General features: G+C 34.7%; 7 protein-coding genes across 26 annotated transcripts in view; 2 read left to right on the top strand and 5 right to left on the bottom strand.

Annotated features, from left to right (window-relative positions):
* The window catches only part of LOC122303465 (UDP-glucuronate:xylan alpha-glucuronosyltransferase 1), a 4,838-nt gene extending 4,605 nt beyond the window's left edge, over positions 1-233 (bottom strand). The window contains exon 1 of one of the 2 annotated variants that reach the window (XM_043115260.1): positions 91-233. The gene's annotated coding sequence lies outside the window, so the exon portion shown is untranslated. The other variant, XM_043115259.1, reaches the window with a different exon arrangement.
* Positions 234-22,306: 22,073 nt separating this feature from the next.
* On the top strand, positions 22,307-26,964 carry LOC122303463 (50S ribosomal protein L17-like). Of its 2 annotated transcripts, XM_043115256.1 has the most exons (7): positions 22,308-22,533; positions 22,740-22,851; positions 22,953-23,007; positions 23,260-23,310; positions 25,870-25,961; positions 26,043-26,120; positions 26,603-26,964. In XM_043115256.1, the coding sequence occupies exons 2-7, from the start codon at positions 22,796-22,798 to the stop codon at positions 26,748-26,750; spliced, it is 480 nt and encodes a 159-aa protein (XP_042971190.1). In that variant the 5' UTR covers positions 22,308-22,533; positions 22,740-22,795; the 3' UTR covers positions 26,751-26,964. The 2 variants fall into 2 exon arrangements, with proteins under 2 accessions (XP_042971189.1, XP_042971190.1); XM_043115255.1 differs by having other exon boundaries at positions 22,307-22,851.
* A 4,475-nt stretch (positions 26,965-31,439) lies between these two features.
* Positions 31,440-33,136, bottom strand: LOC122303749. Its single transcript, XM_043115684.1, has 3 exons — positions 32,797-33,136; positions 32,477-32,666; positions 31,440-32,058 (listed from the first exon to the last, which is right to left on the bottom strand). Exons 1-3 carry the CDS (start codon positions 33,022-33,024, stop codon positions 31,589-31,591), a joined length of 888 nt encoding a protein of 295 aa, XP_042971618.1. The 5' UTR covers positions 33,025-33,136; the 3' UTR covers positions 31,440-31,588.
* A 4,927-nt stretch (positions 33,137-38,063) lies between these two features.
* On the bottom strand, positions 38,064-46,104 carry LOC122303461 (probable Histone-lysine N-methyltransferase ATXR5). 8 transcript variants are annotated; one of them, XR_006240744.1, is made up of 9 exons: positions 45,597-46,089; positions 45,420-45,500; positions 42,708-42,937; positions 42,480-42,580; positions 42,179-42,391; positions 41,051-41,919; positions 40,371-40,417; positions 39,018-39,690; positions 38,064-38,468 (listed from the first exon to the last, which is right to left on the bottom strand). XR_006240744.1 is itself a non-coding variant. In XM_043115254.1 (6 exons), exons 1-6 carry the CDS (start codon positions 45,943-45,945, stop codon positions 41,760-41,762), a joined length of 1,134 nt encoding a protein of 377 aa, XP_042971188.1. In that variant the 5' UTR covers positions 45,946-46,104; the 3' UTR covers positions 39,272-41,759. The 8 variants fall into 8 exon arrangements, 3 of the variants coding, with proteins under 3 accessions (XP_042971188.1, XP_042971186.1, XP_042971187.1); XR_006240745.1 differs by having other exon boundaries at positions 39,018-39,200; XR_006240742.1 differs by having other exon boundaries at positions 40,371-41,919.
* A 6,068-nt stretch (positions 46,105-52,172) lies between these two features.
* Positions 52,173-53,386, top strand: LOC122303459 (protein MKS1-like). The gene has a single exon (XM_043115250.1). The coding sequence runs from the start codon at positions 52,318-52,320 to the stop codon at positions 52,969-52,971; it is 654 nt and encodes a 217-aa protein (XP_042971184.1). The 5' UTR covers positions 52,173-52,317; the 3' UTR covers positions 52,972-53,386.
* Positions 53,387-56,221: 2,835 nt separating this feature from the next.
* LOC122303458 (uridylate kinase) lies at positions 56,222-60,702 on the bottom strand. The gene is made up of 7 exons (XM_043115249.1): positions 60,349-60,702; positions 59,521-59,668; positions 59,338-59,391; positions 58,233-58,324; positions 57,377-57,603; positions 56,632-56,808; positions 56,222-56,486 (listed from the first exon to the last, which is right to left on the bottom strand). Exons 1-7 carry the CDS (start codon positions 60,567-60,569, stop codon positions 56,377-56,379), a joined length of 1,029 nt encoding a protein of 342 aa, XP_042971183.1. The 5' UTR covers positions 60,570-60,702; the 3' UTR covers positions 56,222-56,376.
* An 856-nt stretch (positions 60,703-61,558) lies between these two features.
* LOC122303456 (WD repeat-containing protein 44-like) lies at positions 61,559-68,334 on the bottom strand. Of its 11 annotated transcripts, none has more exons than XM_043115248.1 (9): positions 68,185-68,334; positions 66,723-66,796; positions 65,010-66,580; positions 64,832-64,922; positions 63,997-64,154; positions 63,842-63,893; positions 63,669-63,748; positions 63,494-63,587; positions 61,559-62,502 (listed from the first exon to the last, which is right to left on the bottom strand). In XM_043115248.1, the coding sequence occupies exons 3-9, from the start codon at positions 66,021-66,023 to the stop codon at positions 61,988-61,990; spliced, it is 2,004 nt and encodes a 667-aa protein (XP_042971182.1). In that variant the 5' UTR covers positions 66,024-66,580; positions 66,723-66,796; positions 68,185-68,334; the 3' UTR covers positions 61,559-61,987. The 11 variants fall into 11 exon arrangements, with proteins under 11 accessions (XP_042971182.1, XP_042971178.1, XP_042971172.1 ...); XM_043115244.1 differs by lacking the exon at positions 68,185-68,334 and adding an exon at positions 67,330-68,072 and having other exon boundaries at positions 65,010-66,075; positions 66,416-66,796; XM_043115238.1 differs by lacking the exon at positions 68,185-68,334 and adding an exon at positions 67,330-68,071 and having other exon boundaries at positions 65,010-66,199; positions 66,416-66,796.
* Positions 68,335-71,178: the final 2,844 nt, after the last annotated feature.

The following is a 71,178-nucleotide window of genomic DNA, read 5'->3' as shown; positions in this document are numbered from 1 at the left end:
AGATATCAGAGTTATGAATCACTCTTTGCCACAAAGAGGTAGAATGCATTTGAGAGAGAGAGGGAGAGATAGAGCATATAATATATATACCAGGCCGACATTTGGAAGTTTGCTGAATGAAAAGATAGTTGAGGGAGGTTGATTGTGCATAGCAAGGCAGCAGAGTCAATATAGACAGAGCAACGTCCATTTGAATTTTCTATCTACAAGAATTTTGATTTTTGTTTTATTTTAGTCTGCCACCTACTTTTCCGTCTTATCCTTTTCTCATTTTTTGGCTCCATTTTTTTATATTTTACTTCTTTTTCTTCGCTTTCTCCATACTTTCATTACTTTAGTCCTGTTTGGACCGTGGGAATTCAAGGGCTTCACTTTGTTGGCAAGTTTACTGAGGGTAAAGATCCTCAATTTCCAAGAATACATCATATAGTGTTGGAGTTTTATGTGAATATAATTACAAAAGATCCTTTAGGTAAAAAGATCTGTCCCTGATCTTGCTGCTCAAAATAATCGTGACGAATAGTTCTGCATTGGATTTGGTATGGTATTTTCTTTATGCAATTTTAATGCTTTTGCAGTGCCAACAAATGACTAATTAGAACGAGTACTATATATGCAACATTACAAGTTAGACCTCATGTCGATATCACTGATGGGTACCCTTAAACAAAGAAATTAACCATGAATTTTTTAAGAGAAAAGTAAAGAAAGCAATTAAAAAAAAAAAAAATGTGCTCAACATACAAATCTTCAAGAGGATAGTTCGCAAAAAGTTATATATAAAAAAATAAAAATAAAAATAAAATAGTTTTAGTTTTAGTTTTATAAAGATCATCAGTGCAAGACTTGTATATTTGAGATTTGTATAAATTATTTTTTTAAGATTATTTGAATATGAGAGAGAGATCACGTAAAAGAAGTTGCCACCAATATTCTATCAAGTAATGGTGTGGTCACCAAGTGTCAGATTAGGTCGATGAAAACACTTGGTTTACTGGATATTTGGGTTTAGAGTAAAGGTGCAAGTGTCCCGTCTTACTAACCAGATAGGGAAATTAATGACTATTTCCAAGTAATTATTAGAATTAAAACTCCAAAAATATTTGAAGTCTGACTTTTAACACAATCGATGGAATTACTAGTCATCTTTGAAGTACTCCAAGTACTATACTATGAACATGCAGGTAGGGTCTTAATTCTCATTTCGTTGGTTTGCATCCCTTTGTTAAACTCTCAATTCTGCAAACTGAGTCGCCAACTAATATATAAATTGAAATCTCTCTCTCTCTCTCTCAAATTTATTTTCCTTGAAAAAGCAGTCTCTTGGTTTCTACGCTGTTCATAGAATGTTTTTTTGTTGCCTTAGGTAAGGAGTAAGTGTTATACTATTCCTTTTTGTTTTGTTTTGTTTTTTTTAATTAAAATGATTATCCATATGTTTTACCTTAATGAAGAAGCTGAATCCTTGTTCAACATCTTGATTAAAGATGAAGATTTCTATAATTTCTTTTCCGGCTACTTTCATTGATTTTATTTCAATTTTCTTATTGCATAAGCAATCTTAATTCATTAAGTACTGATATAGGTTTAACGTCCATTTCAACAACCCATCCCTCCAAACACACACAAGGCATGCATTAATTAGCAATAACACTTAAGTTGGTCAAAACCCCAATAACAAGGTAATTGAAACAATAAATTTGCCTAATAATCGCTCATGAATTATTCATGTTCATCTTACATATGTATATAATTCTTTGTAAAAGGCTTATAAATTAGCAAAGTTGCACGCAATCATGGCGCTAAGGGTTCGTCTTGGGTCCCCAGCTAACAAGTAAAGAAAAATCCTTTATTAATTTACCATCAAAGTGATCTGGAAAAGCCAGAAGCAGTACACGTGGCAGTACCACAACTGCACATGTAGATATCATGATAAACAGGGCGGTTGTGGAGATCAGTAGTGTACGTTTTGTATGATAGATCAATTAGTCGTGCACCTGTCGCTACGTATCTCTCTGTTACTCCATCTCCATCGATCCCATGCACTACTGTACTCCATGTTATATGCAGTGTTTTATTTCCAAAGAAAGGTTTTCTAGTCGATACTGAATTATATATTATCTATATATACAAAACTACTACTTTTCCTAGTTATAAATTAAGCTACACAAGTAAGAATATTGCTGCTTCAGTGTGTATATATATATATATAGAGAGAGAGAGAGAGAGAGAGAGAGAGAGAGAGAGAGACGTGATGCTGTTTGTATATTTGTATTGGAAGCAAAGCAACCGAAAGGCAGCAGCATGCAGTCGGCTTGCATGGTTCTGGATCTTTCTATCTCTAAATCATGAGCAGATATATACATCCATCATGTTGACCTGTCCCGGTTCATATATATACTTAAGAAAGCTAAGGAAGGAAGTGCTTTGTTGACCAGTAGTACTGTTCTACTAGTTCTCATGATTAAGATGCATGCAACAGAGACCGCCAGATTTGGACCGCTTGATTAATGTGTCTCAACCATAAATAAAAAGTAGAATAAAAGATATTCCAGCTGCTGAATGCAGCTAGCTAGCCTAGCTAAAAGTTGCTTAGTTAACCAGAAACAATATTATCGTATTGTACTTACTTCTTCATGATCATCATGATATATATGTTATCTGATGACTGAATCAATTAATTAATTAAGTCGTTTAATTAATGGCAGAATTAAGCCTTCATTTAGTAGATCGATTACAAGATGATGATGATCAGAAGTACCACTGGATCGATGGTGATCATCAATTCTCACTTTTGAACAGTCATGTCATGTATGTGTGAATTAGGTGGAGGCCGGCGGAGCATTATCAATTTCAATTTATGGGGCCTTCATGTTTCAAGGCGAGGAAGGACGTGCATAATTACGGCTGGTATCAATTTCAGTGTTGGACATAAAATACTGAAGTGATCATCAATGTCAGGGTCAAGTACTGCATGCTACCTAGCTGTTCCATAAATTAATCACCCCAATTCCAAACAGATACAAGCTGACCAGCCTGAACTACTACTGCACCATGCAAATACAAGAGCAGGATCGAAAGGCTTTAAAAACAGCTCATGATATGGGCTCAAACTACACTTCTTTTGAAATTATGGCTCCTTGAAAACACCTTATAATACTGTTCATCAGAGTTCCAATTTGGTTAGCTAGACATAATCCAAACCATACACGAGTTTCAAATTTGGGCAAACTTGAATGAATTGAGTTTTTGAAATTCGAATTCTAGATTATACTCATTTTTTTTTTAAGCATGTATATTTTAAATTTTTTCAAGAAAAAAATAATATTGAAAATCATAATATTATTTACACTGAACATTGTCCATAATAATAAAATGCAGAAAACAAACCAAGCTAGAATCAAAAGGACATAAAACATCTACCAATCCTACACTCTTCTATCACAAGCTAAGAGAGATACAAGAATCCATCGGTTATAAAAGCTCTGTTCAAGCACCAAATTCTCACCATGCAAACCATGCAGCTCATGGTGATGTAGTGCACTCACCCACACACGTAGCTGCTGCAAATTCCATTTATGCAGTGTACTCGCTGCCAAACTATACCACACTAGCACCTGCTAGAGCAACCTCAACAAATCACCTCCTATAGCACACATATCATGCATGACCACAACTGTACAATTCTGTTATTAAGAATATTTCCTTTATTCCCTTATAGATCATGTATAAAAGAGAGGCAATGCCTTATGTAAATGATACACAGAAATATACAATTATAATTCGAGCATGGTATCAGAGCAGTAAGAACTTGTTGTCCACCATGTCTACTCCTGGTTCCTCGTCCTCTTCTTCTTCTTCTTCCTCCTCCACCCCTCCCTTACCTAACTTTTCCCATATTATTTCAGTTAAACTTTCCTCTGATAATTACCTTCTCTAGAAAGTTCAAGTTGTCCCCTATCTGCGTGGGCAACGTCTATACAAATATGTTGATGGTAGTTGTCAACCTCCGCTCTCTAAACTCCCTGATAACTCACCCAATCCTGAATACGAAATCTGAGTTCAGTTTGATCAATTGGTCATGGCTGCCCTTATTTCCTCCCTCTCTAAATCTATTATCGGTCAAGTTGTTGGCTGCTCCTCTGCCAGTGAGGTTTGGCTTTCCCTTGAGTCCACCTATGTTTCAGCATCTCCAACTCGTATAATCCAAACCCAACTCCAACTCGCTTCTTTGAAAAAGGGCACTGACTTCATCCAATCTTATTATCAGCGAGCCAAGCTTCTTGCTGACACCATGGTTGCCCTGGGAGACCATTGCCCTCCACGGAATTTCTCCCTTACTTGTTAGATGGCCTTGGCCCCGATTATGATGCAATAGTTTCATTTGTTACAGCTCGAATTGACCCTATCTCTACTGAAGAGCTACTCAGTCACCTACTGGCACATGAGGCTCGGTTGTAGCACCATGCAATTGCCACTTTTCTAGATTATCTGCTCTATCCTTCTCCAACATGGGCTTCCGTTTGACAATTGCATGTGCCATGGCTAAACACCATCGTGCACCTGCTCTACCTAGGCTTACTAAATCTTTAGCTGCTTTTGATCTTGTATTTTGTGATCTCTGGGGACCTTCATCCCATGCCTCTTTAGAAGGTTTTAGATATTATATATCATCTGTTGATGATCATTCACGATACACATGGTTGTTCCCTTTACAAAACAAATCTCAAGCATTGTCAACTCTTATAAAATTCAAAACCTATGTTGAACTACAATTTGATTCTAAAATGAAGCAACTCTAAACAGGTTAGGGAGAGGAATTTAGGTCCTTCACTGAGCTTCTTTCCACCTCAGGTATTAAGCATCGAATCACTTGTCCCCATGCTTATACCTAAAATGACATAGTGGAGAGAAAACACATACATATAGTTGATTCTAGTTTAGCTTTATTAGCTCACACTTCCATTCCATTACATTTCTGGCCCTATGCATTTCAACACTTTGTTCGAATTATCAATATGCTTCCATCCTCTTCATTGCAAAACCTCTCACCATTTTTCATCTTACATAAAACCAAACCAGACTTCAAAAGCCTTCGTGTATTTGGCCCAGCATGCTGGCCCTTAATAAGGCCTTTCAATCCTCATAAATTTAACTTTAGATCAGTCCAATTTGCATACCTAGGTCTCAGCCCTGCCCATAAAGGTTTTAGTTGTTATCACATTCCAACACATTGTGTATTCATCTCCAAAGACATTCGGTTCAATGAAGCTTACTTTCCCTTTGCTCATCAACCCGAGCCCAACTCAGTCTCTAAGCCCGCCTATGTCTCACTTCCTCTGATTAGTCCAGGCCCAATATCCTCTTCTCCATCAATATTTGGCTCAATCCCTTCTTCAAGTCCCACCCCATCTTCTTCTCCCAGCCCTTCTCCCTCCCACTCAATTCATCATTCCGTTCAACAGCCTGCATGTCCAATATTGACAAGCTCACAAACTGGTTCAACTCGCCCAAGACAGTTTACAGACGGCATCATCCCCTGGCCACCACCACAAGCTCACTCGTCTCACCTCTCCACCCTTGAAAATCCTTCCTATTTTTTCATTGCTAAAAAACATCCTGAGTGGAAACATGCCATGAGTATTGAATTTAAGGCCCTCATCAAAAGCCAGACCTGAACCCTTGTCCCTACTAGTGATGCACCAAATATTATCTCTTGCAAACGGGTTTTTTGTACTAAATATTTTGTAGAAGGCACAATCAAGTGGAGAAAAGCCAGACTAGTGGCTAAGAGGATTCTCATTGGTTTGGTCAAATTCATCTTTAAATTAGCCAATATCAACATTTCTTTGTATTTGCCTATTCCATCTAAATTCAATCTCCACATTGGATTAGCCATTTATTCTCTATATAATAATAAAATATTATTAAATTAATATTTTAAAAAAATTATTTTTGTTACATTTTATAATGCTACCAATTTAATATTATTAATAATTCTATTATAATTAAATTAATATTAAAAAAACATATTTTCAAAAGTCATTTAATTCTTTGAAATGAAAGTGTAGAATAGTTTAATATTTTAATTGGTGAAATAAAAGAGTAGAAATCAAAGTTGAAAAAATAATATTTTAATTTTTGGTGAATGAAAGTGATCTTCCATCTTTAGCCAATCACCATAGCAAAAGTATAAAATGTTTTAGATTTGCCCAATCTAATGTAAATCTTTTTTATACAAATCATTCAAATTTTGGCCAACATCCTCATTTGGCCAAGCCAATGAGGATGCTCTAAGGGCTTTTTACAGCAATTGGGGTTTGACTATGACCAAACATTTAGTCCAGTGGTAAGGCCAATACAATTCGATTAGTTCTATCTCTGGCAGTCAAAAATGGCTGGCCCATCAACCAGCATGATATACAGAATGCATTTCTTCATGGACCACTCACTAAGACAATTTACATGGTACAACCACCAGGCTTTGCCCATCCTTAATACCCTTTACATGTGTGCAAGTTTCGAAAAGTTATCTATGGACTTAAGTAGTCTCCGTGTGTATTGTATTCTCGTTTAAGTCAAAAATTGATTGATCTTGGACTTTCAATCTCAACTGCAAATACTTCTCTATTTCTCCGCATATCTGGATCAACTTCCTTGTACGTGCTTGTGTATGTTGATGACTTACTTGTCATAGGTTCTACCATGAAAATTATTATTGAGCTACTCCATGCATTGCGCACAAAATTTCCTACTACAGAACTTGGTCCATTGCACTTCTTCCTAGGAATTGAAGCAACACAAACTCAAGATGGCCTTTTGCTCACACAGTTAAACTCAGCCTTCACGATGGCAATCTTTTTTAAAACTCGTCTCTATACCACAATACCATGGGCTCTCTCCAATATCTCTCATTCATACGGCCTGACCTAGCATTTACAGTATGCGATGTGTGTCAATACATGCAGGCACCTCGCCTTCCTCATTGGCCAGCCATAAAATGGATAATTTGCTATCTCAAAAACACTATCAACATTGGCTTGCTATTTTCAATCCAATTCAATGGAGATCAATACATTCACCTATGCCAATTGGGTAGGCTACCCAGATGATTGGCGATCCACAAGTGCATACCTCATATACTTAGGATCTAATCTCATGTCATGGTCCTCTAAGAAGCAACATACAATAGCACACTCCTCAACCGAAGCAAAGTTCAAGGCAATTGCTAACGCCATTGCAGAAATCATTTGGGTCCAGCACCTGTGTAAAGATCTTGGCATAACACTCAACTCTCCCCCAACAATTTAATGTAACAACATTGGTGCCATGTATCTTTTATTCAACCCAGCTTTTCATGCACAGACCAAACATGTGAAGATTGACTTCCACTTTGTTAGAAATCGAGTTCTCGATAAATCTCTCTCTGTTGCTTTCATTTCTAGCAAGGACCAATTGGCCGATGTTCTCACATAGCCTTTGATAGTAACAAAATTTCAGCTCCTGTGTTCAAGTTTACGCTTACGTTCTCTATAGCTTGACTTGAGAAGGCCCGTTTAAGCACTAAATTCTCACCATGCAAGCCATGCAGTGCACGTAGCTACTACAGATTCCATTCATGCAACGCACTCACTGCCAAACTGTACCACACTAGCACCTGCTAGAGCAACCTCAACAAATCACCCAATATAGCTCACGTATCATGCATGACCACAGCTCTACAATTTTGTTATTAAGAATATTCCTTTATTCCCTTACAGATCATGTATAAAAAAGAGGTAATGCCTCATGTAAATGATACACAGAAATATACAATTATAATTCAAGCAAGCTTCAACACAGAGAGAGAAAGAGAGTGAAGTAGAGAAAAACTAATCTTGGGTTCTTGAAATCGATGACATTACAACATAGAATGATGAAGACGACAGCCATGAGGCAATAGAGCTTCGATAGGTAGAGGAAGAGTTACAATAATCCATTAATTATAAAAGCTCCAGGAGAGAAGGAGGGGGAGGGAGAGAGAGAGAGAGAGAGAGAGAGAGAGAGAGAGAGAGAGAGAGTGAGTGAGAGAGAGTGACTGAAATGGAGAAAAACCAACCTTGGGTTCTTGATTTCGACGACACAGCGACAAAGTGATGAAGACAACGACCACTGGGCAACAGAGCTTCAATTAGTAGAGGAAGACTGTCAAAAGGCTAGGATTTCGAAGAGAGAGAGAGAGAGAGAGAGAGAGAGAGAGAGAGAGAACAGGTTAAGTTATTTTTAACTCTTAGTCTAAAACGACATTGTTTTGGTTTACCAAATTAACGATGTTATTTTGATATTGAGATCAATTTTTTAAATAAAACCTGAGTGCTAGGTTACATAATTTTGATCTAGTTTTCAGCTTAGGAATAACCCGGTTGGTAAACTGCATCCAAAATTCACTTACCTAGGTTCTAAATCGAACAAGGAAAAACTCCGACCTGGATGAACACAGATTGCTTTGTGCCTTTCTATAATTATTTTATATGACATTATACAATCAAGTTAGAAGTTCTACTTCTTTAAATCACCATTACATTGTAAAATTAAAATAGAAAGATGTAAAATGGTAAATTAAAGAATTTGAGCAATGTAACAAATACAGGTGCCCATAAGAACTAGGAAAAATAACAAAAGCAAATCAAATGTAATCACAAATCGAAACGCAATGTTTTTTAATGTCACATGCCCTTTTTTACTTCTTGGTTCTTTACAAACTAAACTCATCATTTTGAATGTCTAAACTCATTTTTTGAATTTCTTGTTGGTGCAAAGGGGTTTGGAAAAGAAGAAAATTGGAAAGAGAAAAGTTTGCTTATAACCGCATTACATGGGGTGTAAAAAAAAATTAGTGAACCAGTAAACCGTACCGGAGTTTGGTCCGGTATATAGTTTAGTTCGGTCCAGTACCAGTTTTATTTTTCTTAAAACCGATCAAAATCGGTTAGGTTCTGATTTTTCTTTTTTTAAAACTAGACCAGTTCATATATATATAAATATATATATATATTAATTTTTTATATTGTATATAATTTTGTTATATAATACATAATTATATATAAAATAGTTTTGTATTATATAATAAACTACTAATTAATATAATATTAAATTTTAAAATCTTATATCACTATAGTTTATTGTATTAATAGATATACTTATATTATATAGTGCATATTAATAGTTATACTAATACTATATTACTATATATTATAATATATATAATATATCACTATATTATATATTATAATATAGGACTATAGTCTATTATACAATTATAATACATATTATAATATATTACAATTTATTATCACTATAGTATTATATACTATAATATACTATGTTATATATATATTATATAATACATAATATACTATATTAAAACCAGAAAACCATACCGGAATCGGTTTAGGGGGTAACCGATACAAAATTAGTTCTTAAAAATACAAAACGAGTTCATATCGATTCAGTCCCAAATTTAATTCAAAACCGGACTAAACTAAACCGGTTATACTCCTAGTGTTACAATGTCGCTTTTCTTAATACAATATTTGCCCCCACCAACAACCGTATGCACACGAGTTACAAAGAAATTTAAAACAAGTCTGTTTTATCTAATTATGTTCATCACAAATGAGATTAGACTCGAATATTCTTAGGTTTTGCTATACATTCTACCTAAACATTAGAAATATATTCTATGCAAATCCTAATGACAAGTTTAAAAGAAATGAAATACTTTTGGTAGAGAGAGAATTTCAAAATTGGCTTATGAGATAATAAATCTGTAGACCAATGAGTCTATTTGTAGATGATCAAATGATGCTAACAAAAATTTATAGCTTTTTGTATTGATAAAACCATATCTGAATAGGTAGATATACCACATTTATTACCAAATGACCCAAAAGATGGACTTAAGTCTTGTTTGGATATTGAGATGAAATGAAAAATCTGTAAATAATAGTGAAATTGTTTAAATTATACTGTTTTATTAGGTTTGAGAAATGAGAGAGAAAAAGTTAAGTTTAAAATATTGTTAGAATATAATTTTTTTAATATTATTTTTATTTTAGAATTTGAAAAAGGTTAAATTGTTTTTTATGTTTTGTTTGAAAATTCGAAAAAGTTGTAATAATTAAGTAAATGATTAGATGAAAAATTGAAGATTTGAATTTAAAAATTGTTTGTGTCTAAGTGATATTTGAAAAAGAAATAAGATAAGATGAAATGATATGTGATGAGATAGGCTGATATAGCTATCTAAACAGGGCCTTAGTCCAACAGTTACATGCATCTTGTCCCAACTAGATGGCATTGGTCAATTGGGAGCTTGGCACATGGGCTAATTTAGCTGAGGCTGAGTCCAGATCCTCATCAAAGGAATAAAAATGCTTTAATCCATTTGTTGATGACCTGTTTTGCACACCGAGTACTAGGCTTAGTTACCTATGATGCAGAGAAGATGAGAGGCTCGGGATTAAAGAGTCACCTCTGATGCTTAAGTTAGATTTTTGTTCTGTGGATATAATTCTAGTAAGCAAGAGAACATAAGTCTTAAATTCTAACTTGATGTCCGGCTTTTGTACATGTTGTCAGGAGAATACTTCGTATATTGTGCCAAAGGCCTTGGTATCCCATATCAGATATCACATTGTCATCTTTAATACGGCATGACCTCCCAAGGGCCGTGTGATTATGCCCAAAGAATAACGTGGTTGTTACAATATAGATTAAGGTGTCGATTCCACAAGGAGATGGTAAAAACACTAAAAGAAACTAAAAATTTAAAAGAACAAAAATCAAAGTAGCAATATAAGATGAATCCTTTCTAAAAAGAAATAAATTGAAGAGCCAAACGTGATAATGAAAAGATTTGACCAGAATTAATAGCAATGAAACATTGGAAATCCTTTACTTGAACTTGATAATTCTATCCATATCATATTCATCGGATACTCAATTAGAGATTGTAATACCAGATTCTCTAATCGGAAAATATATCTTTATAACCAATTTATTCAAATATAATTCCTGAAAACCACTCTTCTTTCAAAAATACGGATTGCTATCCTATTAGACTTAGATTCAAAGACAACAATATACTTAATAGCAATACTGTAGCAAAGAATCATATCAATAAGATCAACAACCAAATCATAAATCAATCAACAATCCCATAGAGAAAGCATGACTAAATCTATGAAAAGTATTAATTGTAAAGTTATCCAAGTATAAGGAAGACTAATAAGAGATGATAAACAAGAATTATATCAACAAGAAAGTTTATTACATGAATCTAATAAAATTGAAATCATCATCATTCAAGTAAGTTTATCCTTAGCCTCACGAAGGAAATAGCTCTCCATTCGAAAGAATAAGAATTCCTTTTCTTGAAGATAAAATTCTCCAAACCCTAGGCTCCTCTCTCCCAAAACAAGAATGGATCTTTCTTTTCTACGCCTTGGCTCTCTATCTTTCTCACTTTTTCACAAGCGAAATGATGGACTCCAAGGTGGACCAAGTCTTAATGAGAAAAAGAGATCTAATTTTCATCCACGTGATACAAGTTATAGAAAAGTGCAACATAAATTAGAGCCTATTATTATGTTTATGTGATTTAAGGCCTCAAACTTGTTTATTTTATTAAAATTGCTTATTTCATTATATATAAGAATTATTCTAGAATGATTAGGCTTGAGGATGCTTGGCCCACATATGTTTTATTTTGTTGAACTATGGTTTCGAGAGGATTAATATAGGCAAATTACTATAGTGTGGTACTGTAGCTGCAATACTATTCACTCTAGGGCATTTTTGGAAGATAAGGCTTTATTTTATTTAGGGTTTTGTGAGATTATAGTTTAATTACTCTTTATAGCCTCATTTTAACAAATATACGAAAGTTTATGAATTTGATAAATTTTATTTATTGTAAGTTGAGTTTATTTCCTCTTATTCTTTATTGAACATTTGAATTTATCAAAGGTAAATTACAACCTTTGTGACATTCCTCCTTTATAATTTGGGTTCTTGAGATAGGTTTTTCAATGAGTTCAGATTTTCATATAATCTAAGTTCTTGAAACAAGTTCTCAACGGGTCTAGATTCTCCATCCAATGATTTGATTTTGGCTTTCTTGGGTGAGTTTCTCAAATTAATTGTGGGTTTAAGGGATTCCAATTCTATGGGTTCACATCACTATCTCCAATATAGAAACAAAATCGTGTGCAAATTCTGGTAAGTAATGCTCCAGATTTCCATGTACAGATTGTGAGCTCTTTTTGGCTTAGTAAACGGCCGAATTAAAAACGAGCTATTTCTAGGGAAAAAAAAAATGTAGCCCATTGAGTTAGCTTTCCAACAAATCTTAAATTGCCTTAATCAGATATCATAAGAAGAAGATATGACCATAATACTAATAGATACTTAGAGAAATAATGGATTCCTAATATTTTGCATTAATTGTTTTTTTCTTCCTTGTTTATGACTCAAATTATTTTGACTTTGGATATATGAAATTCTCCTTTGATTGTTCTCATCTTCCTTATTAGTCAGACTTCAATTTAATTATTTTTAAATTCATTCCTACAATAAAATCATTAGATACTAAATCAAAACTTGAGCATTATGAAATTAAAGTTTAAATTAGAAAAATATAATCAAAATGCCTAAATAATACATATAACCTAGCAATTAAACTCATAAAAATAATATTTAGAATAAACTTTCGTGCACTCATCATCGTGCCTTAGTGGTAGGTGGGTGGATGAGGGCACCTTCAATGTGCTTTGTCAATTATAGGGGATTTTGCCATGATCTTCATCCATGTCCTGTATCCAATCTTTAAATGCAAGGTGGCTCTGGCATGATGTGCTTCTGTAGGGCAATGTTAGGGTAGGTGGCATACTACCTTCCCAGGTAATCGAACTTCCCGCATAGACCCTAGGCCCTATTCTCCCTTTCGCAATTCATGGGCTGACTATACTGTTAAACAATGGGGCTTCTAAGGTAAACTTGGCCCAGTGTGATTTGGGATGCAAACATCCCTTCCATAAATCTTTGGACCAAATTTATTATTAAACCCAAGATTTCAAATTTTGTGTAATTATATATCTATATATGGATTTTGATGATAACAAATGAATTCAAAGAATAAAGGAGTTTCAAACTCAAGTTATCTACATAATGGAGTCAAGCACATCAAAAAAACAAGCACGAGCAAGAAAGGAACAAATCCACATTAAAGTCATAGAATAATGTTGTAAATATCTTGAAAATTTGAAATTAGGATTAAGGTTCAAAATTAATATTTTATCATAAAACATTAAAATATATTTTTCACATGTGCATGAATATTTTGAAAATTAAATTTAAAAATTATAAAAGATGATTGATTGTCATTTTTCACATGTGCATTACATGATTAAAGGTTTGAACTTTGAAAATATTAAAGATAATTGATTGTCATCTTTCACATGTGCATGTTTTATTTAAATATTTTTAAAAGTGATTTTTTTTTTTTACTTATGCAAAAGGTAGATGATTTTATTTGAAAATTTTAAAAAATAAAGTGTGCTTTTTTTGTCATATATAAAAGGTAAAAATATTAGGTTTGAAATATTTGAAAAGTAAAGTGTGCTCCTTTTGTCATATGCCAAAAGTAAAAGATTAGGTTTGAAATTTTTGAAAAATGAATGATGTTATCTTTGACAATTGAAAAAGAAGAACATTTTATTTGAATTTTTTGAAAAAATGAATGATATTGTTTTTGACATGTGAATCTTTTTAAATTTGAATATGAAGTCTCATATGCCTATAAATAGATCATTTGAGAGTTTCACATTTACAACACTAAGAGCATACAACATTCATTGAGCCTTAATCCTTATTCATTTTGAAAGAAATATAGTTTGCGCTGTATTGTTCTTATTTCACTCATTAAGGAGTGTTTTCTGATAACCTACCCACTATCAGCTCTTGTATCAGTAAAAGGGTATGTATAACCCTTGTGCGTGTAGAAAGTGTTCTACACAGGGAATAGTTAAATCACTACGTGTAATGTGATTGCAAGTGTAGAGGGTGTTCTACATAAATCCTTTGTAGCGGTGTTGTTCAAATATGTAATAGGTTTCTATCTCCACCTGAATGAGGTTGAATAGTGAATTTGGAGATTTGTAAAGGGTAACTTAAGGCAAGGACGTAGGCAGTGGGATCGAACCTCATTAACATACTGAGTTTACTTATCTCTTAACCTTACTCTTTATATTTATTACTGTTTCGTATTTTGTTTATATTTTATATTATATATTTGATTTACAATTATTATTTTTTTAAATACAACTCAATTCATCCCCCTCTTGTGTTAGTCATCAAAGTAACAATTGATATTAGAGCTAAAAGTTTTATTATAAGATTAACTATCTTTTGAGTTAAGATCTTATGGCTAACATTGCAGTTTCATTTGGTGAAAGTCAATCTAGCAGTCGGCCTCCACTCTTTTGTGGAGACAATTATTCATTCTGGAAAGTTAGAATGAAAATATTCCTTCAAACTCAAGGTTGAGAAATCTAGAAATGTATTGTAAATAGACCTTATATTCCAACAAAAATGGTTGATGGAGTAAAGGTCAAAAAGGAATAAAAAGAGTTTGATCGTGAAAACAATAGATTTTATACTTTGAATTTAACTGTTATGAATTTATTATTTAATGTTCTCTATGGAAATGAATTTAATAAAATAATGACTTGCTCTACGGTAAAAGAAATTTGGGATAACTTGAAAGTTATTTATAAAAGAACTTCGCAAGTCAATGAATCAAAAATTTATATTCTTACTCATGAATATGAAATGTTTAAGATGAATGATGATGAATTTATTTCTAGTATGCATACTCATTTTACTAACATCATAAATAGCTTGACAGCTCTTGGCAAAATTTATTCTAAAGTAGAGATAGTAAGAAGAATTCTCAACTCTCTACCAAAACGCTGGAAATCAAAAGTGACAGCTATTCTTGAAACTAGAGACCTCAAGAAGCTTGAAATGAATGAACTCATCGGGTTACTTATTACCCATGAGTACACATTGAAAATAGGAGAAGAAGAATGAAAACCAAATAAGAGCTTGGTACTTAAAGCTGTTCCTCATGAAAATGAAAGTGATGAAAATAAGGAAAATAACGACAAAAATGAAAAAGTTGCGATGATAACAAGAAGAATTCAAATGTTCTTAAAGAAAAATAAAACTCTTCCAAGGAAAAATTTTCAAAAGGTTTTCCAAAAAAGATTCGGGTAAAAATGATATTTTAATTTGTTATAAATGCAATAAGTCTGGTCATATCAAACCAGATTGTCCTCGGCTAAAAAAAGATCGAAACAAAGGCAAGAAAACAATGAAAGTTACATGAGACGATAATTCAAGTAACTCAGATAGTGAAATAAGCAATGGAGAATCTGTAAATTTTTGTCTTATGGCTAAAGATGACATTGAAGTAACAAATCTTGATAATATTGAAAATCCTTCATATGAAGAATTGTAAAATATTTTAGAAAAGATATATAAGGAACTTGAAAAATTGGGTATCAAGTATACTACTTTGAAAAGGAAAAATTCTTCTTTAACAACATATTTTAAGAAAAGAAAGTATCATTTTCAAAAATAAAAATCTTGAGTTGAAGAAGAAAAAAACTGATTTAGAAAATATTGTTGAAAACTTTACGAATGGAAAAAGAAATTTTGAAAAATTTCTTGGTAATCAAATATGTGTTTTTGACAAGGCAGGCTTGGGATATATGCCAAAACAAAAATACAAACCTTATAAAAACTTCTTTGATAACCCTTCTATATCAAAATCCAATATTCAAAATTCTTTTCATAAAAATAATTTTATAAAAAAAAATATTATTATAATTATTCAAGTTCTTCATATATGTCACATGCTATTTACAATTTTTATAATAGAAATGATCATAATTATCATATTTGTCCTATTAGAAGAAAGTATACAATGACTATTAGGGTCATATAGGTACCTAAAAAAATATTATTTTTTCTAATACTAATAAATAAATAACCCAAAGAACTTGGGTACTAAGAAAAATTATTTTAATTATTTTTATAGATATGCATGAAATCCTCCACAAACAAAAATAAATGATTTTTAGATACTGGATATTTAAAATACATGACGGGAGACAAGATTAAGTTCTTTGATCTTAGATCTAAAGAAAAAAGACACGTGACATTTGGAAACAACTCGAAAGGAAAGATCGTGGGAATAGGTAAAATTACTAATGAATCCTCTCTCATAATTGAAGATGTTCTACTTGTTGAAGGTCTAAAACATAATCTTTTGAGCATAAGTCAATTATGTGATAAACGATTTGCTGTTACTTTCAAAATGGATAAGTGCATTATTTTGAATGATCATAATTATAATATTTGTTTTATTGCTTTTAGAAGCAACAATGTTTATACAATTGATTTTGAAAAAATTATCTCACAAGATGTTATTTGTTTTTCAGCTCAAAATGAAATTAGTTGGCTATGGCATAGAAGACTAGGTCATGCCAATATAAAACTTATTTCCAAATTTTCAAAAAATAATCTTATGAGAGGTTTACCAAAAACAAATTTTCTTAAAGACAAAATTTATGATGCATGCCAATTTGGTAAACAACAAAAATTTCTTTTAAAACCAAAAAACATATTTCCACTAGTAGACCATTGCAACTGATACACATGGATCTTTTTTGACCAAATAGAGTTGCAAGTCTAGGAGGAAAATATTATGCATTTGTTATTATTGATGATTTCTCTAGATATATTTGGATCATTTTTCTTACTCATAAAGATGAGGCACATAATGCCTTTACCAAGTTATGCAAGAGAATTCAAAATGAAAATGAGCTATACTATTTCAAGTATCCGAAATAATAGGAGAAAATAGTTTGTTAATAAAAATATTGAAATATTTTGTGATGAAAATGATTTTGTGCATAATTTTTTTACTCCTCGAACTCCTCAACAAAATGGGGTAGTAAAGAAGAAAAATAGATCTCTTCAAGAGATGGCAAGAACAATATTCAATGAGAACAACTTGCCTAATTATTTTTTGGCCGAAACGGTAAGTACTGCATGCTATGTTTTAAATAGAGTTATATTAAGGTCCAAGTTAGATAAAACCCCCTATGAGCTTTGAAATGAGAAAAAGTCCAACATTGGTTACTTTCATGTATTTAGATGCAAATGTTTTATTTTGAATGATAGGAATAATTTAGGTAAGTTTGATGCAAAATTTGATGAAGGTATCTTTCTCGGGTATTCTACTAATAGTAAAACTTATAGATTATTCAATAAAAAGACTTTAACTATATAAGAATCTATGCATATAGTATTTGATGAAACTAATTCTCCACTTTCTAAGAAATCTATTGATGAAGAAATGGGAGGTATAAATAATACTGAAAGTCTCAATCTCAACAAAGAGAACACAATAAAGAAAGTTCAACATGGAACCATCAGGAAAGATCATCAAAATTTAATACAAGATGCAACCAAACAGTGAAAATTTGTGAAAGATCATCCAGTAGAATAAATTTTGAGAGAACCTTCATAAGGTGTAAGTACTCGATCATCTCTTAGAAATATTTGCAATCATACTGCTTTTCTATCTCAGATTGAATCCAAAAATATTGATAAAACACTTCTTGATAAATATTAGATTCTAGCTATGCAAGAAGAGTTGAATCAATTTGAAAGATATGATGTTTGGACACTTATTCCTAGACCTAAAAATCATACTATTATTGGAACAAAATGGGTTTCTAGAAACAATAAATATGAGTTCGGAATCATTACTAGAAATAAGGCTCGAATTGTAGTCCAAGATTTTAATAAAGAAGAAAGAATCAATTATGATGAGACATATGCACCAGTCGCAAGATTAGAAGTTATTTGAATGCTACTTGCATATGCTTGTTATAAAGATTTCAAACTTTTTCAAATAGATGTTAAAAGTGTTTTCTTAAATGGTTTTATAAATGAAGAGGTATATGCTGAGCAACTTTCAAGTTTTGAAAATCATATTTCTCCAAATCATGTTTTCAAACTCACAAAAGTACTATATGGACCCAAACAAGCTCGTAAAACTTGGTACGAGAGACTCAGTGGTTTCTTGATTGAAAAGGGTTTTTCAAGAGGAAAAATCGACACAACTCTTTTCATTAAATATGAAAATGATGATATTTTTTTTATTCAAATTTATGTTGATGATATAATATTTTGTGCTATTAATGAAAATGTGTGCCAAGTTTTTGCTAAGATTATGTAGGAAAAATTTGAAATGAGCATGATGGGAGAACTTACATTCTTTCTCGGATTGCAAATTAAGCAAGAAAAAAGTGGGACATTCATCAGTCAATCAAAATATATTAAAAAATTACTGAAAAAGTTTGGGATGGAAGGTGCTAAGGAAATTGGAACACCAATGAGCCCATCAACTAAACTTGATAAAGTTGAAACCGGTAAGTCAGTTGACTCAAATATATATCGAGGTATGATTGGTAGGTTATTATATTTGACAGCCAGTAGATCAGATATTATGTTTAGTGTGTGCTTGTGTGTACGCTTTCAATCACCTCCAAAAGAATCACATTTAATTGCAATTAAGCGCATTTTTAGATATCTTAGTGATACAATTAACTTAGAGTTATGGTACCCTAAGCACATATATTTCGATCTAGTCAACTACACAGATACTGATTATGCTGGTTGTAAAATAGATCGAAAAAGTATTAGTAGAGCATGCCATTTTTTAGGTCATGTACTGATTTCCTGGTTTAGTAAAAAATAAAATTTTGTTGCACTATTTACTGCTGAGGCAGAATATGTTGCTACAGGTAGTTGTTGTGCTCAAGTTCTTTACATGAAGCAACAACTTGAAGATTTTAAACTCATGTATAATCACATTCAAATCAAATGTGATAATACAAGTGCTATAAATCTTTTAAAGAACCTGATACAACATTCTAAAACTAAGCATATTGAAATAAGATATCATTTTCTTCGAGATCATGTACAGAAAGGCAATATAGTATTAGAGTTCACAAACACACATGATCAGTTGGCAGATATTTTTACAAAATATTTACCAAAAGATATATTATGTATGATTAGAAGAGAAATAGGTATGATGCATGCTATGAATATCTCTTAAAAGATAAACCAGAATAAATAAAAATAAAGAGAAATTTTTTAAATACTTTTACATAAATTTAATATTCTTAGCCTCATTTTTGATACGCTCATTCTCTTCATACAATATCATGTCATTCTTATCCATGGGAACTGACAAGCGAAATGAAGAATCTAATAGAGATTTCAACTGTTTATTCTTCTACCGAATGATTTATTCCCTTGTGTGAGACTCTTGAACAATTCGTTGAAGTACAAAAGTTTGTTTTTTGAGCTTTTTAACTTCATGATTTCTGACTTGTAGCCGCTAGAAAAAAACAACAATAGAGGAAGAGTAGCGAGTTCCGAGACTCATCAAGTCATAGATAGCATCGGAGTCTGACTTATTAGCCAAATTATTATTTTCTTGCTGCAACATGATACCAATGGAAGCTGCAGAAAGGACAGGAGGTTGAGGTGTAGAATACCTCATGGATGGATCTAGAGAAATGTTAGAAGAATGAGTCATTGAGAAAAGAATTGAAAGCTTAAAGCGATAATGTTGAAGGAATGCAGATGAGTTATAGAGATGAGAAGAAAATTCGATACGGATTGGATGAACTTTAAGACTGATTTTATAGATATAGTATAAAGAACAAGACAAGTTACATCCAAGTCAATGAATAATGTGATTTTTTTTACCGATCGGTGAAAATGACATTTTTTTAGAAACTCGGAGCCCTCAATCTCGTTTTTCAACAACATCAAACGATTTTTTTCAAATCTCCAGCTATTCTTGTCGGGTCTCGGACGAATCTATTTTTTCAACTATCTACAGTTTCTATTAAGCACCGTTCTTTTAGTCAATTTACTTGTTGTGAATCATTTTTAATGATACCAAAAGGGGTAGAAATGCTAGACTAAAATATTAACATTATTTGAATTACTAAACTTGTTATATATTCTTGGAATTATATTAATACTTTTGCTTGAAAAACTAACGCACATTTTCAGGGGGAGTTTAAGTATTAATACAGTTTTCAGATTCTATTAAGTATTTGTCATCATTAAAAAGTGAGAGATTGTTGAACTCAAGGTTTTAAGTTTTGTGTAATTATATATTTACACATGGATTTTGATGATAACAAATGAATTTAAAGAATAAATGAGTCTCAAGCTCAAGTTATCTATACAATGGAGTCAAGCACATCAAAAAAACAAGCATGAGCAAGAAGGGAATAAATTCACATTAAAGTCATAGAATAATGTTGTAAATCTCTTAAAAATTTAAAATTAGGATTAAGGCTCACAATTAATATTTTATCATAAAATATTAAAATACATTTTCCACATTGCATGAATATTTTGAAAATTAAATTTAAAAATTATAAAAGATGATTGATTGTCATCTTTCACATGTGCATTACATGATTAAATATTTGAATTTTGAAAATATTAAAGATGATTGATTGTCATCTTTCACATGTGCATGTTTTATTTAAATATTTTCAAAAGTGATTGATGTTATTTTTGACTTATGTAAAAGGTAGATAATTTTTTTTGAAAAATTTGAAAAGTAAAGTGTTTTCCTTTTGTCATATGCAAAAAATAAATAGATTAGGTTTGAAATATTTGAAAAGTAAAGTGTGCTCCTTTTGTTATATGCAAAAAGTAAAAAATTAGGTTTGAAGTTTTTGAAAAATGAATGATGTTATTTTTGACATGTGAATCTTTTTAAATTTGAATATGAAGTCTCATATGCCTACAAATAGATCATTTGAGAATTTCACATTTACAACACCAAGAGCATACAACATTCATTTAAAGCTTTCATTCTCTCTTTTCTAAGCATTGAGCCTTAATCCTTGTTCATTTTGAGAGAAATATAGTTTGTGCTGTATTGTTCTTATTTCACTCATTGAGGAGTGTTTTCTGATAATCTATCCACTATTAGCTCTTGTATCAGTAAAAAGGTGTGTATAACTCTTGTGCGTTTAGAAACTGTTCTACATAGAGAATAGTTGAATCACCACGTGTAAGGTGATCGCAAGTGTAGAGGGTGTTCTACACGGATCCTTTGTAGCGGTGTTGTTCAAATGTATAATAGGTTTCTATCTCAACTTGAAAGAGGTTGAATAGTGAATTTGAAAATTTTCAAGGGGTAGCTTGAGGCAATGACGTAGGCAGTGGGGCCAAACATCGTTAACATACTAACTTTACTTCTCTCTTACCCTTACTCTTAATATTTATTGTTGTTTCGTATTTTGTTTATATTTTATATTGTATATTTGATTTATAATTATTATTTTTTTAAATACTACTCAATTCATTCACCTCTTGTGTTAGTCATATAGGCAACATTTATTATAACCATAAGAAATATAGCTTATAAGTTTTCTATAATTTCTCTTTTCAAAATAATTCATAACTTTCAAAAATAAATTTCAAAATATTATTAATAAAAAAATATAATATGCAATTATTTAAAAAATATTTTTAACAATCTCCACCATTTTCAAAATACATCTTTGATTCCAATAGAAAAACTTATGCATAGATGAATGTGTCTTTTTAATTTAAACTTTCACATACTAAAAACACATCAAAGCTAATCAAAGTGGCGTAATAGATGTGGTTTAGGCTATGTTTGGTTAGTGAAGTTTAGACTTATTCACTACTATTTATAAATTATTCATTACTTTTTTATTACCATTCATTAATTTTCATTATTATTTACTGATCATTTAGAATCATTTCAATATCCAAACGTAGCATTAGGCTAGTGAATAAAGATCCTATATAATTGACCGGATATATCTCTCATTTAAATTTCCTTCTCTAAGATAGTTCAAAAAACCTATGTCCTTGTATCTATATCAATAGTGTCATGAACGCTCTAGATAAAAAGTTTAGAAAAATTTAACTTATCATTCTACATATTACACAATATATTTTTTTTATTAAATGTGTGATGTATGAATGATGAGTAAAAAAATTTAATTAGTTAAAAATAATAAAATAAAATATATATATATATATATATATATAAATAAGTATGGTGTATATAAATGATAAGTAGCAAAACTTAAAATTATAATTTGGGAATGTAATGACCTGATCTGCAGTACCACGCCCGTCGCCCAAAATCCCTAAGCCCAGCCCAACGGTTACGTTTTGTGGGTTAAGCCCTTAACCCCTATTCTTCTTCCCCCAGCCCCGATCTCCTCTTCCCACTGTTGTGCGCCCCCCATATCTCCGTCGCCCCCTTCCTCCCACACACAAAGGCCGCCGCGAGCCATCGCACCGAGCAGCCACTGCCGTAGTCAACTGCCACCGGTAAGTCCTCTTCATCCGCCTCCCTATCTAAATCTCTCCGCTTGTATCCCTCTCTCTGCTCCGAGATATTTTCCCCGTTGTATGCCTCACGCCGACGCCATCCGTCCCTAGTTTCCGTCGCCGATGCCTTTAATTCCTACTCATTCTTGTACGCCTTACACCGAAAGTAGCCTTAAGCTAAAACCCTAAGGTTTTTGGTTGACCAGTTGAGGCGCTCTCTCTCTCTCTCTCTCTCTCTCTCTCACTGTGAAGAAGATCAAGAATGACCAAGTTCAGGAAGCTAAGTCGACCCACGGGTCACCGAATGTCCATGCTCAGGTTCTTGTTTCATTTAAAAATCTCACTCTCCATAGGAATAGCTCTCATTTTCATATCTTGAAGTTCTTCTGTTCATCCTTTTTTGTGATTTTATTTTTTAGGACAATGGTGTCCCAATTGGTGAAACACGAGCGCATCGAAACCACTGTTGCTAAGGTGCCCTCTTTTTTTTCTTTTCCTTTTATTTTCCTCGACGGTTTCACCATTTCAAGGGGTGTAATATTTTATTTTGATGAGTTTTATATATTTTCATGATTTTTTCTTTTTAGTGTTATATTAACTTGATTTTTTTTTTTCAAAGTTCTCATGAGCCATAATGGATGTAGAAAACGAAAACTTTTGTTTCTTTTAATCGGATAAATTGCAGTGGGATTTTCTTAGTTTTTCCCTTGTTTTTTTAATTCACAGGCAAAAGAAATTCGGCGCCTTGCAGATAATATGGTGCAGCTTGGAAAAGAGGTTTGTGTGACTTGCCAGTTATGAAATTTTTTGGATTGCTAGGATTAGGAAGCTGCTTTTATTCTCTAGTACGTGCCAATATTCTTGTGTGAAATTAAGTCCCAAACTGGGTGGAGAAGTTTATTTATTGGAACATGATAAAAGTGTCATTATCCACATTACAGGAAGGGAGAAAGGGGGGAAAAATAAAGAGATTTAGAGAAAGGAAGCATATTACTAATTTTTAAAGAATTGTACTTTTCACCAGCATGTTTTGTAATACTCCAAAGAAAATGTAATGGAAAATATGCAAGAAAATGATGGAAAGTGATAGAAAATTCTGGAATTACTGTCAAACGTAGGGATACAGCTCACATAGAGGGGAGCACCTCCGGGAAACATGAAAAGATAAATTGGGATATTCTGGTTATGCCTCTAACAAACCTCTGCAACGGCATATAACAAACTTTAGACACCTATTCCACTACCTGGCTCAGCCAATAGGAAAATAGAAATAAAAATACTACTCTGTGCGTAATACAAAATAACAACTGATAGCATAGCCATGGGCACACTATAGCCCCATAGACATACGGGCCAATGGCCTAACCTTCAGCAGTCCAGTGCTCGGCCTTGCAGATCTTTTCTTCATTTTATTAAGGCCCCATGCTCACTAAGGCCCACAACACCCACTTCACTTCACATGACACCCACTTCACTTACACTTCTCTGAACTCCATCACTTTACCCAAACCCTAGCTTCTTCTGTAATGCTGTGTAACATGTTTTGTCTGGATGATATGTGGGTTGATTGCCACATGTTATTGTCCTCAGGTTGAGCTTAATTACTTTCCTTTTCCCTTTCTTGTGTTATTTTTTTCCTGAAACCTTTAATCATCTGCTGAATTTGGTTTCATAGGATGACTCCTAGGATTTTGTGGAACTTGACTTTTTAGGTGAAGAAATTGAGCTGTAGAGTTTGGAGCCATAAAGACCTTCAGATTTAAGAATGAAGCAGCATTTATTTGCATGAACAAAGGAAACATATAAAGATAAAATAAATCATTCACATTTTCAGAAGTACGACTTTGTCATGTCTGCATTCAAAGTCTGACCTTCGAATAGTAGGGTTCTCTGTCATTCACCAGACAGCAAGGATCCATTAGAATTGGATGTGAGGGACAAACTTAAGATGTTTTAACATCATTTGAAAGATCAATTTGGAGTTTTAATTAAGAACTGAGTGCAAGGTTTTGATAACCGTATAAGGAGCCATATGCTTCAACATGCACTCAGTTTTGATAACTGTATAAGGAGCCATATGCTTCAACACCTCATGTTTTAGCCTTAACCTCGTGGGTAATTCAAAAGTGATGGAAGCACTTTTCTTTTTTAAAGGTAGTGTGGGCCATATTCTAAGCTAAAAATAAGAGCATAAGATCATCAAAAGGATGGTGGAAGTGAACATCCTCTAGTTGGATAAGCAGAGTGGTAGAAGGTGATTAGATGTCTTAGATAATCTAACCATAAATCATCATGAAGCCTCTCTAGGTTGCAAGTGGAAATAAGCAATCGGAAATATCTATAGCTGGTAAACACTTACATTAAGATTTGGATAGTGAGATGAGATGAGATGATTTTAGATGAAAGTTGAAAGTTGAATAAAATGTTATTATTAATATTGTTTTGAGATTTGAAAAAGTTGAATTGTTTATTATAATTTGTGTGGGAATTTGGAAAAATTGTAATGATGAGATGACATGAAAATATCTTTGTATCCAAACCTAGCCTAACAGTTATCTACAATAGCTAATAAGCCATCAGTGTAAGCCTTTATACAAAAAGATAAAAATTAAAAATTAAAAAAAAAAAAGTTTAAAAAAAAAAGAATAATTTACTGGTATTTGGATTTTACAAGAAATTAGCAATGGTTAAATAATATAGAAAATTCTTTTTCAGAAAATGATCTCCTGAGAATCTATTATCTTGAAGTGTAAAGTTTTGGATGTGCAACTTCCTGATGTGAGGGTTTGCTCATCAAAATTGTAGCATACAAATGCACTCGGAACTTTTTTTCATCAGTAACAATTGTCCTAGTAAACTTTGAAGTGGAGTGCCTTACAATGTGGTTACTTCTCTAGTTGGGTGCTTCCAATTTTTTTTTTTTTTCCCGTTTATGACAGGGTTCCCCCATGACAGAGCCCTTAGGACTACCCATGGAACCTTAGCCCCCGGGAATGCATTTTTTCCTTTTGTAATGCTAGACTATCACAAAATTGCTTACATGCATTCATTATTATTCTAATATGGATGTATAGCATGAAGTTGTGATTTCAGGATTACCTGATCAATCACCAACATTGAGTTTTCTGACTAGTATTCATAAGAAGGAATTGGAATCCTGTAAAACACTGTTAATTGTTTTAGTTGGGAAGTTCAGATATGATAACACTATGTTTGGGTTTTCATTATTGGAACACATCCTTGCTTTCTAATGTACTTAGATTATTCTTAGCAAAAAAGAAAAGTATTTGGATTCTTGCATTTAAAGTATTTTGATCCTTTTTTTAAATATCACAGGGTTCCCTCTGTGCTGCTAGGCGCGCTGCTGCTTTTGTGCGAGGTGATGATGTCATTCACAAGCTATTCACCGAACTGGCTTATCGATACAAGTAATTCACTAGTTTTCAAACCTGCTACTTTTTTCAGTCGGTCTTATAAATACTACATTGGACAAATGTTATGTGTTGCAGAGATAGAGAAGGTGGATATACAAGACTGCTACGGACTCGTATACGAGTTGGTGATGCTGCCCCAATGGCATATATTGAGTAAGGCTGTAATTTATTTGTTGACTGTAGTTTTGTTTGACTTGAGAGACCTGCTCCCTATATAAGCTTACAACAATGTATTGATAGATGTCACATTATCTTATTCTCTACTTTGTGCCAATATTCACTGTCCACTCACCAATAATTTTTTGCAAGGCTTCTTAGCTAATGAAAAATGCAGCTTTGAATTTGTGATTCCACTGGATTGGCTTCTTGTGGTAAGAATGCATTTGGTATCCTAGGTTAAGCTTCATTTGAAGGGATGTCAGTGCCAACAATATTTTTATTTTCTGTTTGATGGTCAGATTCATCCTCGACACTCTCGATTTCTTTATTGTATAATGTTGAAGAGATGAAGCTAAACTTTTAGCCCCCATCAAGCTCCCGTTTGCTCAGAAACACACTTGTCCCCTGATTTAATGTTTTGATATACTTGGATGAGGTCGCTTGTATTATCTAATCAGATGGGTACCATTGAACAGGTTTATTGACCGAGATAATGAACTTAGGCAAGCAAAGCCCCCCAATCCTCAACCACCTCAGAAAGCGCCCCTCGATCCCTGGACAATATCTAGGGTCAGCAAGCAGTTTGCACCACCAAAGGAGGATATATCGGCGTCTGAGATATGAAGTCTCATGGTGTAAAGCCGCATGTTATAACAGAGAAATTTTGTTTCATACTTCAGTAGCGTGGAGCCATGGCTTTATTTAATTGACAGCTTTACGGTTTTGAATAAATGTGGTGTGTAAACGGATGCTAAACAATTATCAATTTAGCTGTTTCTGTGTTGAGTTTTGCATTGAAACAAGCTTTTATAATATAACTGTGAATCCTTCCTTTTCATCAAGTTTCGATATAGGCAATTTGATTTAGATTTCCAGGAGAGGCTGCGTTAGCCTTTGTGTGAAGGTCTGTGCTTGGGGTTATGCGACAGAAGTTGACCCTCATCCTAAGCAATTATAATTCCAACAGTGGAAGATATACATTATGAAATAGTTCATATATATCATATGGTGTCCAAGAATGTAATTGAATCGGACACGTCACACGACCACGTAGAAGAATATCGAACTACAAAAGTAATAAATAATCTGCTTGGTCCTTTTAGGTTTCGAGCGTAGAATGGCATAAAGAATAGGGGGAGGTAACCTTGCAAGGAAGGCTTAGGACTCCTTTGATTAGCCCATTTGTTGACACTCAGAGGCTAACAGTGGTGAACGGGGAAAAAAGCCGAAATATATATGGGGCATCCTGTTGGGCTCTGCTTTACTGCTGCCACTTATTTGGACTTTGACTTAGGCCCAATCGAAATCTAACTGATGCCCTTATGGCCTATATATAATCTTGGATATGGGCCTAATGTCTTAAACCCGTTCTGTATTATTTTGTACAAACAAACAAATGCGTGATCAGATCATCGACCCATGCAAAAACTTACGTTAGCGTTTGGCTTTTTACGTTACGTTTTCGTCTTGTCACGGTACTCCCTTGTCCTACCAGCTCCCATTGTTTTCCATTAATTGTGCCACTGGTTTCTTCAATCCTACTCCCAGGTCTTCCACGTCGCAGCTCCTTTTTCTTTTTCTTTCTCTTTCTTCATGATATCTGTCGCATTTGGGCCTACGTACGTACGTCAGTTTTGGATATGGTTGAAACATGAAAACCATGACATGTATACATCTTGAGTACTCTCGTTATTTTCTTTGCTTCCAAACAGCGCCGGTTCTTAATTTCTTTATGTATGTATTTGTCGAAATAAGTATTACTTGGATTAGACAAGGAATCTATCTTGAGGCTTGAACTGCTCATGGATCACTATCATACTATTGAGCAAAGAGAGGGAGGGGAAAAAAAAAAAACACAGTCAGAAAGAGGAAACTTGTTTATGTGTCTGCGACGTTGAATTTTGAGCCCTGGCGCCCCCAGAATCATATTTATCATCTTGTTCTTTCTGCCATGGAATACTTTTCGTCGACCTACATGCATGAGAAGCGCCAATGGGAAGCAGTTAGAAATCATGTGTGGGGGACAAGATAGCGAATTGAATAGAAAAAACCCAATAAATTAATCCTAAATAAAAATAAGTTGATTGCAATAAGAAAGTCATCATAGAAAATTGATATAATATAAAAAGCTTACGAATAATTCTATATATATGTGTGTGTGTAAAGTGATCTCAAACTATTAAGTGCAAGTTGGGAGTTGGAATTTATTTTGGAAAAACTAAATTAGGTAGGCCAGGCTTCCCTCGTTTCCATACATGCGTCATAAGCTTAATTAATGTCTATAGGTTCGATGCTGCTCCTACTTTTGCAATATTTCATAGAATATTGATAGATCTCTTGTTGGTAGGGGTGAAAAAAAATAACTGGTGACCGGTAAACTGGATTGGTAGGTTTGGTTTGATATCAGAATTGGTTTAGTCTGATTTTGATTTTCCTTTTTTTAATACCGGACAGAATCGAAAGACCGGTTCATATATATATATAATAATTTTTTATATTGTATAAAATATTTTTAATATGATTTTTTTATATTATATATAATATATAATTATATATAAAATAATTTTATATTATATGATAAATTACTAATTAATATAATATTAAATTTTAAAATCTTATATCACTATAGCTTATAATATAATTATAATATATATTATAATATAATATCACTATATTATTATATACTATAATATATTGAACTGGAACCGGTAAAACTAGAAGTACCAATTTAGAAGTATAATTGGTGCGGTACTGATTCTTTAAATTTCAAAACTAATATATACTGACTTAATTCTAAAATATGTCTAAAATTGGACCGAACAGGATTAGTTACACCTTACTTGTTGGTGCCAATTCTCATTAGGGTCGGCGTCGGGGCTCCAAGTCTCTTCCTAGCTAATTCTCCCCTCCTCTCTCTCTTCCCAAATCCCCATCCCCCTAGTAGCTTTAAGCCTCACCACGGCCTGTGATGTTGTCTCTCTATTGGTCCTCGCCGCGAAACTCTCTCTCTCTCTCATGCTCTCTATCTAACTCTTAGTCCCTTTCTTAGTCAAATATCTCTCTCTTCGATTATTTCTTGCTAGTGATTGTAGAATTGTTGTGTTCTTATGGATTTGTTGAGGATTTTTTTATTGAATTTCACTGTATTTTTTATGAATTTTTTGCACGGTGGCCCATGGGTTGGTGGTGGACGGGAAAGCGGCGACCTTCCCTACCCCTAATTCTAATGTAATCCATGAAATGCAGTTGAAGTTCCCCTACTCTCTTATTTTTCAAAACTAAAAGTATCATACGTACGTTTCTTTTCTGATTATATATATATATATATATATTCTAGAAGCATGAGACAAGATAACTTCCTTGACATCGGTACGCTTAATTAGATTATTGTTTAGATATATATTTGATGACCCTAGGAAAGTTGCACTCAAGAGTCAAGCTAGACACATGAGATAGATTATTGATCTCTGAGGTAATTTAACCCTTTGAGCTTTAAACCGTATGCTACATTTCGGATATACTTCTTAATTAAAATAATTAGAATAAAGGTACGTATGATTATTAATATTGGTTCCTTTTTCCTACTACTAATTGTGAAAAATTTAACTTGACTATCATGATATATATACATATATATATATATATATGACTACTCAGTACATACGCAAAGATCAAAAGCAAATCATTACGGAATTTTTAAGAAATTTCACTCATGGAATAACTTGCATTGCATAAGTTCTGTGTAGTACTTAATTCCTTTAAGAAAAATTAAATCCACAATTAAAACACTTGGTTGACTCTAATTAATTAAGAACAAAATTTCATCTTGTATATATATGTATGTATGTATGTGGTGTCCTTTTTCAATTGATGTATTTTCCTTCTCATGACCACCACCTTAACTCCTTAATTGACTCTTCTCAGAGTCGCTAATTCATAGCTATTAGTACGTATGGTACCCCTTGATCACCTCATGATCGATGGAAAAGTACTACGTACTGGCTGGCATGGCCTATGGGATCTCTCTTTTAACCAATTCAAATGTTAGGTTATAGCCTTGAAGACTCCTAACTTGTGGCCGCTGCGCTGCAACGCAATGCTACTCATCAATACTCCCCTAATTCCAATTCATTAACGAAGTACGTACGTGCATGCCAAACAAATTAAATTAATTTAAAAATCCGTGGAACAAGAAGTAGTACCATCACGTACTGCATGCTAGCTAGCCATATCTGCTGGCTATATAGCTGGCTGGCTAGCTATATTTCATTTTTAAATTTTTGATCACCAAGTTAATGAAATTCATGTATTACCCATGCCTATGTTATATATATACATAATGAAATCATAAACATATATAATATTTACGAACTTTGATCCAAAATTAAGTACTGATCCATACATGACTAGTACTACGTCGTACGTTCATCATCATACATATTTCGGTATAGATTGGACGTGAAGATTTTCGTATATAAGACATGATTTTCTGCATCAATAATCTGAACTTGATATTGCAGGCCTTCATCATGATTTTACTGAACTTACAATCAAAGTTTTGATATTGCAGGCCGTCATCATGATCAGACATGCATATATATATATATATATAGGTCTCTAGCTTGATATATAGTCAACCACCCGTACATTTATACTCGAGTTCTTGTGTAAATCATTAGGCAATTTTAAGGTGATCAGCATTATCCCTTAACATCACTATGATCTCCTACTGCATGTGGGTTCTGATAAATTTATCGACTTCTAATATTTCTACATTAGTACGTACGTTCTCTCCACGAAAGAGATCCAGTTAGAGAAATTAATCTACTTGGAAACCGTAAGCTGGTTCGTATATACAACGTACGTATAAGAGCAATGGCATAACCATTTCTAGGATGATTAACAATTAAGCACCTCTAGCTAGGTTACATCAATCAATTGAGATAATTACCAAATATGAATCATTTTAAACTATTGAAATTTTAACAATTAATTATACAGTAAATTAAATTTGTTCTTTGAATTTTATAATTACCCACATGATTATAATTTACGTCTATATATTTACTGTTTACATTAATATACATATCTTAAAATAGAAATTATATTTACAATGATATTTATAACCATAAAGTACACAAATATCACGCATTTCTTTTTAAAAAAATAAATAAATATGTAACTTACATAAAAATATTAAGTTCTTAATAATAAACTTCAATCCTTTTTAAAAGAAGTGTACAGTACTTACATCATTATTGTATATAAAATATACTGACAAAGATGAAATAAAGCGAATTGAAAAAAAAAAAATAGCAGAAAATCGAATTGCTATTGGTGCCATTATTTCCTCACCTCAGTACAAAAAGGATCCAATAACCAAATATTTCGACAAAACGGTCAAAAACTGTAACAAAATGGGGGCAGGGGCAGCCTGCAGCCTCTCAGTGCCAGAATCAAACTCAGCAACAATTTATGCTCATCTCAGAAAACTGACTAGACAAGCCCGACCCTCCACCCAAATTTCTCCTAGGCTTAGGCTTGATCACCATTGGAGGTGAAGGTGTCCACTTATTAGTACTATAGCCATATGCACCAGCACCAGCTTTTGCTAATTCCCTCTTCTCTGCATCAGGGGTTTTGTGATGGTCTGAGAGCCACTTAGACTGCATGTAAGTGGTAGTCCTCCATGGGGGTATGTGGAGGCCCCTCTCTCTAAGGGACTGTTTGGCAGCTGAGCATAGAAGAGAGATTATCTTGTTAAGCTTTTCCTCGGTCCCAATAAAGATGTATGGGAGTGCGTCTGTGAGCTCCTTGTAGGTTTGCGTTGGCCTTGCAAGCTCAAACTGTGACTTGAAGTCCATGTCCACAATAAGCCTCCTCGAATCACCATTCTCAGCTTTCATTTTAATATCGATGTATTCATAATCACCTGTCAAAACCAGAAAATGAGAGTTTTAAACCCAACTGAGTTTCGCACCTGGAAATCATCCTCGTGTCTCTCACCCCCGTCTAAATTCATTTCGCCAATGCTTCCAAACTATAATATGGAAGAATGTATTTGTGGGCAATATTTCTGGGATTTCCTAGGACAAAGAAAATATCGAAAGATATGGATCCGGTGGCCGGGGACCTAGCTAGTACTCTTCATTAGATCTTTTCTGAAGCAGTACCCATTTCCTGGAGACTTCAAAATCATTCTTTTTTTTCTATTTTTTAGACTTGGAACAAAATTATCAAATCAAGAACCAAGCACAGCTTTAAATTCTCGATAGAACACAGTAGGAAGAGGGGACGTATGGAATTTTCAGCTAAATAATAAATCAAGTGCTAGAGGGAGAGAGACACACCAGCAGGGCATCCCAAGGAAGTGACCCAAGATGTTTGACACAGAGAAGCCTCACAGCCATCCATTTTGAGCCTCATGACAAGCCACTTTTTCAGACTGGTGGTTTTCTCAGCATCCTTTATGCTGCCCATATGCCTCGACACACTCTCAAGCACCTCAGCCTCAGCTTCTGTCCCACTCCCAAGAATCTCCTGAAACATCACAGAATATTAACGAAGTTACTCTCTCTCTCTCTCATACACAAAAAAGGAAAACCAAAACCAGTTTATTACATACTCGAGAACTGGACATTGGGAGCATCTCGTTTATGGAAAATCATACCTGTAAAGTGAGATATTGGGTATGATGATTAGGAGGACACTTTGAGGAAGCAGAAAAAATGGATGATGATGATTCTGATTCTATAAACTCCTCTACCATCTGAGCCAGTCTTTCCTCTTCTAAGCTACTCATGATCTCTCTCTCTCTAGATGGAGTTGAGGTTTTCTTTTCCTGGATTAGAAAAAAGCTTAGATAAGTATGAGCTGGGGTTTGTAGAGCATGGATCATAATTGGAACCCTGAGGGGTGCTCTTTATATGGCAGACTCTGCGATGGCGGTGGGAGTTACAGCTATATGGTGACAGATGAGCTCATGCAAAGATCTCAGCAGTCTAATGTGTATATATCTCTCTCTCTATATAAATATATATATATATATATATTGTATATATAGTAAATAAACAATGGTAAATAGAAACAGGGGCGCCATAAAATGGTGGGGAATATTGACGGAGAGCTAGGGAGGGACTTTGTCGTTATCTTTTACAGTGAAGACGACACCAAATGGTGGTTTCAGTTCCAGCAGCCACTTCAAAGCTTCAGATTTCCATGTTTCAGTGAGATCATCCAACGGTAGAAAATGATAAGAATTCCAGCTCGGGCCCTTCTCCTGGCCCCTCTAATCCCAGGAAACTGACTCAGTACTCCTAGTCTGATCATGAGTACGGTTCATGTATTCTAATTATAAGGTGGGGTACATAGGGACTTCAACTTCTGAGAGTGTTGGACGCTTTTAATTTTGTTAAAAAATGAGTTACCGAATCACCTATGGATTGGAGGAGAGATCCGTCTTGAAGTAGTAGTCAGAGATTTTTAAATGGTTTCGGGACTGCTAATCGTGCCAAGCAAGTATAAAGGCACAGAAATATTAATCATGGATGACTATTAATATCGTTCTAGTTTCTCCTTTACCATATAATTACTTTCATAGGTACATTTAATCTATCATATACTTTAAATTTTTTTTTTTTTTTTATTTGGAAAAAGGTAGAACGTCGTCTCAAAGTAGAAAAAACTGCTCAAAAAAAAAAAAAAAGGTAGAAATAACTAGTATCATTAGGTTAAACAATTTAGATGATATAAGATGAAATATTTAATTTTATTATAATATATTTTTTTAATATTAATTTTATTTTAAGATTTGAAAAAATTCAATTATTTATTATATTTTTTTTTATAAAAATTATAAAAATTATATAAAATGAGATAAAATTAAATAGTTTAATTTTACGTAACTAAAATACCAACCCTAAATCAATTCATGACAAAATAAATTAATTAACTATTTTTCATTCTTTCATTGTCATATTATTTATTGATTTTTAAAAATACACACCCCGAGCTTTTAACGTTAACATTTTACATTCTCTAATCATTACTTAAAATGACCACCGTTCAATTCTGTTCATTAATCAAAAAACCTTAATGAATATAATGGATATTTTATTTTTTATAATTGGATGGAACAATATAATATAAATTTTGGGAACCTGAAGTAGTGTAAAGCTACATGCAAGGACTCAATTATTTGACACGGATTGGAAAATACTAGTATGTCGCTTGAGTTTGTCTTTTCATTTTAATTATTCATATATTTATTTATTTATTTTTACTTAATAATTAAAGAATTGATTTTTAATATATTGATGTATTTTTTTATTTTTTTAAAAATATTTAAATATGTAACAAAATATATAAAGAAAAATAAGAAAAAAATAAACAAGCAAAGTTGTATTAGACAAGATGCCCAATAGTCATTGCTAGGCGGCTGCCTAGCACTACTCATATTATATATAAATAGAAGAAAAGACTACACTATTATTGGAACTTCATGTTGCTTTATAATCGTTAAAAAACCAAAGCCTTTTTACATAATTCTAGTTTAAATGAGGAAGAATATTAATAAAAATAATTTTACTTGTCATCTTCACACACATCATTCCACATTTATTTTAATTTTTTATTTCATTTTTCTTATAACAAATATGTGATTTATGGATTATAAATACAACGGCTAAACTAGTTTAACAATAATAAAATAAAATAAAAAATAACTTGTTAATATTTAAAATGTGTGGTGTGGAATATTGACGAGCAGCATTCCTGGTCTTGATAAACCTCCCTTCATTTGGTTTGGCTTCCGGTATAGTTCAGTTGGGTCTGATTCAACTGTTATCGAATTCCATGAAACTCCAAAGTTGATGCAGCTTTTACTTCTTCTTCTTCTTCTTCTTCTTCTTCTTTTTCTCTAAAAGAATGCCTTTTCTTCTAAAAGGTCGATGCTTTTTTATTATTTTTCCTAAAAGGGTGTGTTTTTCTTTTGAATTTCTGCAGAAACAGTTTCGAACATAATCGTTCCCGCCCACAGTATGATTCCATGGTTTCCATGATCTGTGTCGCGGAGATTAATCATAAGCGCTAGCAAACTGATAAGGTGTATTAATAATATCCTGGGCGGGTCATGTTGTGTTTTTGATGGATTTTTAAGCAAGCAAAAGGTGTATTTGCTGAAGCTAGAATTGATTGAGATTACTAAAAGCTTGTCTATTTTATTGGTTTTTTGTTTCTCAGCTTTACTTGTATTCAGAAAAGTTCAAAACACACCATCATATAATATTGTCACGCACAGCAAGCTGCTGGTGTTTATTGATTAATGATTTATTACTTCTTGATGGCTATCTCTTGGAAACTAATCAGCCCAGCTAAGAGTTGTGACCTATCTGTTATTTATATATTTTACCCATGTTAAGGTTTTACCATTAAAGTATAAATATATACTTCTTTCATTCTAGTTGACATCTCCAAGACACATTTTTATCCTCATGGTAATGCAATTGTTGTTGCCTTATTGCTATGTTAGAGTGATTTAGATATGCTTGGGGAAAGAGATGGGATAAAGAATTTTGTGAATAGAGTAATACAATGGTTTGTGAGTAGTAATGAGATGGTTTGAGTTAAGTATTTACTGGATTTTGAAAAATGAGAGAAAAAATTGAATAAAAAATATTATAAAGTTCAAATATTATTAAAATATAATTTTATAATATTATTTTTGTTTTGAAATTTGAAAAAGTTATAATGATTAGTTTGAAAGTGTTTATATTTGAATTTTGTTTGGGAAGGAAGTGGTATGAGATAAAATGAGATGAAAAGGGAAGGGATGGGATGAAATGAAAAATGTTGTAATATGCACTTTCCATTCTTTTTTAAGAGCCGAAATAACTAAATTATTCTTATATGATAATGAATGTGATGAGGAAATATTTTCATGGCACATTATAAAAGATGTGATAGTTTGAGAGCATTGAATGTCATATTCTTTATTGTGTTGAATATTGGGTTAGGATATGAGTTGGATGGAACAGTGGGGAAGGAGAATCCCACAACTTAAATTTTGCAAAATCAAAATACCAGAGTAAGTGGCAAACATTCCAACAAGAGGTACCTATCAGATTATGAGACATGTTAAATCAAGTGAGATATAATACCTGAGATTGATGCACTATGTGTGTCTTTGTGGAACTTGAACTGTGGTAGCCGCCCATAAATATCCAATCAAGCATTCTAAGGAAAGATATTTTATTTTATTTTGCCTCAACCATCTTTTACATTAGGAGATGCTGAGGAATATTGGTGGGAACTGTATTGCCTTTAACTCCCGGCAATGCCAAACCCAGATATTGGTAGGGTGAATAACTTGAGTTGATGTAGAAAATAAGTTTTATTGCTAGTTCAATTTGGGAAACTGAATCATGAAGTTTGACCGCATGCAAAGATGATGAGAGTTGAATGTGTGATTGGGATGGGAGGCAGAGTCGATGATCATTTGAAGTTATGAAAAAGCCACCAAAACGGGGGGGAAATAGTTTCCTGAATCTGGGCGTTGGCAGTTGGCTCAGACATCATATATGGTAGACTAGAAGGAAGGGCTCAAGTCGAAAACTAATGGAATGATTGGGTTTGAGATGATTAACTTACTAAAGAAAATTAAAGATTCACAATTGTAAAACCAAAGGAGGAGCAGAAAGGAGGTGGGCAAGAAAAGAAAAATAGTCCTCCAAAATTACAAAGGACACCAGGAAAAATTGCATGTTTCTTAATTATTTACCCCTGAAATTGTTTAATTTGTATAGGGATGTTGGATCGTCCTCAACATACATGTGCATCGACTCCACTAACAGACTCTCTGGATGCTAGAATTGGCGGGGAGCAAAGAAACCAACAGAGTAAGGTAAATGATCTCTAAATAGAGCCAAACTAAAGAATATGGAGACGGGGGAATAAAAAGAGTAGTCTTGCAAGAACTATGTCAGAAAACCCTGTTTGAAACCTGCAATAAAGAGTTTATCCATATCATTTCTTTACCAATTTATTCACCAACCTTCTCTTCTATTACACCACTGTGCTTAAGGAAGTGACTGGCATTCAATGCAGAATGCCATGCATGTACGTTGATTTTCTTTCATTCTTTCTTCTTAGATTTTTCGAGTTTATAAGCTTATTGAAGGTGTAACTAAACCTGGATGTATGATGATCATTAAGCATAACTCAGGGTCTAACTGGGTTAAAGCAGTTTAAGGATCGGAGAGATGACTGTTTTGAGTTTATAATGCTTGCTTTTTCAGCATGTACTAGCAGACTTCAGTCTTCATAAGTGAGCTTTTAAGGGACAGACAAACCCACTAATGGGATTTTGGTATACACGCCTAATATCAATCCAAGTTATAAATCGTATCTTGTTTATGTACCAGATATAAGCCATAGAAAAAGGCACGTTTATTTCCTAACAATCTCTGGGTGTCCGTAAATTTATCAACAAGATTATCTCCAAAACTATTGTCCAGCACTTCAGGCACACGATTCCTAAAACACATCACTTTCTACAACAATTAACTGCTCTCTTGTAGCAATATTGATTATAGTAACATTGCTCAGGAGCAACCGCACTCCGTGCAGAAAAGAAAAGATGGAAATCATCTACATCTCCTTGTGTTTTTCTATGCATGGAAATGGGATATTTTCTACACCACCAAAGGCCATCCTATCAACTTGTAACAAATCATCATAAGAAACCATATTGCTAGTCCTTTACTAAATATTATGCTCTAGTGGGAGCTTACTTGGAATCGCTGGACTTTCCACTAGTGAATGTTGTCTTGAGGTACGGTATAGGCGTACAAATTTTTGGCACTTTTCTTCAATAAACATCATTCCCAATGAAAAGTAGACATTTCCCAATCCCAATTCAAAAAAGAGCACAACATGAAAAAAGAAAAGGAAATCAAATCAAAGGTGTAAAGTGTCATTGCTAGATATTATGATTTTGGAGAGATGAATGAATGCAAATCAAAAGGCATAATACGAGTCTGCTAGCCATGTGGAGCTCTTGAATAATTACAATGACTGTATTATAATCTCTATCCTATAATGTTATCTTATTTCAGAAAAAAGAGAAAAAAAAGTTTGCTCAATGCCAAACCCTGTTGTAACTACTCTTGAACATTTTCAAAAACCAAGTGTAGGATCGTGAGCTACCAAATTAATTGAGACGATCAAATCTTTTATAGCATTCGACATCCCACTCTACAGACCTGTTTTGAAGCAGTAGTAGAAAGCAATGTTAAGGCGGCTAGAGGTTCAGATTGCAGATTTGAGACTGAACCGCCAACCCACCTGAGAACAAGAAGAATGTGCTGATCTTAGTGCGACTACAAACGACATATTAGTCTGTAAAATCAGAGCATCTAAGGTTAAAAGCAGGGTCCCTTCCGTGTTTCATTTTATTATTATTATTGAGGAATGATGATCTAATTAGTCCGACGTCATACGTGTTCACTTTTGAGTCGTGATATGATAATTTTAGAGAGAAGAAGAAAGATCAAAAGGTCCTTATTAGCTTCAAGAAACACAATGGAATCTGCATAGATACAACAACATAATGGCAGATAATGGGAAAGCCATTCTTAATGGTAGAGAATTGGTTCTTGTACTTTAGTAAAATGAATGCAAACAGACACGATGAAATGAGCAAGTCTTGCTATTATGGTATACAATGTGTTGTTGAAAGATAATTTGATGAGATGAGTATAGGCACTAGACAGGTGATGGAATTAGCAATTAAGATGGCTTGTCCGCTAGTCAGATAGACTAGTAATTGCACATGTGAGGAGTAACAGTATTTGAATTTTTGTATTGCAATAAATTAAGATTCGTATTGCTGACCTTAGCTAGATGCTTGCGTTTCTCTCATAGTGATATAGATATTGTGCTGCCATTTTATATTTCGCGACTGCAATGAAAGACTTGGCCTATTTATCTTGTTCATCGTAGTCTCCACGGGACCATTCTTAAGCTTGAGTCGCCATTGGTTTATGCAAAAGAATAATGGCAGTTCCTATTCATCAACTGACCAGTAAGTAGTAATATCGATATGTCAGAAATAGGCATAGCTGGAAACAATACCAAAGGGACAAATATTTAAGGGAGACTAAGAAATCAGGAAAGTCATTTCCAAAACAAGTTTTACAACGAAGCAAAGGAGCTTCAGTGTAATTTACAATTTTACTTATAAACTATCAAACGAATAAAGAACAAATTCACTGTGATAGCACAAAGAAAGAGCTGCACCAGGAGATCCAGTTGTTGACCTTGCAGTCATCTAGAAAAAGTAACCTATTGAAACTAATGTCTAGTGCAAATTATTAAAACCCTGTGGAGAACTGGAATGCAGATTGATTATTCACCATCAATGGACTCTCTCAGAAGCTTCGTGTGCAGAAGCACATCCTATGCATTTCCTGTGAAAATACTAAAACCAACTCATCTTTGTGTTTCTCGAACAATGCTGTCTAACTTTGGAAGTCAGAGATGTCATTCCACCTCCTCCGCCCATATCCTTAGAAAAAATAAAGGGATACAAGAAATTACCCTTCTTTTGTCTTAGAGAAAAAGAGAACCAATGAAAAGCATAAAATCAAATCTTCAACCCAAGGAGACAAAATATTCATCAATTTACATCAAAAGGCTTTGAATTATACAAAACCCAACATGAGTAGTATCACTGTTCCAATGACCACTAATTTAATAAATATTCCTCCATGTTAAACCTATAAAATCTATATAACTATTTTTGCATAAGAAAGTACAAGATCTTGCTCAAGTCCCTACTTATTCAAGATGCTCACTATGCTTGTTTTGCCTCCATCCTTGCTGGGAAAAAAAAAATGCTTAGTTTTCCTCCTTGAAATAAAACACTAAAACAGTGCTTCTCTCCAGCAACCCATGAAAACATCAGGTCAGGTAAGAAACAATTGGCCGTATGGCAAGCTCATAAAAAAGGAAGTAGTACTATTGCTTCATTCCCTAACTGAATCTGAATGTCAGAATTGATTTGAGCAACTCATTCCTTCACATAATTGCACTTCGCTGGATCTTCTCAAGGCTCACACTACTACTACATCATATGTCACACTACCTCGTACAGATATTTTAAGCCCACACTGCAGAGGGCATGGGATTTGGTTTTCCACATTTCTGCTGTGCAGTAGAAAGCAAGGATATAGTTTTAGGTGTTACCTAGGCTGTCTTTGGGGCTTCTGAGACTCCACATTGAAGTCTCTTTGCTGAAAAACAATAGAAAAAGAAAAGAAACTGTCAAGCGGGTGTAGACAACTAAAGCAAATGATAATTTAGGCAATTGTAGTCCAATGAATTACAAAAGCTTGGATTTATAAGCCTAGGCATCCAAAACAAGCAACAAGGTACCAAACTACCTCCTAGGTTCAACATAAAGCACACAACGGATTTTACAAATAACCCAATGCAGAAAACTGGAAACAGTAACAGATAATAGATGCAATGGCCCAAGAAACCAGGTCAAGAGTAATGTCACAAGACCTCTCACAAAAACCACTAAAAAACGGAGTTACATCCATGGATTTTAGACTTATTCCAACAAAAGAAGAGCCTACATTCAACCTAGTGCAGTATGCGATACCAAAAAGAAGAAAAGGGGTGTTGTGCAGTACAATAGCTCTTTTTTTTGTTGATTGGTACTATATCTTTGTTGCTAACACATGAACCACACTGGCCCTAAACCAGCAACAACCATAAAAACATTAGTATGATGACAAGTGAAGAACAATTAAGACTAAAGCAATCAATGAAAGCCATAAGTAGAAAGCATAACCTCCAGGAGACCTCCAACAAAGAACAACTGAGATAAATGCATAGTTTAATCAGGGGAAAGTTTTCACCTTTTTAATATGTTATGAGAAGCCCAGACCAACATGACCTGATGATGAAAAATTCATCTTAAAGATTTCTGCAATAACACACTGAATACAATTCCAAAGACGTGTCAATACGTCATATCAATATGAAGGGTCAACCTGCATCACCTTTGCTTTGTGACTGCAAGAATCTGCGCCACCTAATTGGAAAGGATTTAATATTAACAGTTCTTTTCACATTATTCTTATGCATATCTCTGGTGGCAATGGGTTAGCATCTCAAGCAGACATTTTACTTTCTACTGAGGGGAGTGAAGATAAAAACAAAAAGGGAGAGGAAAGATAAAGGATACTTGTTATCCATAAACTAACTTGATAGCAATGAAATGAAAATCATACAGTGGGCAAAAAGGTTAAAACTTTCATTGAAAACTGTATTACAAAGGCATTTCCTCCTAAATATATTTCAAAGGCATCTAATTTTCTTCACATGCCAAGTTCAAGGTAAATCTTCCTTGCCTACTCTATGTCTCTCATGGCCACATAATGGGCCCGCTCTGCATCAAAAATTACAATGAATAGCCCATGACTAATTTTGAAAGAAAACTGTTGCTCTGAAAAAAATAACAATGAGTAAGCTTTGAAAAAATGGCAAAAGGAAAGGATCTATTGGGATCCATAATTACATCCCCTTTTTTGTAGGATTGTTAGACAGCAATATCTCTATGATATCTCAGACAAAATGGTGAGTAGGGTATTCATGCTCATGTCCGTTATAATCATAATATAGCCTTTCGCCTTGAGCTATATCACGAGTGGCAACCAAAAAGACTCGGCATTCACCATTAACACTGTATCTCACACATTTACAATTCTGCTTCTTCCTACCTTCCCTGCAAAGAATCGGATTCATTTTAAGCAAAGGGGATTTAAATAGTCTCAACTCAAAGGTAAATCTTAAAACAAGGAAACAAGAGAATTTTATTTTGTGGAGTTCATTGGAGTTTACAGTGGACAAGCTGGTTTGTTCATAAAGAATATTTTAGCCCAAAAGCAATCTAAGAGGTCACATAATCAAAACTATAGAATAAAGAATTCTTTTTTTTACTCAGCCAAAATGTGGACAAAATGAGTTAGGTTGATCGGGCTTACAGAGTGTGATTGTTAATGCCATTGATAAAGCGTGCAATGTTCCCACGTTTATCAGGGCAAACAAGCAGACTTTTAGATGGGTCAGTTGCCAAGATAAGGGTCATCATACTATCACAATCATCATGTTCCCGGTTCTTAAGATAATCCACGTCGCCTGTGTACTCAGCAATAAATGTCATATCCTTAATCTGACCATCAGCCTCTACTGTAAAACTACATCACAAGATCACAATGAACCCACTCAATATGCAGGTATGATAGACAGTTGTGAGGTCTACAAAAGAGTTCAAGATAAAGGTACCCTTCACAAGAATCAAAAACTACAATAAGGGGAGGGCATTCGCCTCTTTTACACATAGCTCTGCACTGCTCCAAGGTCTCAGTATCTTCTTTGGATAGAACCTAATAGAAAGGGAAAAACTATAACTAACATGCTAGATGGTAAATCTAATTACCATTTGAGTCCCAATCAGGAGAACCAAAAAGACAAATGGAAAAACAAAAGTGAAAGACAATTTCTAGTTCAAACCTGCATTCCACCACTTTCAAACTTCGCCTGATTTGCTGATCTAGGAGCCATGTGAGGCATGTAAGTGAGATCATCACTGAATTCCATCTGCAGTGCTGTTAAGGCAGAAGCAAGGGAACCCATTTGTTTCAGCCTTCGGGCAGGATCTTCCGATGGAATATATGGTAACAGTCTCCTCCTTTTCTTGTGCAAAACCAATGATCCTGAACGTCTCCTGCGCTTCCTAGCATCTAGAAGCCACTAATAAATATAAGAAAAGCATCAATTGCAATCATTAACAGTGATCAATACTATCCATTCAACAAAACCTGCTTTACCAATTTCAAAGTTTCCCCATTTCCAAGCACTCTCATCTACTTTTATTAAGATAATAAAAAGAAATTTCATATTTGCTAATATATCAAGAAACTTAGTTAAAATCTTGTCATCAAATTATCATTGTTAAACACTAATTTTTGCAGCCAATTTGGGATTGCTATAAACTCTAAAAGCCCATCCTGAAGAAGCTTTGTAGAGACCTTTCTGCTTCATAGAACCATATAAACAACATTACTACTCTCATGCATCTTATACCCTCAATCATACACACATCCCTTTTCTCCTTGAAACTGAACACAATATTTTTTTTTATAAGTCTTGTGATGAAACAATATGATGCTGGATTCGTTATGTGATGGATGAATTCATTGAGTTTGCAATTCGCATAATAGTTAATTGGAAAAAATAAACTTTGCACCATACAACTACCAAACATTTTACATTTTTGCACCCCAAACAACCAAAACTAGCATATTGCACCCTCAAACTACAAAAAGGTTGCAATGTGTACCCTTTGTTAAGAACTGACTGTCATGATTATATCACATCACCCATTTTTTATTCATCTTAATGGCCATAATTGGACGACCATGCTATTTTTCAATTTTGGTATTTTTTTTATTGGTAAAGAAAATTTTAATGATCATAAGAATAGGCAAGATCCCAAGTATACATGGGATATACAAGAGCAATGCCTAAGCATGCTATATTTTTCATTTTTGGTATTTCAAAACGTAATGTGTCAATTTTAAAATTTTTTTGTGCAAAGTGTAAATTTCCTAGTAGTTAGAGGGTGCAAAGTGTTTTTTCCCTGAGTTTATTTAATACTGCACTATTTCAATTCAGTTTGAATTTAATGAAGCTCCAAAACCTTTTTTTTTTTTTTTTTTTCAATTCTATCTGCATTATGTGGTGCACATGGCAAGAGCGTTACGAGCAAACATTTGAAGATAAGGAGCGGATACTAGAGGAGCTTCGATCTTTATTTTTCCGCACTTTATTTCTTTGGGCCATAGCTATAGATTTTAATGGTCTAAATTTACATGATTTTCTTATTTCCACTACTACGACCTAGATAGGTCTTATCTCTTGTATACCATCTGTTCTTGGCTATGCCTATAATATCATTTGCTTATCAAAAAAAATCTTTTTGTTAACTTCTTGGCCTATAAAATGCTCAGAGGGTCATATTATTTTAGTGGCTCCAAAGGAAGTTGTCTTTTCCCTTTCATTTATTTTTTCAATGGAAGCACGAGATGGGTTTTCAAACCAAACAAGGTGGCATCTTGACCCTTTGAGGAGACCAACAAATGCCAAGACAAGGAAAAGTATTCAAGGAAAACAAATGTATACTAGACCCCCTAACCTTTTTAAGGAATAGGAGCATGTTATGTACACAAATTGTTACATGCATATGCACCCACATGTAGAGGGAGAAAGATTTCTTTTGGGAAAAGTATATGGTTAGCTACAAAAGCAAAAATTCCTATGAGGTCAAATTTTGATAATATGATGTTTCATAGTATATATTATCCATGAATACAGCAATTGAATCAAGGAGTTGAAGTTCACAGTTCATGAGGTTAATGCTTTTCAAGTTTGTGAATACACACTGCATTTCATACGCTCTATAATACGAGAGGTTGATTGACTAGAATATATTATCCTACAATTGGGATCGTATCAAAATGAATTATTACTCATTTAATACAAGACCTCAGAGAGCTCCATATATTACTTTTCAGATTTGGTAAGGAATAATGCCAATGAAAACGCCAAATATGACAATTAGCTGAACTGAGATTGTATCCCACCATCATCCAGGTTGGTTGATGATTGGAGGGAGAAATACCCTCGTTTTATACCCAAACAAAGGACTCTGAAATTTAAAAAATAAAAATAAAAAACAAGTGTCATTTCTATCCATAGTTCCTATCTAGCACATGCATGGAAACCAGCATTTCCAATTATGGTAAGAGTATCCTGCATCCTAAAGATCATTTCCATGCGAAAACTCTCCCAATGTGATTTAAAAAATTCTGGAGATATTATTTTTAAAAGGAATTCTATTGACATGATCAATTTCCAAATACTCTTGAAAAACATTGTGTTTTATTCAAAATGTTAAATCAAGTATTAATAAGATTCTTCCCCCTCAATTGAAACAACTGGTTAGTTTCGTCTTCTCTTAGAATAAGAACCATGAACCCCGTAACAAGTTCAACTAAAATGGTTAAGAAAAAAAATTAACAATGATCGAGTTCAATACAAATTATTAAATATCACAAATAAAATCACGAAGAACAAGCGTAGAGCTAACACAAATTTCGATGAAAATGACGATGACAGTGATTATGATGATGTCGAAAATTGATGAAAGCAATAAAACTTTACCTAGAGGAGACGAAAATTTGTCTTTCTTATCACAGCACTTCTGAATTCGAAAGAAATCGATAATCTTTTTCTGAGAAAAGCCTAAAAATACAAGAGAAACGCAAACCATTGTCGCATTTCTCAATCAAAGAACACAAAAAGGATAACCAAAAAAGGCAGAAACAAAGAAATCCCTACTTCTTACTCTTCTGCGGTCGGAGCATTTGGGGCAAAGCCAGGATCCGATGGGAACTCTTACGACAATCGGGCGCACGCATTTCATGTGGAAGCCTTTGTCGCACTTGTCGCATAAGAGAAGCTCGTCGGGTCGGTCGCCTGAGCCGCATTGCTGGCAGCTGACGTTGCCATAGTCAGCTCGATCCACCACGGCGTACCGGGCCCTCGCCATTACCTCTTCCATCGACTTGAGCTTCTTCGGCGTCGGGGACAGTGGCGGAGACGGCAGGCGCGGCGCCTCAGTCCGTCGGAGCGAGCCGCTAAAGCGGATGAGCCGTTTAGCCAAGGAGGATGACGTCGCCGGAGCCATGGGTGGGAGGAAGGGGACCCGTGAACCGGTGTTGTGGGAAATGCTCGAGGGCAGAATCGGAATTCGTGGATGTCCTTTTACAGAGCGGCTCTGTAAAAGAAGACCGGAAATGGTGTCAACGTTTTTTTTTTTTTTTTTTTTTACTTTTCTTTTTGGTACGTCTCTGTCCCTCTCGCGCGGAATTGGAGAGGAAGGTTGTGGAGTGCTACGTGGAGGAAGCTGGTTGGTTTTACCGAATGCGAGCGTAAAGGAGCTTTTTTTGAAAGAGAAATGCTACGCATCATTCCACACTACATATTTAATATATTAAAATATTATTTTTTATTTTTTTTATTTTTTATTTCATTTTATTCTTATTAAACTAATTAAATTATTATATTTATCATCCACACACTATATATTTATTATAAAAAAAATAAAAAATAAAAATTAAAATAAGTATATTGTGTGAAGTGTGAGGATGATAAGAAGAATTTTTCCATTTTGAAAACGATTGAGGATGTAATATAGTTTTTAGGGCTAATCAACTTTTCTTTAACCTTCCGTAAAACATTTAGATTGTATTTGGTTATTTATTAATGTTTTAACTTTTTGAGAAAAAAAATTCTATTTATCTTAATCTATTTTATATATTTTAATTTAAAAGAATAAATATATTTCAATAATATTCTTAAAATATTATATTTAATAATTGATCTCAACATCCATAGAAAATACTAAAAAATGACGACTTTTAAAATCTGTGTACAGTGTACTAGCGAAGCAGCGGATGTCTTTGTCACCGGCGGCGGGACCGGACATTTTTATGGGGCCAAATTTTATTTAAAAATAATTAAATAAATAAATTATATTTAATTTTGTGCTAAATTGTAAGATAATAATTATGCCAGCGGTGCTATTCTGTCTCTTAGGGTCCAACGTTTATTTTGATATTTTTTTTTTCTTTTTAGATTTTTTTAATATATTTAAATATTTTTTTAAAAAATTAAAAAAAAATATCAATATATTTAAAATTATTTCCTTAATTACTAAGTAAAAAAAATTAAATAAAAAATTTTGTGACTAGCGGTCACTTTGAAAAGGCACAAGGAGAAAGCATACAAACATTTTCCTAATTATATATAAAACTTTCAGCTAAATAAAATCATCAAATTTAGAGAGTTTTTATTTCCAAAATATATATATAATTTTTTTTCATATACATGTTAATATAAAATTTTAAAAAACATACTAATTATCTCTTTTAATTTTTTATAATAGTCTTTCATGGAATAATATTTATTCATTGTGTGGTGCCATTAAGCCCCCAAGCTCTTATTGCTAGATATACCGCTAGTACAAATATGAAGATTTTTTATTATTTTTTATAAATATTTTTTAACATTCTTAATCATTAAAAAAATAAAAAAAAATATACAATTTCACTAATAATCACTTTCTTAACTATTAAATAAAAATAAAAAAATTAAAATACATGAAAGGTAAGTTTGAGGGGCTCCACTAGTATTTTCCTTCATTCATTATCAATTTTTGTAGAGAAATACTAAACCCACCAAATGTGTATCTTGATTCTCTTCTTCTTCTTTTTTACTTAGTGATTAATGAAGTTTTTTTTAGTGATATTGTAAATTTTTTTTCATTTTTAAAAAAATATTTAAGAATATTAAAAAATGAATGAAAAAAATTAAAAAAATTAAAAAAGAAAATTATTCTTCTCGGGACGTTGCTCGTGCTATCTCCTCGGTGACTCAATGGATATAGCACTACTTATTTTTGTAAGGGTAGTGCTACTAATCCGCCCAAGTTTGACCACTAGGTGTGCTCTCTAGTGCAAATTGTACTTTTTTATTTTTTTTATTTTTTCTTTTCAACATTTTTTAAACATTTATAAATAATTTTAAAATATAAAAAAAATACAAATATATTAGTCACTTCCTTAATCATTAAGTATAAAAATAATATAACAACTTTATTCTCAATAAAAACTAACAAGTGATTTTTAAGTATATACAAATTTTAAGAAATTCTGGAGAGTACATAAGGGTTTTTGGTTAAAAATGTCCTATAAGGTGGTTCCACCACTGCTTATCATCATAGATCAAACTATCATAATTCAAAAATTAGTTGTGACCATATAGTTTGCAAAGGTTAATCATAAATGGCTAGTTGATATTTGTAATAAAATAAACCGTTGTCTCCCAAGTCCACGTATCTTAACGAATTGACACTAATTTTGACACAAATGATATGATTAAATGTTATGAATATAAAAATTACTTGATTTTTTTTTTTTATTGATACTGGATATCTAAAAATAGTGTCCTAACTAATTAAGAAGTGCATAGATCCTCGATAATGAGTTTTTTGCGAGCACAAATTGATTAATTTAAAGAAAACTTTTCATAATTGAATGATGCCTAAAAATTATTTACATCGAATGGGATAATTGGTAAATATTTAGGTGGTCCAAGCTTAGCAGATAAAAATAGATGCACAATTATAATATTTTTCCTTTTAAGGAGAACTTTGGTTCCAGCCCCTTGTAGATAATTACTCTAAGTTAAGAATAAAGGTCTCATTACTTTGACATTAACTTTGGAATCGGTGCAATAGGAAAAAACTAAAAGGGTCCCACAAATGAATTCGATAACATAAGGGCTAAGGAAAAGAAAAATAAAAAATAAAAATTAGTGTCTTTAAGAGCATTGGGTTGCTACTATTGGATATATGGGTAGGCTATGTTTGTCTGACACTTTGTACAATGCGGCTGCTTTCCGTTGGCGACCAAGGGTGCTCCTTCTTCTTCCAACTGTAGGCTGGACGAGGTGGATTCAGGTGACGCTAGGGGGGCTAAGGTGAAATCGCCTCTCTAGGGAGATTCGGGCGGGGCCATCCCTACCTCTCCCCTTCTTGAGGGCCAAACTTGGTAGGTGAAGGCCCTATAGCAGGCTTCTAGGTAGTTGCGGAAACTTCTTTCTGAGGTCTTTTCTTGTTCCATATATTTTCTTAACTACATTTTATCTCTTTCACTTTTATCCTCACTTTCCCAATTGCGGACTCTGCAGAGAGTCGAATGGTTGGCTGAGCACATTATAAGCAATCGAGAGGTGGTTAGAAGGGAAAACTTAGAGCTTCGGTCCATGGTCATGACAACTCTCCATGGTCATGAAAACTTAGAGCCGCTGAGATTTTGACACTCAGCGGCTCAAGATGATGGAGGAAGAGCGCTCAACTTTGTTGCCCATTGCAAAGGACCGAGGAGCCTTGATGTCTACGGCCAGAATTAGGGAGAAGGAGGTGCTGATCGAATTGGGAGCAACCCAAAAGTGAATAACCACTCAGGACGTGGTTATTCGGGATCTGCGAAGCAACCTGTCGCAAGTGCAAGAGGTTGCTAGGGAGGGCCCTCTACATTCGGGACAATGCGTGGTCCCACGGGTATCTCGAAGGCCTCAAGACGATGCGTGACTACTTCATCCTGAATCCTCAAGAAAGTTCAAAGGCGTTGGAGGGGCACTTGCGGGCCATTGATCTTAAAGATCTCGAGCCTAATGCAACTGCTCTTAATCATGCGGGCATGATTGGGCGGGCGATGATTCTAGACGTATTTCTGCTTGAGGATGACGATCCTCCAAACCATCCTCCCGGGGACGATACAGGTGCTAACCTAAAAGGGAGACAGCTTTGAGGGGACTAGGACTGACCCTGCTAAGCATGGGCAGGATTCAGGTCCTCTCGAGGCGGGCCATACTGACCCTGAGAGGGACCTCGATGCCCCCCACAACTGATCCTGCTTGTCGTCATCAATTTTTTTTTTTTTTGTGTGATGTAGCTCTTTTGCACTTGGCTCCTTGTCTATATAAAACACGATCCCCAATGTACCACTGTACTTTGCACATATATTTGGTTCCTTTTTCGTATGTTCTTGCATCTGCTTTATGTCCTGATCGACCCTCTGTCTCTCTGGCTTCTTCTCTTTTCACTTCATGTCTAGCAAGGGTTGCTTGCTTCGCCTAGCACACATCGTCGCATGGGGATGCCTTCTTAAGGGTAACATTTCATTTATCGCTCCTTCTGTTTCCTTACCACACCGTGGTTTCAAGTTTTCCAATGAAACTGGTTCAGTAGTCGATATGCCGTTCACCAATCTCCAAGGATCTTAGGCAGTTGGCTATTAATGCCTACCCATTAAACTTCTTCGCATTGATGGCATTGGATAGTGTTCGTTGTGCGTCTCATTGGATTCATGCTAAGTTGTTCACAAGATTCATGTTGGATTTGGTGGGGCTATGGGATGCATATGTTCCTCAAATCTTGGAGAATGAACCATCTCACTTTGCCTATATATAGTCCATGTTTGCCTTGCCATTTGCCATCAACTCTCACTTTTCTGCTCTTCAAGCGTTATAACTCTTTCCTTCTCTTTGTGTTGGGTTCCTTTTGACCAACCCCAACTCTGATGACCCTTCTGACTTCGGGTCAAGCTCTTCACACGGTGGTCTACTGTAGACTTGTGTTGAAGTGGGCGCTTGGTGGTCCTTTATGACTTTTTGAGGAAACCTTATTGGAGGATGCATTGCCCCTTGTCGTTATGAAGTGTGTTGTGAAGGTGGTGCAAGTTGAGTTTTGTGGCCACCCCACTCAATGCCTTTCCCTATCTTAGGACTTTTCGTGTACTCCATATTCTATCATTACATCCCATTTCATTTCCCTGATTGGGATGGAGTAAGGCTTCTCACTCAGGCGTGGCAAGCGAAGGAAATTTCTGACGGCCTGGGAAAGCGAGAATACAACAAGAAAATTCTTAGTTCAGAACTCGATCCTTTTACCTGACGGTTGAGAATCCTTTTATGCCCAAACCCTAAGGTTAGAGGGTCATACCCTGGAGCCTGGGTGGAGGGATTGCTTCTCGGAGTCCCCTCTACCATGCTTCTTTTAAATGCAGTGCGACCATATGGGTGAAGTAATTAATACGACGTGATTTCTTGGTGAGTTCATTTAATGCTATGTGGTCTCTTAGTATTGCTATGGAGTCCAATCCCTTCCTTCTGGTATGCTCACTTCCCCTTAGCTGGTTTGGCCCTTTGTGCTCTTTGCGTAATGTCTCCTCCTGACCGAGATCCATATGCTCGCCTTATGCTAGTTGTGGGTCCCAATTAGATCGCTAAGAGGCTCTATGGGCCTGGATCCAGCTTTTTAGGCCCCCTTGGGTGTGGGGGATTAGTCGTGACCATATAGTTTGTAATGGTTAAGCATATATGGATAGTTGATATTTGTAACAGAATACATTATTGTCTCTCACGTCGACGTATTTTAACGAATTGACACTAATTTTGACATGAATTATATGATTAAATGTTCTAAACATTAAAATTACTTGATATATTTGTTATTGACACAAGTATCTCGAATTAATATCCCAACTAATTTAGAAGTGCATAGATCCTCGACAATGCATTTTTTACAAGCACACGTTACGTAATTTAAAGAAAAATTTTCATAATTCCATAATGCCTAAAAATGATTTACATCCAATGGGATACTTGGTACAATCGATTTAGCCTCAATAAGGCAATACAAGTAAGTAGGTGGGTCCAAGCTGAGCAGATAAAATTAGATGCACAATTATAATATTTTTCCTTGATGGCGTACTTTGGTTCCACCACATTGTACATACTCTTTAAAAATGTTTGTTTAATACGGCATTTCCACAATTTTGGAAAATATATTTGCGGAACTTAAGAAGCAAACTCTAAACATAAGTGAGATCCATGGAAACACGGCCTCCAGACATTTGGTAGTGGAACCAAATTTTGTAAGAAAAATATTAATTGTATTTAAAAAAAAATTTAATTAAATTTTTTCTCGTGTTAGTTATTAATAGATTAAAAATCATAAAATTTAAATTAAAAAAAATTGATAAAAGAAATCTTATAAATTATTTATAAGTAAAATTATACATTTTGTAATTTCCATGATGTCAGTTTATAATTAGATGTTTTATATTATATAATAAAAATTATTTTTATAACATATCTTTAATATGGTCAGTCCTTGTTAAGTTCCTTGCCTGCTTCATTGATCCACATCACAATAATTTTCCAAACACGTTTTTTCTTTTATATTTGTATTTTTGTTTTTCTGAGGTCAACGGAAGTTGCTGAGAGTCCACAAACAATCATTTGTCCTATTCCGGATTGTCCAATATTGAATTTTATTTTCATATTCAATAAGCAGCGTCAAGTTGCAAGTTTTGCTCCTTTCCTCTTCCTTTCGTCTCCATCTGCAAGACCGAAGAAACCTCTCTCACCTTCATACCCCTTTTTTGATCTTTCCATCTTCACGATCCGCTCAAATCAGCCGGCGAAGAAGATGAACCAGCCGGACCCAAGACAGCCGCCGCAGACGCCCAAGAAAGAGCTCCAGCTCCAAGGCCCCCGACCTCCTCCTCTCAAAGTCAGCAAAGACTCCCACAAGATCAAGAAGCCTCCCCCACACCCGCCGCCCAGAGCTCCGCCCCATGCCCAACAACAACAGCAACTACCGCAGCAGCCTGTGATTATCTACGCCGTCTCTCCCAAGGTCATCCACGCCACCGTCTCAGACTTCATGTCCATCGTCCAGCGCCTCACCGGCCCGTCTTCTTCATCTATATCTCCGTCCGGCGCCGGAGACCTCTCTCCCGCTGCGAGGATCGCCTCCATCGAGAAAACCAGCCCGTCGGATAGAGAGAGAGACAGGGCCGGCAACGCTGCCGCGGTTATGGGTATGGTGGAAGGAGAGGGAGTAGTAGAACTGGGTCAGGCTCATCCGGGGATATTATCTCCTGCGCCGGCTACTTTGGCTCCAATTCCCGATGGTTTTTTCTCTCCAGGAAATGAACCGCACAGCTTTCCTCCGTTCCACGATCTGAGTCCGTTTTGGCATAATGGGTTCACGGCGAGTCCTTCGGGGTTGTTTTCAGCTCCTTTGATTTCTCCATCTCCTTCTTCGATGGACTTATTCAACAATTTTTTGGACTTTTAAGGCTTAAGCTCTGTGCCGCCGTGCTTTGGAAGGAAGAAAAACCACGAAAACGCCTGCAAATTTCCACATTCCAAAGTGGTAAACTATTTTGCATTGACTGACTTTTGGTGGAATCAAAATTTTCCAACATAACTATTTGTTTTTTTTTTCTCCTCATTAATATAATCAGAAAAATGTTTATACCACTAGGCTTGTATTCTAATTGGGTATGAATCCAATTATGTAATTTTTGGGGACGGTCTGTTCTCTCTCCTTTTTTTGGGTAGTTTTGTTGTTCTTGGGTTAATAATTAAATGAGATTGTTGAGGCTGTATTTAATAATTAATAGGTCATGCACTTGAATTTCTTGTAATCTGTAGCACTCATTTTTCTGGTGCCGACCGAAAAGTTTGCACTTTTTTCACTCTTTTATTTCTATAATGTTTGTGATATGCCAAATAGGGTACATAACATTTTGGATTACAATCTTAGAGCCTCTGCTGAACCACGAGAAATGTAGGCAAGAGTGTTCTGCATTATTTAGCATTTCGGATCTGAATTGTGAGAGGATGATACAAAAATGTTTTATAGTCTTTCTTTTGTTATTGTTTGTTATATCCGATCGATTAGTGTCGTTCCTTATTAAAGCAATCATTAACTTGGGTTTCTCTTTTAGTACGAGAATTCCAGATAGAAATGACAAGCATTTTTTATTTGTCAAACAACACGATAAGTCTCTGAAGTTTGTTGAGAGAAAAACAAGGCATCCCTTCTTCCAATTTAATTAAAAGAAAAGAAAGAGATTGGGGGGATGAAGGGAAATGTAAGAAGAGGACTCTGTTCCAAAATCCAGCTTATATTGAGTGGTGGATCCTTGATTTATATGCCAAATGCGGACTCTGTCCACTGTTCACTAGCAGGGCTACCATTTTGCTGGAATCTCGCAGGGTGACCCAAACCATGTGTGCACAATTTAGAGGGACAGAGATTGGCCGGCTCTCATCTTCTCATTCAGGTGGGATTGAAGATGGATACAAAAAGAAAGAACCAAATTTTTGGTCAAAAGAAGGATCAAAGTAACTTAAAAATTAGGACGTTGCTATGGTGCCCCCAAATGTCCCTCCTGGGTTCGCCCCAGTGATATGGCCTTGCCACATCAGTCATTATTTTAAAAAAATAAATAAATAAAGGTGAAAAGTGAAAACACGTCCCGAACCAAACCATTGATTCCATCCCCATTTGAAATGCATTTCTGAAATCCTAAAACTGAAAACATCATCCTGCGCCTTCGACCTTCATTTCCGGCAGAAACCAAGCACCATTTCTGTACGGTACGAGCTCCATTTTTGGCATAAACAAAGCTACCTCTCGCCTCCCTCGTCCAGTGGATATCAAATGGGCTGAGAATGATAGAGCCTCCGAGGCACCAAAATCATCGGTTCGGGACTGGATAGATTGCAAAAAGAGGTTTTAGGGTTTCAAATGGGGTTGAATTGGGGGATTTGAGGATTTTTTTTTTTTTTTTTTTCTAAGCAATCATTCATATATATTATAAAGAAGCTAATGGTACAAGAGTATGTTTTAATTGAACGAATTAAGAGGAGGGTCCTTTCTATTATAAAAATTTAAAACACTAGGAGAGATCCAGTTGAAAGGAATGTTTCCAAATAAGAGTTTGAAAGATGTCCATTTTGCTAAATTATGCGCATACTGATTCTGAGATCGAGATCGATGTATCGTTTGTGCTTTCCAGCCGTCAAAACATTAGAGCTGGTGTTTGATGTATCTTATGATGGATTACATAGTCCAATTTGCTATTGTTTTAGAGTTGGAAATTACTTTTATGACAAATTTGGAGTCTCCTATGAGGATCCTTCTTAGAATTCTGCTTGTTGTTTCCTGGATAATCATGAGTGCGGCTGAGGCTTCACCTACGTTTGGATTGGTGCTGTTGATGTAGTCAGTTTTGAGCAAAGATGAGAATTCTTTTATCTGATCTGCAAATTGAAGCTATAGTGCTTTCATTGGTTCTAACTGCTACATCAAAAGAGAGTGGAAATACCCCTTGAAGAGGGGGTTGTCATCTGAACTCTTGTTGGGAGTTTTTGATAGACCATGCTTTGCTATGTTCGTGGAAGACTCACTAATTCGGTTTAGGTCAAACTAATTTTAAAATATAAAAATGGGTACTGAACCAGTTTTAGTTCTTAAGAACCGGACCGAACCCACTAATTTGATCAGTTAAACCATTTTTCAATTCTTTTTTTACAACCGTATTTGTAGGACAACCTACGATTTTTCTAAAAATTATCCCCCCAAAATACAACACATAGACAAGCCATAGAGCATCAAACTTTTCACCTTTTTTGTGTCTTTATTCTTTTTTGTTTTTCGAAAAAGACAAAAAGAGAATAATCGTTAATGTTTCTTTCATTGGTTAGTCAGGCAACAAAAATGCCGTCAAACTTTTGAGGATTGATGTTTATGATTACTGTTCAAAACCAACCGAATTTGATTATAGATTTCCACCATCATGCTGGCTCTCCAATTCATTTTATATAACAAAGTTTTGAATGAATGCCAAGGGAAGATTTTGACTTTGACCACCCAAGCTGTTTTTTAACATTAAAAAGTCATATTCAAACAATATATAATCTCCCAAATAATGGGCACATATGAAAAGTAGGTATCGTGAATTATTTAGATAGTGAGATGAGATAATTTTATATAAAAATTAAATAAAATATTGTTAGAATGTTATTTTTTAATATTATTATTGTTTTAAAATTTAAAAAAATTGAATTAAAATTTAGAAAAAATGAGTTATTTATTATATTTTATATAGAAATTTAAAAAATTTGTAATAATGAGATAAAATAATTTCACAATCCAAACGACTCTATTCCATCCACGGATGTGTTTCTCACACGCACTACACAACACACATGTATGCGCACCCAATTTGGAAATCTATTGGGTTACCTTTAAACCTAGGATCTCCGAAAGGAAATATTGAGATGGCAATAAGAAGCAAGATGCGCGTCTACATGTAGGCCGCTGTTGACTGAAAGGAGCAAGCCATTAACTTTGAGATGAACAGATCAAAGTGTATAATCGCTACAAAATCTTGAGATGTTCAAATTCAACGGACGCTTCAAGAGAAGTCCAACATTTTACATATATAATATATATAAATATATATATATATATATATATATATATATATATATATATATATATTTATATAAGTATCTCTATCGGTTCAAGTAGATGCTAAAAAAATTGCAGTTCATACTTCATCTTCAGCCTTCATACGCAAACTCCCAATTAGCTTTTGGAGGGGTAACTTAAAACTAAGGTTAAGTGATAAGTTATTCTCAACTTCACAACCCAACTTAAAACTTTAGAACTAAGACGATTGAGACATCATGTCCTTGCCACCATTGAGTTCCATGTCCCTCCAATCAATGTGCCAACCTTCTCTCCCTTAATGGCTCTTGAGATGTTACCCGTTTTGCTTAGATTGAAGACAACAACTGCAATGGAAAGAAACTCATCTTAAGTGGGGGCACTTCTGTTTAGTTTAGACAAAGGAACTTATAAATGCAATTAAGTTCACTTGTCAATTTTTTAGGAACGATTTGTTTTTATTCGTGTGGAGAAGTGATTATCTAAACATACCTGGAATGTTATTTTCCTCGCACAAAGTAATGGCTGTCATGTCCATCACAGAGAGGTGTTTGGAAGTCACCTCATTGTAAGCTAGAGTATCAAGAAGACGAGCATTTGGGTTACGCCTTGGGTCATCATCATAGACCCCATCAACATTTGTAGCTTTCAGCACAACCTCTGCACTAACTGGATCCACAATTGAATGAGAACAATTAACTCCAAACAGAGGGGTTACTTTTTTTCTTGAAGACTTAATCCATTTCTGGTAATGAAATATTATCACATGGATCAAAATGCATACGGTATTAACAATAAAAGGCCGGTTTGAATACTTTGAATATCTTAGTATATTTGTGAATAATATTGAAATAGTTTGAATTAAGATGTTTTATTGGGGTTTGAGAAATGAGAGAGAAAAAGTTGAATAAAAATATTATAAAGTTAAAAAATTGTGTGAATATTATTTTTTAATTTTATTTTGTTTTAAAATTTGAAATGTAGTATTGTTTTTTGTGTTTTTTTTTGGAGTGTGGGAAAGTTGTAATGATTAGTTAATATCATTAGATGAAAACGTTGAAGATTTGAAATTGAAAAGTGTTGTGTTTGAATGATGTTTTGGGAATGAAACATCTGAAAATACTTGAGAACAGTTGTGTTGCCAAATGGACCCTAAAGCTTCAGTAACTCCAAATCCAAATAACGTTTACCAATGTGGTGCTAGATTTGCATTTTGATACTAAAAAATATGACTTACTTTCTGCACAACGCAGGGCTGCAGCAGTGTCTGTAGTGAAGAATGGATTTCCAGTTCCAGCTGCAAAAATCACAACCCTTCCTTTTTCCAAATGCCTCACAGCCCTTCGACGTATATATGGCTCTGCAACTTCAGACATGCGAAAAGCAGTCTGCACCCGAGTAGGGATGCCAATACTCTCCATTGTTGCTTGAAGAAATATTGCATTCATAACAGTTGCTAACATCCTATAAAAGATAACAGACAATGCAAGAATGCATGAAAAATATAATATACTTCCTTATATACATGGGCTTTGCCTATTTCATTTGTATTAATAAAGTTTTCATTCTTATAAAAAAATAAACTATTTGAGTGTCTAGTGACAAGATACCCCGATTTCTAGAAAGGTATCACTTAGCTACATAGTAAGTTTCTTTTTGATGGCCAATCATAAAACTCTCTCTCTCTCTCTCTCTCTCTCTCTCTCTCTCTCTCTCTCTCTCTCTCTCTATATATATATATATATATATACATATATATATGTCTCTCTCCCTCTCTTTCTCTCTACCTCACTCACGTAATAGGTAATAAATACATACTTCAATACCCTGATAAACAGGAAAGAAATAAGATAATTGTATATGATATATAGATGAAACAGCACTGCTTCAAAACTTCAAGCAAGAGTATTCTGCATATATGAACTTTTTTCTATGTTCCAGAATCCTTTAGCACCACAAGAAAATAGAATCTCCTAATAAGCTACCCATAGTAATAATGGAGTTATAAAAAAAAATTGACCATGAAAATACAACTTCCGTTACAGTTAAAAGGATTAACATGAGCAATAAATTAATTTAGATAGAGAAATTACCCAATGTAATCAGCAGATGAACGGTCCAGGCCACTACTTCCTGCCCAGGAAGACCCACGGAAGATGTTCCCCCCTCCAACAACAATCGCAACCTAAACCATAGCCTAAGAAGACTAAGACATCATGCAGAAAAACAATTTTTACAGTTTTGAACTTATTCGTTTCACATGCTTTATCCTGTGAATATATATAATGGGTGTTCTCTGCAATTCAAAAACAAACAGTATAAACTACAAACATTTAAACTATTCCCAAGTCAGTCAGGAAATTCTTAGATTATTCCAGAAACCCAGTGAAAACAATGATCATTACTTCAAGCAGTTTTAAGTGTTTCATCCACTCAAATTGTAACAACCCAAGGAAAGCCACAGCTACATCTGGGATCGTACTCTAAAAAAGGACTAATTAACGCTAAAATTGGATCTCTTTGAAATTACTATAAAACCCAGTACCACACAGCAAGTAATCAATATGTGACTTGACACTCAATGCACCTTTCTCATCCTCATTTCCCTTCATCATACTTCTCCCATCTGATGGGGAACTTAGTGGGCTTTCACAATCACCCTCACTCAAATCACTGACGTCCTTCTTGTGTGGCCCATGATGCTCTGAGTCCACATGTTAATAACTTGGCTTTGATCACATTTGACTCAATAAGAGCCTTAAAAAACTAGTCAATCTTACAATTGGAGTTCTTAGAATCATTCTAAAGCTAGTTCCACCTAATAAGCAATCAATGTAAAAATTGACACTAAAAGTACTTTTATCACCGAATTGGAGTATGACACAAATTCCTTTTCCAGTTCTTTCCAAACTATACCAAGTCTCCAAATCTCACATTTCTTTTGCAGCAAGTAGAAAATCTTATCCCTCTAGACTTTATTCCTTATTACAACTACAAGCACATACAAAAATATATATAATTATGAGATAATGAAACCACAAGACTCAACTTGTAAAAAAATAAATGTAAACAACATAGAGGAAGAATGAAAGGAATATCTTATAGAGGTAATCTTATTTACTTCAATAGATATGCTCTTCAGGCACTTGAACACGAAAATTATGTAAAACACATATTTCCGAAGGCTGGTGTTTTTACCTCAATGCCAAGGCGAGTCACAGCTGCAACTTCCCTTGCAATGGACATTGTAATCTACATAATGAAAAAAAAAAGTGAATATACTTTACAAATCAGTAAGAGAAGATAAAACAACATACTAAAAGTAATATACTTTTTCTTTTCTTTTGAATTGAATAAATAATTTACTCTTTAGATTCCAACCTTTGGATCTATATTTTGCATGCCATCTCCTGCAAGTGCTTCTCCACTCACTTTGAGCAATACTCTTCGCCATTTATACGAGGGTTTGGAACTGCCAACATCATTCATTGTCACTCCAAAGGAAGCCATAGATGACACCTGAGGCTGCCTGTAAAACAATCGAGTAAACACAGAACACATGATGGCACTTACAAATGCTAAACGCCAAACTAAATTACAGGAGGAAGAAGAACACCAAAGTATTTTCACATTACAAAAATAGCAGGAAAAATGAATCTACTCTTAGGTTCATATACCTTACACAAGCACAAACATAAAATCAATGCCTTTTGTCCAAGAGAGGAAGCGATTCCTCTAATAGAAATCAACCTTCCAAGTGTACATTGACGATTGGACATTCAATCAGACTTAATGTCCATGTAATCCATGCAAAGAAATCCTCCCTCCATCCAAAACTAGATGAGATTTTCCTTATGAAATGCATTTCGATAAACAAGATTAACATAAAGTTCTTACGTTTAGAAAAAAATTCATCCTAAACATAGTGTTTTACCCGATGTTGGTCGAGAATACAAAGTGAAAGATGACTTAAAAATATTATGAAACACAATACACAATACACAAACTGACAAACATGAAACATCCTAAACATGGAACAAACCAAAAACAACATGAAAAAAAGAAAAGAAAAACCCATGTCTCATCATGGCACAAAGACACTTCCGCAAACACCCAAAGCTTACACTTGTTTCCAATTTAAGGACCACCGTACGAAATCCTCAATACCCATCAAACAAAGAAACATAGAGAATCAGTCACCATTCATACCTCATATTCATGGCGTCTGGTGTGGGCGATATTTCAGAAGAACACTGAATAACTAACCGCCCATTTGAGCTCCTATTACTCAACATCCAACCAGGGTAATGGAGCTTGAAAGGGGTCAGAGATGAGAAAGAAGACGACCATGATGACGGAGACGAAGATGAGGAAGAGGAACAAATGCTAACGGAAGAAAGAAGGGGAACGAAGGAGGCGGAGATTGCCATCAGACACTAAAGCCGTTCACCAAAAGGAAAAAAGAAGAAGAAGATGGTTTTAGGCTTGTAGTTCTGCCGCCAAGCGCTGCTTCAGTTCATGCTGAGCTATTTGATTTTTCCCCTTTATTTCTCCCAAAGATAATTGTTTTGTTTTTAATTTTTAATATTTGGGTTTTCTTTTTAAAGGTTAGTATTTTTCTCGGGAAAATGACATTATTCAGTAAAATGTCTCGCACAAATATAATCCTTGGTCATTTTCTAGGGAACGTGACGTCGTTATATCTTCCTTTTGGATTTTATGTGGTTTAGATCGCCTACAAAATATAAGCATTCTACTTGATATATTTAATTGATTTAAATCTTTATCTTTATTTCCTAGATTTAACGGTTGTGATTTCGTCAATCACCTACATATTTAAATGTTTTATTAAATACATAATGGGATCCTATTATTTATCTTAAAATCGAATTGTTATAAACAAATTTTTTTTTTATTAAACATTTTATTTCTTGTTGTTCTCGTATTCATATTTGTTCGAAAATAAAGAATAAAATACTAAAAATAGAAAAAACCGGAAATATAAAAAAACTTAAAAATAGAAAATAAAACTAAGCAATAAAAAAATATTGGACAGAATAAAATAATGAAAGGCTTGTCCAAAAACAATAACCAAATAAAAAATCTATTGTCATTTTACTTCAAAACTACCACATAAATTGTTCTTTAATTCGGGATGTTGTTTTTGAACACCCGGTACCGATAAAAAAAACATAAATTGTTCATTAATTTTCAAGTCAAATTTAGACAGAGCTGAAGAATTTGGCGGTTGAAAGGAGGAAAGATGTGAATTTGTTGTTGTTTTGATAAGAGGCAGGGGGTCATAGTTCGGTTGCCAGAGTATTCTGAAACTGAAACATCTCATTTTGTGAGCATCTGTTCAAGCACTTGCAGAAACAGCAGTTTCTAAAAGACATTTTTCACTTCATACAACAACAGAAGAAGGAAAAGACCAAAAATTCAATTAATATTTCTTTTATGTGTCCATGTATAAATTAACTATCATTCGTCCCATAAATAAAAAGTTTGAAATAAAATGAAAAATTGCATGGCCTTAGCTTCTTCGCCGAACTATCTAAGCTAGTTGACATGAACAGAAGTGAAATTCTAAACTTACGAATCGTGTCAAATGATTGTCATTGGGGAAGGGAAATATTGGCTAGATATCAACAACTCCAACTTGTCAAGGGCATTTGATTTAAATGATTCGCACGTCCGGTGTCACAAGGGAGAGATCCAGGCTTTGAATCCATCCTCCTTTCCCGGGGTCTAGGAAAAAGAAAAAACTTGAACTTGGGCACACACTGACTGACATACATGTACATCTTGATATGCATCGCCTTGAGGAGCTTCATTGTTTCTAATACTGCTAGAACCTGATGGGCAATCCATAGTTGTGGAAGGTTTTGATTGTTCCATCGCATCCAGCCGTAACAATCACAACTCCCCACATGTCTGATATAGTCCTGTGTTTGTGGGCATTACTGTGGTGCTGATCATGAGATTCATCTTCTGAAACTGGTACATCGCACAGGGGGAGTTTCTCTTCCGGCCAAGTTGCAGAACCCCAGCACGAGCCATCCATGGAGAACCAATTACCAAGGGAAGAATGTTCGGAATCAAGATCCAGTGTTTGTGAGCTTTCAGTAGCACCACTTCCGGAGCCTCTCCATCCTGCTCTGCTCCTCGACCAAGGTATTGCAACTGTCACACCTTCAGAGAAGAAATGCTCACAGGATCGCACAGATTTTGTTTGTTTTGACTCAGGGATGCACGCCCCGTTATAGTTCCAGAGATAAACACGAGAGTCCTCTCCAATTGAGACTATATGTTTCCCACTTGAAGTAAACGAAGCTGACATCTGACTTCCTGACTTTGGAAGACCTGCTCAAATCAGTAGTAACTATTTTAGGACAGTCCATGGCAACCAAATAAAACAAGTTTAGACAGACTCTGAGGGTGAAAAGCTAAAAAGCAACAGAACAGGCAATTAAATCACATCTGCAGTAACACTTCATAACCATCTGATTAACAAGACCCCTTGACCTAGTACCAACCACAACCTACTAGAAGCCAGATAGCCGTCCGGTACAATGGAAATTCATTACCTTTTTTTGATAAGTGCAATGGAAATTCATTACCATAACTATTATATCTAGGAGAAGAAAAGTGACCAATAAGTAGTACCAGATCCTCTTAGGGTGTCCATCTAGTGGAAGAGTTCCAACTTGTAAAGTATCTAAACCCAACAAATCACAACAGCACTTGGAGCAGACTACTTAGCATTACTTATAACACTATCAATATGAGAAAAATAATTATAGGAGTGAACAGTGAAATACTATTTAAAAATCTCATGTGTTGATTAAAATAGAATAAATTACAGCGGATAGCAACTGAAAGGGGAGTGTAAATTACAAGATCAAAGGACCGTAGGCTAAATTGGCCTATTCTTCTTAATATAATCTTTTACTTAAAAAAAAAGAACCGTAGGTTAAATTGAAGCATTTTCACTCCAAGAGTGGCAGATTTAACCATTGGATGATTACAGAACATATGATCAGTCTGCCAATCCAGGGTTGACACTATATTAAAGTACATATAAATTGTTAAAAACACATTTTTACACATCAGTCTCAGCTCAGTGATTTTCACAACTCCATCTCAGTATTGTCCTCTTAGAATGTTAACGCTGCAAGTACATCAAGACTCAAATGGAATGACGAATGGTGAAAGATTTTCACACCAACAGTCTGAACTCAATGATGTAAATTCTCCACCTCTGTATTGGTGGACATATCAACGGAGAATAAAATGGAAAGATGAACAATTAAAAAAGATTTTCACACCAATGGTCTCAGAAAAAACTATCTACCTCTATATTTGCGGATGATATCAATGCCATCAAATATATGAAGTTTCGAGTCTTCTGCTGATATCATAACTCTTTGAGATATTTCCTGGGAGAACTGCAAGGAGGAAATTTACACATGGTAAACAAAATATGTCATAAGGAGTCTATTTTCTATTATAGCAAGAGCGAAGCATACCTCAATGCCAGTGATCTTATTAGCAGACGTTTTCTTTTTGCCCTGAAGACATATCTGTGCATTGAGTTTTAGATGTTTACCTATACCATATTAAGACCAATTTAGGCACTCCAAGGGGAGGGGAAAAAAGGATTCAACATAAACTAATGCCACTACCCAGCATAAAGATGTACCTGATGCATCATAGAAACGACAAGTGCCTGTAATAGAACCAACTATGAAGCCCTGATTGCATAGAAATATAAAATATGATTATTGTCATGAGCTTCAAAAAGCATAATCTTAGCAGCAAATTATAAACATTAAAATCAAGATATTCAGATCATACATTCCCATCTGGGTTGAAGCATATAGCAGTTATTACATCTCGCACATCAGCCCAATCGACAACTCGCTTCTCAGACACTCCCCAAATTCGAACTTTTCCATCTATGGAGCCACTGATAAAGTAATTGTCATCAACAGGATTGAACTGCACGCATGTCACTGGTTACAATGAGGAGAGAGAGAACCGTGTTAATATTTCTGGAAACAGTAAAGCAAAGAAAACAACGAACTAAGAAATACATGATTGTATTCTACATCATGGCCAGAATATGCGTTTGATTTTTTATTATATTATATATACTTGCAAATCTGCATGGTGCATCTGAATAGCTAAATTTATTAAATGAAAACTACTAAATGTAATTACATTAGCATTCCTCGAGCCAATATATGATGAATAAAACCTTTAAAAGAGTGTCAATGTTGGTACTTGATTTTCAAAATATGGTTAAGCACTTTAATCTTTTCTCTCCTCACTCTTATAGTTTTTCTAGTAAATGAATTTTGGTTTTATTCTAGTCACGTTTTTTAAGTTTTGAAATGGTTATTGAATTTTACGTGAGTTTAAAGAGCCTATAATTTATTACTCTTGATGGTCAGGGTCACTTTGACATACTGTATAAAATATTTTTGGTTCTGCGCTCCACTCAAGTAAAGTTTGTGAGATTCCACTCAAGTAAACTTAATTACATGTATTATTAACTTTTAATTTATTGACATTAATGGGGGTGTTAAATGGCTAAATAGAAGTAAAGCTCTCCACTTCGAAAATTATAGATTATATAGATGATATATTATTAAAAAGACAAAAAATTTCAATCGTCTCTCATATGTACCGTAGTCATTGTGACGGAAAACATTATAACATTGTGTGCAACCCAATGTCCACAGACGAACGGTTTTGTCCTTGGATGATGAAAGCAGAAACTGTAGCAAAACATTTAGATTAGCTACAAAAGTGTTACAGGCTTATATGCAAAGATAATCACGCGTAACAAGGGTCAAGAGACTCACATTTGAATGGGACCAAGACAGGTCCAAGATACCGCTTGAATGGCCATGAAATTCGTGCACCGGCGACTCTTCAATGTGAAAAATCTTATCAGGCATAACAATGGAGGCATGGTTCATACTTTTTCCCCCAAGAGTGGACTTGCCTCTGTTCATTTTAATGCCGAAACTGCCTCTAACCATGAAATAATTATCTGAGGCATCTACCGATGTAACACGCCAAATACGTACAACCCCATCTTCGCCACCACTTGCTAGATATTGGCCATCTGGACTAAACTTCATTGTCCAAATTAAGCCATTGTGTGCACGAATCTCTTGCCCATTGAATAAAGCAGTAAACTCCATGTACCTCTTGTTGTTCTGCCATACTTTCATTCTGTTTATCTTAGGCGTACTAGAATTTGGTTTTGATACTTCTGTAAATAATGTATCTCTACTTCCCTTCCTCTTGTTGATAAAGTGATTCAACCAATTTTTCAATCTCCTTTTACCCAAATCCAAGTTTTTATATTCTTTTAAGTGGGCATGCCCGTTACTGCCTACATATTCTTGAGCAGAAGTTGAATACTCAGTAGCCTTCCCATCGAGAACTACTTTCTGTTTCTGTCGGTCTTCTTCTTGTTTTCCTTCCAATTCATCAAACAGGGCTTTTGCTTGCGTGCCCCTCTCTCTTTTACAGCAAACCATATTTCCCTCTGCTAAATCAGTAGATGAAATGCAAGAGCTTGAGACAGCTCCACTGCATTGCTTGAGCCTCTCCAATCCCATCACCTCTGATAAGCCAGAATCTTCCATTCCAATCTCCGCACAAATCCTAGGGGAAGAGAACTCAGCTAAACCAATTCGACGCAAGAAATTCTCCCTCCTTTCCTTAATGCTTTGTGGTTCATTCATCCAAATACCATATTCTAAATGTATAGAACCTATCTCTTCATCTACAGCTGACTCTTCAGACGATAAATAATCCGCGGAGTCAAAGAAAACATCAATTTCTCCCTCATCAGAGCTCAGCATGTCTTGTTCTCGAGGCCAATAATCCACATAAAAAGCACAGTTCTCGCACTCCCTATAGGCAACCAAGCAGTGCTTAGAACCCTTCCATATAAAAAAAATGCCCGAATTCACGGCCCGATTTTTACTCGCAAACTATGCGAGAAAAGGCGCCCACAGTCTGCAATTCAGCCATATATCTGTAATTTTCAAGCATGGGCAAGTATGAAGAACCAACTACCAAACCCAAGAGACCACCAATGAGAACTGTTTTCACATGTTCTAATGCTCAGATATATGGATATGAGTACTCAGATACTCATAGAAAACAATATCAATACCCGAAAACGCGGAAATGCTAGAATATAATCAAATTAAGGGAACAGAGATCAAAGCTTCAAGGTAGAAGACTGTACCTCTGCTTCAGTACAAAGCAACATTGAAGTTCAACACCATGACCGACACTCCCTAAAATTGCGGCCAATGCAACACCTCGAGGTCAATTCCACACCTTTGAGGACATACAAAACAAACCCAAAACTCATCAAGTGCTCTGTACTCGGAGGTCGGCATAGAGGTACCTGAGAGAGATTGGCGGAGGAAGGAAAGGTTTGAGCAGAGAAGGGTATCCAATAGATTAAAGCAAAGTCTATGACAAGTGTCAATTAGAGGCCTAATAAATGGCCTCGAGATTTGGGTTGTGGGGGTGAGACGGGAAGGCACCACGAGCGACAATCACGAGCGGCGCTGCTTCTGCAATTACCCTACTGCTGTCAATCGGTTCCAAGCGCACCAATCTATGTAACATAAAGAAAACTCATTAATTTCAGATGCCCTCCCAATTGAAGAGGTTGATACCAACTTAAATTTCATATGCCCATAGCCAAAAAGTTAATAAAATTCCCAAAGAACTGTAAATCAGAAGTCCAAAGAAAACCAGAAGAAACTACTTCGTTAATCAAGATACACCTATGAATTTTAGAGACACGAGTGAGGAGATTTTGAATACATACCTAAAGCTAAGAAGAGCCAGATAAGGAATTATAATAAATAAAAGTTTTCAAGGCCCACTTGAGGAATTGTAAAAATAAAGGTGTGTTTCCAGGAATTCAAAAGTCACTAACCAAATTAAAAATAAGATTTTTTATTTTGTTTTATTGCTCATGCTGTAAATTTGCGTCTGAAAAAAGAAAAGTGGGAATTGAAGAAATGTAATAGTAATGATTATGCAAAAGGGTCCAGTTGGCTCTGCTGAGATTTTATGAAGTCTTTTGACAATTTCTAAAAGACGTCAATGGCAATCGACTCGTAGCAACAAGAGAAAACGAACCAGACAGGCTATCAGCAAACCATGCCCTTCGATACCACTTCCATACAAATAGACTAGCAGCAGCCAGAACTGCAGCTAAAGCAGCGAAGCAATTCAGACAGACAGAGAGCTCATGTTGCATACAGTGGTAGGGCAAAGTTGCAAACACCTGTGGGCTATAGGTCTTAATTGAGCGACCAATCGTTTCGGTAGGTGAACATATTAGCTCTCTGCGCCTCTCTCTCTCTCTCTCTCTCGGGGCAGGTGTCCGGGTTTCGGTTCCAATGTCAATATTTCTTGGGTTTTGTGTTGAACGTATGTTTTGTGGCGTTAAAGAAGAGACACTGCGGTGGAGCTATAGGACTGCTAAGCTTATCGATCTCTGGTTCTGGCTTTCTGGCTTATGGGCTTATTTTTGTTTTGCCTTTTTGTGATTCTAGAGAACAGTTTTCCGGGTTTCCGGGACTTTTGTTGGCAATGATCCGAAAACATCAATGAGAAAATTTCGTTCAAAGACTTCGGATTCTCGGATGTGGACTCTCACACAGAGAGATCGAGAGGCATGAATTAGAGACTCTGGCAACTTTCCAGAGCTTTCTTTTCCTCTCAGATTCTCTCGAATCCAATCCCCGTTTTTGCTGTTTTCATGAGTGAAGCATTTCACTGGAGAAGTAAAAAAGATGATCCTTACAAAAAGGAAAGCATTTTGAAAACCAGTTTGTTCTTTTTTGGGAAGTACTTATAAGAGATAAATATCTACCATATATAGGACTGTATGATTCAAGACCCAAGAGAAAGAAAAATCACGTGACCTAAATCATTCAAAGAGAAGAAAGAGAAACCTCTGGCAAAGTGAGTAGTCAGTGGTATCTTTACCATTGGCATTGACGTGAAATAAGAGCTCAGTACGCACGGCGAAATATCTGATCTCGATCGTACTCAAAATTACAGAGAGTCTGAGCGAGCTAGCTGCATGATCTCGCAGATCTCCTTTAGGATGGGCCCTTTACTGTTATGGTTTTCATGGAACCACTTAAGTCCCGAGAGAAAAGTAAAATGTACGTACGGACAGTTCAATGTTAACGTGTATAGTTGAAGAGTGTTGGAGGAAACGAGGGTGCTTGCACGTACGTACGTAGGGAGTGACTGTGTTTTCTTTACGTATACATGCAATAAGGGAGACCTAGAAGAGAGATAGAGAGAGAGAGATATGATAAGATGGATCGAAGTCTACCGTATCATTATCAATGATCAGTGGGCACATAAATTTTTCTTGGCATCTTTCGAAGCTTCCAAAAATCCTGGTGTCACCCCATACGGTCATGGGTTGTGACTTCCGTATCCAAATCGTCACCGTTGATTTCATACCATTTTGGTCGGGCACCATATAAAGCATGCTAAACAATGATCTTGTGTGGAAAGAAATATAGAAATAAAGAAGATCAGAGAGAGAGGCATGCATCAGATATAATGAATGCATGTTTGTCGATCAATTTCAGCCCTCGAATTATAGTACTTTGAACTAAAGAGAAAAGAATCCGTGACTTTTGATATCAAGGCTAAATTCCTTTAATGTTACGTGTTTGGACTCGAATCTAGTGGCCCCTCCTCGTATCCATCATGCATGTGAATGCAAGTTCATGAGAAAATTATAGCTAGCTAGGGTGAGGCGGCCAGCCGGCTTGAATAGTACCGATCATCACCATAAACCTCTCTTTCACTAATAGTCATGGGATCTAGCTACGCCTATTGCTATGTTTCATGTGCTGTTGGCAACATATGAAATGAAAATGGCACCATGGGAAGAATTACAGACTTATCTAAAAGTTCAATGCTCCTCATGACCCAACAAACACTACAAGATAAATAGACTTTTGTAACTAAAATTTAGTGATCAAAAAGATTACTTCCTACGATTTTCGTAGGAAATAGTCATTTAGATCACAAAAGCCCACTTCTCTTATAGTGAAAATAAGTTTAGAAAATGAAAGATGCGTTACTAACCATTAAGATTGTTGAATATTAGCATTCAGCAGTACTTTTGGTGTGTTTATATATATATATATATATAATATTCGGAAGGTTATCCAACTGATCCAAAGATGATGGACTGTCGAGTACTGTGAAGTTTCTATCTGGCAAAGCCATTTGTTTTCACTTCCCAAGACATATATACAGATCATGCATGCACCGCACGAGCACTGTCGAGGAGTGTGAGATCTAACATTAATTGTGTAATATTTTGTGACATTAATACATTGGACTTGTTAATATAAATATATATATCTGATACTTAATTACTATATGTATGATCTGCATATATAGTATGCATGGTACGGGTCATATGTATAATCTCCATGCTCTTGTAGGGCAGCATGATCAGGATGATGATCAAGATAATGGTAATATCAACGTAATTAACAGAAGTTTATCCAACTAAAAATTAATAATAATGATTGAGCTCATGACTTTCAATTATCTAGCCATCAAATCGATCTCAATTATTGGTGTTTTGGCATTACAATTTATAAGAAATAGTCCGTACGTGTTTGTGGTTTTCCCTCTTTCCAGCGTCAAATTATACTTTTACTATCTTTTCAAAATTATCAACATGAATATTATTTGCCTACTTTTTTGAGTGACAGGTCTGATTTGGATCATTCATAAAATATCTGCTTATTTTTATTTTACATATATATATAATTCCAATTTTAAATTAACCAACAATTATAATACAGATGAGATCGATCAGGGGTACTGTTGATATATGTATATATATAATTACTCACACACAAAACAAGGAAAAAAAGAATCAAAATGTACCCAAAATTTTCATCCAAAAATCAAGATTTCTCCTTTGAAATCTTGTAGATGCGCGAACAAACAAACATAGAGGCCCACGCGAGGGAGACGGCCGAATCAGACAGACTCGGATTTGTAATCCCATTGCTGTAATACTACACCAAAACATGATATTTATATACATTATACATGACATCAAAATGAATATGGAAAACATGAAATATAAAGTAAGCGTACGTACGTATATGAATCAGAGAGTACTCATCCAAGAATATTATTATCAGATTCAGAAAATTGCTTGGATATCATGGAGACTAACCTCAAACAACAGTAGCTTCTTCGTTGGCAAACAACAATAGCTAAACCTTGCAAGCTAGTAGAGCAAACATCAATCTACAGTAGAGCAAATCCCCACCATGACTGTGCGTGATATGTAAATGTGAGAGAGAGAGAGAGAGAGAGAGAGAGAGGGGGGGGGTATGCATTACAATCATGAAGTGATCAACTTGTAGAATATATTGTTAATAATAGATATGGAGCTTTTTGAGCCACCTAAGCACTACAGTTGTTAGCACTATAAAATAATATTGCAAGCGCGGCCAGCATATCTGGGTTCAATCTTCCCTCGATTTCCTCCCATTAAAAGCCAAAAGGTGCACGCTATAGTACTAATTTTTTAGCCTGATCTCTTATATTGTTCAATGGGAAACTGCCCTTAAAGCCTTCTGTATTACAGTTTTTTTTTTTTTTTAAACTAAAAAAGTAAACATGCATTGATTATGTACTTAATTTATATATATATATATATATGGTCCTATCTCGATCACAAGTTCTAAATCATATATGACATTAATTGCTAAAGGTACTATGATTTATTAAAGATTATTATATAATTGATTGGTCATTGATCATGATCTTGATTGCACGCTTCATTCGTTTCTTGAAGTTCAATTAAACAAAAGTCGAAGGCATTCATACTCAGTTACGTACATACGTTTTAGCTTTTTGATCCAATTTTTTTTTTCCTATTAAGAGGATCAAATCAAAACTTAACTTGCTATATTCTAG

This window comes from Carya illinoinensis, chromosome 3 (genome assembly GCF_018687715.1).
Source record: "Carya illinoinensis cultivar Pawnee chromosome 3, C.illinoinensisPawnee_v1, whole genome shotgun sequence".
NCBI lineage: Eukaryota > Viridiplantae > Streptophyta > Magnoliopsida > Fagales > Juglandaceae > Carya > Carya illinoinensis.
This window is presented reverse-complemented; position numbering and strand designations above follow the sequence as displayed.

Coding starts and splice junctions, on each gene's coding strand:
- LOC122303463 (XM_043115255.1), top strand. CDS start 22,796: ATGACCAAGTTCAGGAAGCTAAGTCGACCCACGGGTCACCGAATGTCC. Junction 22,852..22,952: donor CACCGAATGTCCATGCTCAG/GTTCTTGTTTCA, acceptor TTTATTTTTTAG/GACAATGGTGTCCCAATTGG. Junction 25,962..26,042: donor GAACTGGCTTATCGATACAA/GTAATTCACTAG, acceptor TATGTGTTGCAG/AGATAGAGAAGGTGGATATA.
- LOC122303749 (XM_043115684.1), bottom strand. CDS start 33,024: ATGATCCATGCTCTACAAACCCCAGCTCATACTTATCTAAGCTTTTTT. Junction 32,667..32,796: donor CCCAATATCTCACTTTACAG/GTATGATTTTCC, acceptor GTGATGTTTCAG/GAGATTCTTGGGAGTGGGAC. Junction 32,059..32,476: donor TTCCTTGGGATGCCCTGCTG/GTGTGTCTCTCT, acceptor TGGTTTTGACAG/GTGATTATGAATACATCGAT.
- LOC122303461 (XM_043115254.1), bottom strand. CDS start 45,945: ATGGCTCCGGCGACGTCATCCTCCTTGGCTAAACGGCTCATCCGCTTT. Junction 42,938..45,419: donor CAAATTTTCGTCTCCTCTAG/GTAAAGTTTTAT, acceptor AGTGGCTTCTAG/ATGCTAGGAAGCGCAGGAGA. Junction 42,581..42,707: donor TTGAAAGTGGTGGAATGCAG/GTTTGAACTAGA, acceptor CCTTTCTATTAG/GTTCTATCCAAAGAAGATAC.
- LOC122303459 (XM_043115250.1), top strand. CDS start 52,318: ATGAACCAGCCGGACCCAAGACAGCCGCCGCAGACGCCCAAGAAAGAG.
- LOC122303458 (XM_043115249.1), bottom strand. CDS start 60,569: ATGGCAATCTCCGCCTCCTTCGTTCCCCTTCTTTCTTCCGTTAGCATT. Junction 57,604..58,232: donor TCATCTGCTGATTACATTGG/GTAATTTCTCTA, acceptor TATCTTTTATAG/GATGTTAGCAACTGTTATGA. Junction 56,487..56,631: donor CGAGGAAAATAACATTCCAG/GTATGTTTAGAT, acceptor TTTCCATTGCAG/TTGTTGTCTTCAATCTAAGC.
- LOC122303456 (XM_043115240.1), bottom strand. CDS start 66,023: ATGCTGAGCTCTGATGAGGGAGAAATTGATGTTTTCTTTGACTCCGCG. Junction 64,155..64,831: donor TTTCCGTCACAATGACTACG/GTACATATGAGA, acceptor CATTGTAACCAG/TGACATGCGTGCAGTTCAAT. Junction 63,894..63,996: donor GCTTCAACCCAGATGGGAAT/GTATGATCTGAA, acceptor CTATGCAATCAG/GGCTTCATAGTTGGTTCTAT.